General features: G+C 40.0%; 1 protein-coding gene across 4 annotated transcripts; it reads right to left on the reverse strand.

Moving 5' to 3' along the window:
- Window positions 1-3,284: 3,284 nt before the first annotated feature.
- On the reverse strand, window positions 3,285-28,846 carry HMGN3 (high mobility group nucleosomal binding domain 3). 4 transcript variants are annotated; one of them, XM_034060898.1, is made up of 6 exons: window positions 28,632-28,846; window positions 14,122-14,172; window positions 8,239-8,268; window positions 7,534-7,581; window positions 5,141-5,213; window positions 3,285-4,585 (listed from the first exon to the last, which is right to left on the reverse strand). In XM_034060898.1, the coding sequence occupies exons 1-6, from the start codon at window positions 28,644-28,646 to the stop codon at window positions 4,572-4,574; spliced, it is 231 nt and encodes a 76-aa protein (XP_033916789.1). In that variant the 5' UTR covers window positions 28,647-28,846; the 3' UTR covers window positions 3,285-4,571. The 4 variants fall into 4 exon arrangements, with proteins under 4 accessions (XP_033916789.1, XP_033916788.1, XP_030908570.1 ...); XM_034060897.1 differs by having other exon boundaries at window positions 5,100-5,213; window positions 28,632-28,812; XM_031052710.2 differs by lacking the exon at window positions 28,632-28,846 and adding an exon at window positions 28,075-28,204.
- Window positions 28,847-72,089: the final 43,243 nt, after the last annotated feature.

Here is a 72,089-nt window from a genome sequence, read left to right on the forward strand (position 1 = left end):
GACAAGATCAGTACTTCCACTTGCTGTATTGTCATCTGAAATTATATTGCTTTCCATTAAATTGTTCATTATTAGAAGATTCATATCAGAAAGCTTAATACCTGAAATCACTCAATACAATTCCAGTTTTTACAGGCCCCAAGTCTGAAATTTGTTTCTTAACGAGAATCAAAACAGCGATATAACAATTCCTACAAGTTATACTACTGTAACTTAAATGCAGCACAGAAACGAAGCAAAATGGCCTCATGCACTCAGGTTTCTTTTCTGAGCATGAATCTGTATTACCAGCTTTAGCCTTATCTTAGCAGGTATGCAAACACACTTTTCCATTCACACTTGGAGGAAAAAAAAAAAAGAGGCGAATTAGTATCAACTGACAAGTTTGAAATGCAGTGTTAGTTAAGCCATTTCTTACCAGAACTCACTTATAACCACTTCAGTGGTGCTCAGAATAAGATGGTATTTTGCCACACCAGTCAAATGCTTTTAAGTCTTAGCTTGTTACACATCACAAAACCATAGAACTCCTTGTGTGGTTCATCACAAAGGGAAAAATGTAACAAAATAGTTTGCTTCTCACCTTGTCCATTTTCTACGGGAAAGCTGTGATTATTTCATTCTGATTTATTATAAACGTAGAACCGGACATTAGAGAACACAATTGGTGGCAATCTGGCAAGGCAACTTGGCTATAGTTAGCCAAATAACACCTTTACAGTTAAGTCCAGGGTTTCTGAATAAAGCAAAGAGTACCCTTATTACAGAGAACAGCAGCAGAACATTCTTGCCTTTACAAAAAAATAACAGCACTGAACATTCTACTGCATCTCCTGACCGCTACATATGTGGCAACTTAACCAACAGTGGAAGTGTTTGTCAAGTTTTCCTACAAACAAAAGGATGACAATATACCTTTAGCTAGGAGGATGACAGGAGTCCTTGCACTGGACTTGTTTACACACAGGCTCCTATATATTCTTGTGCTTTGATTCAAATGTAGAAGCTTACTGACTTATTTAATGTAAATTGGCACAGCAGGTTACATTGTGGCTTTAAGTCTGACAGTGCTCAGCTGCCCAGCGCTACTCCAGATACAGGGAGATATGTGAAAATACAGGTCCGGTAAGGCAGCCAGGTCGAAAGCAATTTATTCAGGACAGACTGACTCCCTCACAGTTCAGATTATTTTGCCCTTTATCTTTTGCTGACAGTTTACCTTCAGAGAACACAGGATGGCCACTGGTTTCTAGCTGTGTAATCTCTTTAGGGTTGTATAAATTTGCTGTAATTTCAGTAGAAATTTAATCAACACTGGGGCTGTGGAGGCTTTGGTATCATAATGTATACCTTAGGATTGCAGAACTGCTTTGATTTTAAACCATGCTCTCCCTTAAACATTTAAGTGATCTTATTTTCCCCTTCTAAAATTACATTTTTAAAAAGCAATCACAGAATTGAACGTACAAAAAAAAACCCCACAACCACTACCAAAGCTTTTTCTATTCCACTAGAAACGTAACTCGTATTATTTGTTATTTATTCTAATAATGTATCTCTATTTACTTGCTATTCCTTCTCAATTTCTCCACTTGTCTGTTTTTGCAGTTCTGAACAGACCAAATACCACTCAAACTTTCAAGAGTTGAGCAAAATGTAGTGAAGCAACTTAACTTTCACTGCTGTTTTAGCATAATCTTCTATTAGCATTCCCCTTAGGTATTCACATCTCATCCGCATGGGTCTCCATTCGGAAAAAGCTGCCTTTGCCATTTGAAGAGACAAAATACCAAGTGCACCTTGTGCTGACACACGCAATTAGCCCAAGGTCAGTTAAGGATAGGGGAGTAGCAGAAAGTAACAACTGAGAGGAATTATATAAAGCTAAGGGAAGGCAGAGCTGTGACTATTCAGGTGCCTTATTTTTAATCATTCATTGGGTTTTGTTTCTGATGCACCTGCCTTCTTTAAGAACTTCCCAATTTATTTTCTTAACTCCCCGGGCTGCTGCATGGACATACCACTCTCGGGACATACCACTCCCAGGGATCACTCCAAACCTTGTGTTCAAGTGTGAAGCAGCCAGTCACTAAATGTCACTGATGATGCAAGTTTCTTCGTGGCTGAGATATAGCACCTGGCACTTCCAAGTGCCACTTCACAACTAAAATACTTACATACTTCCTAAAGGTGGTCTGCAGGATCACCAGCTGCCCATGAAGACTCCAGTTACATACCCCTGAATGTGCAACCATTCCCATTTTGAAAAAGGTCTAGAACTTTAACACAGTGCTTAAAGTTTCTCTGAACATTTGCACACAGAGGAAAAAGACAGGAAAGCATCGCATTTAGAAAGCACTTCTGAAAAAAACCAGAAACTTTACATGGATCAGCAGGATAGCTTGTTTCATTAAACTTCACCTAAGTCGTTTTTATTTTGTTAAATGCTTCTGACAGAACTCTGAATCTCCAAATCTGGTCAAACCGACAGAAGAATTTAATGCCAAAATGACTAAGTTAGGACACTGTGTAATTAGTTTAAGGACTCCACTTCTGTCTACCTTTTAGGCATTCAGTACAAGGAGCTCTTCTAAAATAAGCATGTCCAGAAACATGTCAGTGCCTTGTGATGCTCATGCCCATGTTAAGTTAAAATGGTAATTTCAAGAACTCCAACTGTCTAGATAGGATTAGGCCACTAATCTTTCAGCTATCCACACAAAATGATGAGAATATACAAAACCCTTCCTCACCGAACGATAAAACCCATAAATTGACAAATGCTTAGAAAAAGTGCTCTGGTGATTTTGTGTAACAGGTCAGACATTTCAACTTCCTGTGACCCAGAGTGTCTAAATTAACTGGCTTTCAACAGGGTCTATCAGAAAGCAAATCAGTACTGCACAAGACTACCAAATACATATCACTGAGCAGCAACATGGACTTTACCACATAGGCTACTATCCTCCATTAGGCTACAGGCTTTGTTACAGCCCTCTGTCTTCCTTCCATCACCAAATACAGAGAATTAGTTTAAATTTCCTTCCAAAACTAACAAATTCATGATGCAGAGAAGAGCCTCCCCTTACTTGGCTGTAGTAAGCCTACCACAAGAGCAGATGTGGTGTTTAACTCAGTGCATGTCTTAACTACTATTCCAGTCAGCATATAGAGTTTTAGTAATCAATCTTCAATTTTTAAGTATAGAGAAGCTTGACTTCTCTTCTGTTTTAATTAAAAAGGCAACTGGAGATTTTTTTCCAAAGAATAAATAGAACACTAGGTCAGGCAACAGTCATTTATTTATTGACTTTAACAAGCAAAAGGTATCCTCAGACATGACGGCCAACACTTGAGCAATACAGATCAATGCTACTGAGGAACATCTTTTCTCTCACCCCTCCCATCCCAGAAGCAACAATAGAAATACCAGGGCCCCTAGAGAAGAGAGAAGGAGAAAAATTATAATAGGCGCTTAGAATGAGCTGCAGAGTTGAAACATGGACACTGAAAAATCATTAACTAATCTACCATATGACCACAATCACCTCAAAAATAACTTTCATTGCTCTGTTTCTACTAGGTACCAAAGATATAGCGCTGTTTAACAGCGATTTCAATGTATTAACAACTGTCCTCAGCTGAAGCAGAACAGCAATTGCTATTTATATTAAATTTGAGGCTGCAGATAGAAAGGTTTCTACAGAATACAATGCAAGTTAATGAAGAGAGAGCGGGGAGAAACAAAGCTACTTTTAAGTTACTGTACGCCTCTATCAATCAAGCAATTCATTCTGTATTGATAGCTCATTGCAGACACAATAACCTGATAGAATACGGCAATTCTACTCACCCTGTGACAGTGTATCTCAAGAATGTATCTATGAAGAATGTTATCTATAAGTCCCTTAAGTTGTGGGCCACTAAAAATCCCAGCCTGCTACTCCTGTGTGGGTATTTCTCATATCAGACATCAGCATAAAAGCAAACAGACTGCATGCAAAACAACTGTTGCTAAATCCTTGTCTTCCTTGTAACAGCTGAAATACGAGTAAGGCATTCCTCAGATGTAGAGAAAACATTAGGAGGCTGTAGTTTTGCAGGCAAGGAGACCTTTTATTTTAATCCATTAAAAGAACCCAAGATAGTCAGCAGGTGGCCACATCTATCCATGTTTCATTAAAATCACATAAACCCTAAGTACAAAAGCACCACTGATTATTGCTCTAGAAAAACTGCATGAAAAATTCAAATACGCACAGTAAAAACATCACCATATGCACAAGACTTAATTTCTTAAAGCAAGTGTATGGAATGCTGATCCAATTTTACACATACCTTGCAATATTAAGTTGATATTTATATTACTTGGCAACAATGGGAATTTCTAAAAGCACTGTTATGAGAAGGGAAATGTTCATATACAGTTTAATATGTTAACTATCATAGTCCTAAAAAAATTAGCATTTACAAAATACTTGATAAAAATATTTTTTAAAAGTTGTCCAAGAGGTACATAAAAGCAACCCAAAATTTTCATGATATTTCATTCATTCTTGTCACCTACAGATTCAGTTTTCTGAGCCTGTGGAGAAGAAAGAAAGAACCAAATTACTACAGCGAATTGCCCATCGCACGCCTAACTGCCTGAACTACCCTTGCTCCTTCCATTTCTTGTTTGCAACATCTCAGTTTCAAACCTATGTCCACCTCACATTTACACAATCAGAACAGGTACATTCACACACTTTTCTTGAATTATTGGTCCCACCTTTTCAAAAGCAATACAAGCCTTACCTGTCAGTTTCCATTGTTCATACTGAAAAGCACCACACTACTATCTGTTTCTATGCACTGCACACATGCTGAATGCTCTACCGTACCCCCAACTTTCACTGTTTCAATCTGCCCTTTTACTGACAGTGTGCTGGGTAGGGCACCTCTGGATGTTCAAACACTAACAGTTGAGCGAGAGATGCGAATCTGCAATAACATTATGGGCAATAAAAAGAAACATTATGAACATGCTATCAATGTCTGAAAGGCTGAATCATTAAAAAACACTGATTCAATCAGCAGGAGGTATGTGTGTAAAGTACCTCTTCAGCTTTATTTTCACCATTTTCAGATGGTGTAGTACCTTCCTTTGCAGCTTCTTGCTTTTCATCCTTCTTCCCTTTAGCACCTTTGTTGGCCTTTGTTCCAGGTTCCTTCTGATAGGAGATTAAAAACATGGGCATAGACATTGTATGAGTAGCCAGCACTCTACATCTTTAGGAAAAAAAACCCACCTTCGTATGAACTAAAAAGCAAATCTTGGCAAGCTCCCTATACTGGACTGAAACAGAAAACCAGTCAAAGACTACCTGGAAAATGTATATCCACAAAAGTTATATAGAGACTCTCAAAATTTCTGGAAAATGCTGGTGTCTGCTTCTTTACTGGGATACAAAAACTCCTCAGACTATTTTGGTAGAGCTGAGCTGTATCATAGGGAAGTATATACAATACATCTGTATGAACAAATACAATTACAGTATATTGACAGCCTATTCAGCCAAGCACAAACACCATACTTGGTGTAACAGCACTACATTTTCTATTAGCATGAAATATTAAATTAGATTAAAAAAATTAAGCATTTTTGTTGGCTGTTCTTTTGTGAGTTTGATAACATCTGTGATGTTCATTCTGTGTCAGTGAAAGAATCAACCAACACACTAGGGAGGCAAACACTGATACAATTCCATCTGCAGCAACACAAAGCAGAGAATTTATCAAAAGAGGCTATTTTAACAACTACAGTTTCATTTGGAGATCTGCTCTTAAACAATTCATATGTTGAAGTTTGCCTCTTTTTTTTATCCTTGCTCTATGTACATATTTATATTGTGATCTAACGCTAGTAGAGACATATGTTAGGAATTTAAAGTACCACGGGATAGAGACATTATTTAATTGAAAATTTTACATTAGTATTTTAAAGTAGCTTTGGTAAACACTGTAGAGATCTTCTATGTGATCATTTGCTCCAAATTCCCCATGCAAAATAGAAACAGTAGCTGTGAACAGGGATATTCAGGCCAGCCTCCTTTCATTAACTACCTCTCCCCAATGATCCCCATACAGGAGTGGGGCAATAGGGAGGGAGTGCCAGTAATCCTAGTCCCAGAGCAGCCTGAATGACTCCTTTCACCCTTCAAAATTACACAGCAGCTATGATGCTTAACTGGGAAGCTTACTGGTAATGAGAGTCCTGACTCTTCACCTAAAAAATAAGCGAACGACTTGACTTAGAAAACCCATAATTTGCAAACTTTTAACAACACAAATTATCTCAAATCCATACCAGGTCCAGTTGTTTACGAGCAGGTTCAAAGTACACACTTGCTGTTTTCTCTTTAGGAGGCTGAGATGAATATACTCCTTAAAATTTACTCCTTAAATTCAGTTAGTTTGGAAAAAAAATTCCAATAGATTACGGTATTAAAAAGCTACCAAGAATAATGTTGTAAAGGATTTGAATCACCTGAACTGAGCTTCAAATGCCTTTCATGCAGTTTAGGCTGACTGCTTCCTTAACACCGAGCTCATTTCACAATGCATACACGAAGCTACAGAAGTGCCCATATTCCCTTCTTTATTAATACCCCTTTTAAGAGGGAGCAAGATGGACTCAGCAAGACTTTATGAGTATTTAATTTCATAAATCATGAAGTGCTTGAAGTCACAGAGTTTTGCTTTCACACACAGACTCTGTATCCTGATACTTGCCACACTGAAATACCAATACGGATTTAAAAAATGTAAGTGTGAGGAGTGTTAGATTCAGTTTCCAGCTTTTCTTTTTTTTTTTTTTTTGATAAAGCAATTGCTCTTATTTAACATTCCCCTTGGGCACAAATAAATCTACAGTTTCTGAAGTACATGATCTGTATGCAGAAATCCTGAAAAGGCATTTCAGTCACTAATACGGTTTTAATTTGACTGTAACTGGACTAGAAAAAACAAACCATTCAATTTAAATACATTTAATTTCACCTTTAATTATAATAGTGCATTCTCAGCAACGGCCAGGCTTAAAGAACAGCTAAGAGTTTCTCACTGTGAAATGAAGTACTTGCCCCTCCAGACAAGGAAACAGGATGGCACTGAATAATCCCAGCTCCCACTGTAGAAATTGCTAGGTCTCAGGGACAGTTTACTCACCAAACCTGTACATCCCAGGAAAGGTGTAGGAAAGGTAAAGGTTCTTCTTAAACTACGGAACTCACTACAAACTGACATGGTCTGCATATCAAACAGGCAAGACATTTTGTTTGGGCCAGTAATGAGGCCAGGAAGGGGTGGAACAGAAAGAAAAGAATGATCTAATTTGTTTCTTTTCCTGGGGGGTGGAGGGAGCAAGGAGCTGAAGGGAGGGCAGGGGAGCCGATGCCTCACAAAACCACTCTGAACTGCTTGCAGAGCAAAGCAGGAGCACACTTGTTTACTATTGGCTACAATGATGGCATCTAAAAGGAAAGTATTTACCTTGGTGGTTTTCCTTGGTTTGGGCTCAGGTTTTGGCGGAGCAGGTTTCTATAAAACATTTTTAGTTGCACAACGTGTTAGACATATTATCAGAAGCCAGCTAACCACCTCCACACCCCAGCCTCCCCCACCACACACCTTCCCTGACTTCCTGCTCATTAGTATGCATCTAGAAACAGACTCAGAAACCTTAATGCACAAAGGCACCTCATCACTGTACACACCCGTTCTCATTAGCTCACTCATCCAGCAAAGGAATTTGGGGTCATTCTAAGAGTAAACACGGAGATAAGCAGGTACTATTAAAAAAATAAAATCAGGTATGTTCTAACATAGAAGAGGAACTAAACCCAAATACTAGCAGTGGCATCAAATGGTCCTTGAAGGACTGCTCCTTCTTCCCGGAGAAGTAGTTGCTTTTCCACAACTAACATCAGCCTGCAAAACAATACTAGGTCAATACTGCACATAGCAGTGTTACGGAGCAGTATTGACCTTGAGGTGGGGAAATACATCTTTTGTCAGAACAAACTGAAACCTGAAAACCTGAAACCAAGAAAGCACTGTTAACTTCAGCTCTAGAGTTCCTTAATATCCCTCAGCAAGTATAAAAAGTGAATCAAGCCAAATATAACAAACCTGTTTGGTCTGAGAAACCATATGTGCCTAGAAAAGTATATACCAGGAGGTGTTATACATACTTACAGCTGACAATCTTGCTGATCGTCTTGTGGGCTACAGAAAAAGAAAGAAAAAAAAAAGGGAGAAAACATTTTTATAGGCTTACAGCAAACAATATCCAAAGCAATATAATACCAGTCATTTCATGGTGACAGCATAAAATATGCCCCTACCAAAATACATCTCTACTGACAAATACAATTCACTTTTTCCTCACCTTGAACACAATTCACTTTTTCCTCACCTTGAACACAATTTTACAGAGAGAAAGTGATGTAAAAATCAGCAGTAAAAGCTGTTCAGGAATTATAACATCTAAATCTCCATATGGTTTAATACCTCCCCACTTTCCAAGTCCCTTGCTGCTCCATGAAATGGTGACAAATACAGCAAGCTTGACTACCGCACAGGACACTGATCCTTTCTCATAAATACTCAGAACGATGTTTCTATAACCTAGCAGATGCTACTTGTAATAGTGGGCAAAAATGCCATCTGATTAACAACAGAATGAAGTTAACATCCTTCCCTAGAGGATATCAGAGTGCTAAGATTTCAAAACATGAAGGTAAGTCCTTCCACTTCCTCAGCTCCCCACACACTCAATCTGAGAGTCCAGCTGCAGAAAGACAGATGCAGGATAAGGGGGAGAAATTATTTCTTCTATTTAAACAGTTCTCAAAAGGGAAGAAAAAAGATGTCCTGATTTCCCCCACCTTTCTTTATCACTTCAATAGAGTTCCTTATTCAATTTTATTTATCTGTTCTTTGTCATAAATTTATTACTGAAGTTAAGTCTTAGAAATAGTTGTAAGCTCATTAGATTGTTCACGGTATTTCTGTATTAATTAAAACAAATGAACCCATGATCCAGTCACAGAGCTTGGTTATCAAGCAGTTAAAGTTTCTTCTGCATCAAAAACCTGCCAAAATAAATGGACAACTCAACTGGGACAAATATCCAATGTAACAGGGCTTAAAAGGTGAATCAAATGTATCTTCTTAATTACATATTAAGCACCTAAATTGAGCTAAAAAAACATGGCTCCACACATCTTACAACATGAAAAAGCTGCTGTTAATATCTGAAGAATGCAGTAATTTGTATTCATTGAAGCCATTTAAGTATTCTTAGTGGAAAGCAGCGGTGAATAGCTCAGACCTGCATTCAGTAAAATAGAAGTCTTGTAAAAAACACCTGAAGATATTTTCAGCTATCAAATATTTATGCTGTAAAATAGTGCTGAGGCCTAGCACTATTTTAGAGCAGGTTAAATAAAATATTTCACTTGGTCAGGTAATCAAAGTACTCCTAGCTAAAGGTATCTTCTTTTACATATCTGTTTTCTTAACTGGTTCCAGTGCATTTGGGCACTAGAATATTTTGTTAACATCTATTTGTTTTACAGGATAATATGTTGTTTTAGATAAATTTTTATTCTCTCCCACATTCCCAAACTGTTCTTGTTCCATGACTGGTTTCATAGAAGGCTTGTATTGCCATAAGAAAGGCAGCATAAACCCCCAGTTCTTTAGAAATACACAATGGCTAAATGATTTTAATTCTGATCCAGAGTGTGTAAGTATTTTGTGTTATCTAAGGAGGAAAGTACAGTCAGGTCAGCAAAAGTCACATTTTGATATGCTTTTGTCCCCCTCCAAGCAACAGTACTAACCCAGAAACTAGCAGCTCGCCCAACAGTCGGTTTGACACTGGCCCACTAGGAAACATCTACGTAAAGACTATGAAATGGAACAGACACAGAACAATGCTGCACACTTCCCTACTGTGCTAGCTTCTGGCAATCTAAAGCTGTGAACTTTCCAACCTGGGTATTATATCCACATCATGTGTTTATTAGTCCCTGAGGGTCATTTTCTCCATAAATTTGTCTAATAACCTAGTGAACCCATTTATACTTTCAGTTTCCAGAACATCCTGTGGCAGTGAGTTCCATTAATAGGATTATGCACTGTGTGGAAAAAAGGAAAACCTTTTCCCTCTGTTGTCTTTCCTTTAAACTTCTCACCTTTTACAAGGTTCCTCTTGTTTTCAGGTTTCATGAGTAATAATTTCCTAACTGCCTTGCTCTGTGTTACTGATGATTTTATCATGCCTCTGTTATATGAAAAATCATCAGTCAAGAATCTTTGAAAATCTGGATGGTTTGTTTTCTTTGGGCTTTTTAGTTTATTTGTTTGGGGTTATTGTTTGTTTCCATTTCAGTTTCTGGTGGTTTTCTGTTGGTTTTCTGTTTGCTTTGGTTTGTTTTGGGCCCTCTCCCTTCCCCTCCCCCAACCTGCTCTTCATTCTTTGTCCCACTATACTTAGTATCCTTTTAATTCTATCCCGACCCTTATAAAGAAGAGTCAGAACATTTACTAATCCCACATCTGGGAACACAACACATTAATCTTGTGATGCACTGGTAATTCACACTCTGTCCTCTAGTATTTTTCCCTATATTCTAGTTACCTTCTGTTTAGAAGAACCACTGTCTTCTAGTAACTATTCACTAATTTCACAATCTCTCCCTGATGAACAGACAATCTGGGGACCATCACTCCCCCTGTGTATTCATTTCCATTTCTCCATGATCAGTTTCAACTGAAATTTTATCGCCTAGTTATCAGTGATGTAACTGCCTGCTCGATCTCTGGCTTCTGACTACCCTGATAAAAAGTTATCAGGGTAGTCAGAAAGAGAGGAACAAACTACAGAGGAAACTTCTGTCCCTCTTCTCCTAGATCGCTAATGAACATATTCAGCAGCACAAGCCCAAACACAAATCCATTCAATACTCCACTGGTAAGTCTCCTCCATTATAAAAATTAACTACTTCTCCACTCTTTTCTCATATGTGTATTTGTCACCAGTTCCTAGGAAGATCATCCATTTAATTCATGCTAGTTCAGCTTCTTTAAGAACCTATTTGGGAAGCCTCATCAAAAAGTGTTCTCTCATGCAAGTGAACTATCAATTGGTATGCTGTCATCCTCAGACTCGTTGACTTCTACAAAGAAATAAAATGCCTGAAGTATGACTTCTCTGCAAAATCTGTCAACTCCCTCATTACACATTTGTCCATATACACTGAAAAACCAACCAACCAAAAAACTCCACAAACAAACAACAAAACAAACAAACCATCCCCTACTTCTGCAAGTTAGACTCCATGCTTCATTTTCCAGAATCCCTTATGTAAAGCCCTGGGAGCATTTCATCACCTTCAGCTACTCTGGTACTGAGGCCAATGCAAGCAGTTTGGCAATTGCTGGGGAATACTGTCTAGTTCTCATTCACACTCCATTAAAGAACGTCTTCCAGACTCTACACCCATGAGAAACGGTTCTACTGTGAGAACCTCCCTAAGAATTCTGCACAGCAGGAGTTTCTTTACTGTTTTTCAGCCTCACATTCACCATGCTGTAGGGTTTGCTCCTTTCCTCATTATTTTCCATCAACACAACACCACCTTTCAAAACAAATACATTTCCCCTATTTTGCTGTTAAGTCATTCTGTTTTTTTCTGTTTGGTTGTTTTGGTGGGGGGGAAGGCAAAAGGGTAGTGGAGGCTTTTGAAAAACTTTATGCATTTCCACAAGCCTTTAGCATGGCATGCCACAGAGCCTCTCTGCCACCTGAAACCATTAAACTTGTTTGCTTCTCCTTTTAATAGACTCTATTTATTTTTTTTTAAACCCCTTTCTTGATATCACATCTGACCACAGCAGAATTTATCTGGACTTACATTCTTGCAAGGATGATGAACCTGAATCTATTATGGTCACAATTACAGAATAGTTCTCCAACAACTGTCTTTTTAACTAGCTCCTCCACACCACATAGAACCACATACAGCTGATTATTTTTTTATTGGTCCTATGATTTGTTCCTCCAGAAAGCGGGCATGTACAGTCCTAACTTTTTTGTCTTTCTAAAGCTATCCTATCCCCTTTACAAAATGTCTGAAAGGGAACCAGAATGTCCATTAACAATGTCCTTGGAGCCTCCTCCCTTAACATCCCACTGCCATTTTAATTATTGTGGTCAGATGACATCTGGCACAATTTCTACACTGCATACTTCCCATTTATACAAGGCCTGGCAATCCATAAAGGATTCTGCTGTAGTTATTAATACAGTTAATCTAGAGAAATATTAAAGACACATAATAGAAAGCCATTCTACCACTAATGCAACTTAGCTCTCAACCCTGTGTAATTTGTGCCTTGGTGTCACAGTGTCCCCACAAATTTCTGAGTTACCCATTTTATCAATGTCCTCATTTAAAGCCAGACATTCTGAATTGCCCAGACTTAGATTTGCAGCTTTTGTATTTTGGCTCAACTGCCTGTTTTCATAGATGTGAATTAAACATGGCTGTACTTCTCAAGGCTGCTCTTAACATTTTCAGATGCAGACTTCTATGGCTTCTGTGCTTGCCTCTACTCTCCACGACAACAGGGAGCTCTGACTTCACCCTATGCAGTCTCAAGAACATGCTGGTCTCCCCTCAGATGTTTACTTTAAAATAATTCAGAAATCTCCTCAGTGCCATCCACAGAGGTCTGGTTTTGTTCAGACTGAAGCCACACGGTCTGTTTATATTCTCACTATTCCAGGAGCTCCCAGATTCTACTCTAATCCTACAACTATTTTCCTCATTCACACACTAAGAGCTATAGGTGTACCTACTGGGACTTGTCGGGTTTCCCTCCCTCCCTCCCTCCATAGCATCTCACCTTGAATGAAGGTACTTCATTCAGCAGGCCCTGACCAGAGAGCCTGTGTATTTCTAGAAGATTCTTGGTCTTCCTTCCTTACACTAGCAATCAGATCTCAAATTTTTATGAGAAGGAACTTCTACTTTTCTGGCTCTTGAAGTTGGGCAGAAAGAAACATTCATTCAGAGCAAAGGAGAGTATATTTTTACTATGATTTAGTCAGCCTTTTCATACTTTATGGAAAAGAAACTGATTTGTCTTCCAGAAAATTCCATAGGAAGATACTGAGATATCAGAATCTATTCCTCTTAGACCTCCTTTTTACTCTACCTTTTTTTTCCGTGGAGCTTATTGAAAACTTTACTATTGTTTGAAATACTTTGACATTTCCACTCTACCATCTTTCTCTGCCAGACTGAGCAACAACCAACTTCTCAATTCAGAAAGTGTAAAACTTAATTGGACTACTTTTTCCTGTTCAAATATGCTCAAAGATTTAGAAGCAGAGTTATTAATTATTAATCCATTTGAATATTCACCTATTCTTTCCAAGGTTCTGTTTTAACTTCATCTGCCACAAAAGATAACAGCCTAAGAAAATTAATCCTCATAATTCCCTACCTGTTTTTTAAATTTGTATTACGAGCTGTGACAAACTACTAAACTTTACTGTAGAGGTCAAGGTATCACTAGCTGTCTCCTTCCCTTCTGTGACATAAGTTCCTGTGCCCTTAAAACAAATTCAGACAAAGAAAACACACAAACGTGTCAGCTGCTCCAGTTTAGAGCCTGGTATCTTAATTCAAGACACCCTTCCACCAGTCACTTAAGCTAAGAATAGTTTTGAAGCAGACTGGCTGAGGTGTGCACATTAACCCTCTTCTGCCAACCTGCTAGAGACAGAGCAACAGTTCCAGGCAGTAACACCTTACACTGTTGCCACAGGATCCAGCACCGTTTGTCTATCAAAGACCTAAGTGTTTCTTAAATTTATTTTAGCATTAATAACCTGCATGAATCCTCAGTACACCAAAAGCAATTTATGCCAGATGAGCTACAAATGTGGTTTACTGTCATTATTCCCTCTGAAAACATTAGAGCAAGACTGCAGATCTCCACTTAAACAACTACGTGCCAAAATGCATTTAAAAAAATAATAAAATAATAAAGAATACTTGCCTCTTGCTTAGTTACTTTTGCCACATCCTTGCCTTCAGCACCCTCTGGAGACTGAAAGAAAATATTAAGTCAGTGGTTTTATTACAGACTTAAAAGCAACCATGCAACAGCAAAACAAAGATTATGGTGAAGAGTATTCTTTCTATACATTTCAGCAACTTGAAGAAGTCTGGCAAATTTACATTAGTATTTACAAGAAACACTGTACCAAAGCCATTCTAGATTTTCCAAGCAAGAACACAAGGACTGATCATCACCAGATACATATATATCACAGAGCATCCCTCAGTGGTCCCTCTTGCCAATTAACTAAAGCATCTGCAGGTTCCAGTGGGAGCTCCATCTCATCAGCAGTTGGCAGCATAAAAGTATGAACTGGAAATCTGAGGTTTGTCCTATAGGATTTTGAAATCTCTGAGAAATTTAACATGTTTCTTCCCAAACATGAACCCAACTAGTAATGAGATAGATGAACCAAAAATGCACAGCATTACTGAAATGAGTGGGGTTTTTACCTCATTTACTCAATTTGCGCCTCAGGTTCACTCTGCTGAAAGCTTTAATGGTATCTTTCCCTCATCTCATCTCCATCAGAACAGCAAAAGTCAGTAAAACTCCAAGATACCAACAGGAAAGCTAGGGTCAAACATATTTTTTCTCAAGAGCAAAGTATCAACCTTACTATTTCAATGCTAGTGTTTCAGAGGTGCTACAGAAATGTTAGTTAAACCACGGGTATGTGTGTGTAAGATCAAGTTCGTGGGGTGTTGTTTTTTGGGGTTTGCTTGTTGGGGTTGTTTGGGGTTTTTTTGGTTTTGTTTGTTTTTACAAAACTCAAGATATATTACTTCATGTTTTGCAAATGACTGGGTTTTCACCTAGGAGCAAACGATTCATGGAAAAACAGCGAGCAGCAACAGTTAAGAGAACTACAGTAACGGCATGTGTTTCAAAAGGCATTTAGCAGGCAGCAGAGAAGACAATTTGCTTGCAGTTTTGTTTTTCAATCAGTAAAGGAGCAGGCTAGCTATCTTTCCTCTTGCCTTTCCATTGCAACCCTAACCCAAACCTCCCCCACAGATCTTGATATGGAATGTTTGTTATACAGTTATGGTTTGGAGCAGAGAAAAAAAAAAAACAAACCAGCTAGTTTGCAGCAGTTGACCACTGCCTTCTCAAGGCACTAGGCTCTAACATACTTAGAGAAGGACACCCCCCACCAGAGAATAAAACGTGGTTTTGTTACTGTGTGCTCGTCTGACAGAAAGGAAGCATGCCACGACAGCAGCTGGTTTAAAAATCATCGAAGTAGCTAGAAAACAGCAGGCAGTTAAGCAGCACTGCGCAGCACAGAGCAACTCAGAATAGCAACAGTCAGGCATCCAAAATGGAGCCTGGCTGCTTCCTATGAGACTGCAGCCTCACCAGCCACCTACAGGAGCGTTTCAGGTTTGCATTCCTAGCAGCCTTTCAGCTCGGTTACTGAAGAGTCGCTACAGCTTGATGCTGCGATGCAGGGCGCATTAAAAGCCGTAGTTTGTACAACAAAACCAAGTAGTTCCATGATGCCTGTCAGTAACGAAGTCTTGTTTCCTACAGCTTCCCTCTTCAGCTCACGATACAGTACAGGTTCTGGAGATGGCTTTTCTGTAGCCTATGAATTTATAACACCTGTTTCACATGAATTTCCTCAAGTCTAATAAACTTGCACTGCACCCTTTCCCGGAGGGGGGTGGGGGTGGGGTGTGTGGAACCCGAATGGCATCTTTCCTGACCTGAGCACCTATTTATAAGGAAGGTCTCTCCAATTTCACAATCTTTTCTTCACAGTGGCCAAGAGGCTCAAGGTTTTCAGGGGTAGGGACAGAAAGATGGCATGATTCATTTCCATTGGAAGCCAGGCTAAAAAACACCACCAGAAACTAAATGAAGCCGACACTCCATGATCAGGCTGTTTAAACCTGCTTCCCTTTCAGGAGCTTTGAAACAGGGCTAAATCATCACAAGATGGCACTGCCACATGCCAACAGCCCTGCAGTAATTGCCCAGGTGCAAATTTTCACCCTTCAGTACTGCACAGTTAACATGCAGTAATTTACCCTACTCTCTTTAGAACTAGTAAAAAACAAGGCTCCTACATAACGGACAGGGCAGCCTGATTTGAGATGCCAATGTAATTGTTTGACAACAGATTTTAAATGTTCATGAGGCTAACCACAGGGGGGAAAATATATCAAAATACTCTTAATGCAACCACAACCACTGTATACTACTATGATACATTACACAACATACTTCAATTGAGTTAGCTAATTAGCCCAGCATTCCCTCCCAGGTTAGAAAATCCAAGAGCAATTTTGAAGGCCACATAACTTTCTCTGTGGAGGGCCATGCACAGTAATAATCTCAGAAGTGTGAATAAGCAGCAAGGGGTTCTGACATGCTCTCATTTCCATTTCAGACAAGCTTCCTCTTCTCTGCAACCACTACAAGTCCAGGTGTTTGGAGGCTGTGCTCATCCTCCCAGGGCCTTGGCTCCCCACATGCTGGCAGAGCTGTATGGAAGGCCATGTCATGAATAAGGTAATTGATCCAGCTGAAAAATAGCCTGCTGCTTAAACAAATTTATAAATATATATACAAATTATAAATATATAGCCTTCTGTGCTCCAGCAGAACCATTTTACTGCACAGCTGCACAAACAATTGAGCCAGTACAACAGACAAGAATGAAGTGGCATGGGGCAGTTGCAAGCATCTTGGGACACTTTAAGCCAACAGACACACCAAAAAAAATATGTCAGATATGGTTAGAGTATATTTGTTAAAAGAGGAAGAGAAACTTCCTTTCCTGTCTGCAATCCTGCTTAGACACCCCGGTGAATCCCAGCTGATCTGGATCTTCATGCTAGTTTCTGCAGTATTTTTTACCTCTCTCTAGGGACCAGAGAGATTTGTACACAAATGGATCTGTGCCAAGCATAGTTCCCAAAGAAGTTGGCATGCCACAAGCAGTGACTGTCTGCACTGGTGTCCGGAAGTCACAGGACTTTTATGTAGATACCACCAAAACTTTGAAGTACTGGTCTCTAACTCTTCCACAGGAGTCCTTCCCCATCTTTTGTCCTAGTGACAAACTACTGAAGGATTTCTGATTTCAAAGCAACCAAACATACTAAGTAATCCACCCCCTTGCCACGTTTTCCTTGGTGTAATGCTGTGGCTCACCATATTTCACATGACAGCCCACTTACATTTAAACACACCCTAGATACCGTGCCTCACATTGTAAACTAGTCAGGAGCGGGACTATATAAACTACAAGTTTTGTGCAGCAAAATCAAAGACCAGTGCAAGCAGTGAACTGCTTGACAAGGTCACTTCTCCAACCTCACTAATTCTTCAGCTATACTCTGGCACATAGGTGTACTACCCTATAGACCCCTTGTTCCTTACTGTGTGGATACCTACAAGAGACAAAACAGATTAAAAAAAAAAAAAAGGCAAACAAGGACACAGATTATGGTGATTTATTTTAAATTCTCCAATCACAGAGGTACACAAAAGGAAAGCAGCTGACTGGCTAACTCTAAATACGCTTTTTATGTTTAAACTAATAGCAAGTTTTAGGTTCAGATGACCACACATTGTGTCATAACTCAATTAGCACTACATGTTAGCAATAAGATTGTAAATTAACATGTAGCTAAGTTTTGTAAGACCTGTCAGAGCTGCATAACTTTTATACCACAAGATTAACCTGGAAGGTTGCATGCCAGATTCCTTGTCTATCAGCAATCAACTTTTTTTTTTATTATTTGCTTTTTTTACACCCCTTTTTAAGGACAACCTACACAAATTAATTTGAGAAGACAGAACAAAACAAAGGAACATGGATATAGTATAGAGAACATTAAAAAATTATCAAAGTAATATCAAAATTAAGCTTGTTCGTATACACAGTTCCTGCATTTCACCAGCTGTGAAGTATACATGAGAACTAGTGTTTCCCTATACCAGGACAACACTGCAGTATCTGCAATACCAACACCATTACAGAGCTGTTAAATTGAAAATAGAAAGCTAGGTAAATGTTTTAAGGAAGCATTTAACAGCATACACAGGCAAATTTCCTTTTTAAATCGTCCTTAAAGCTGGGTTTACCTGGTAGAGATGCACCACTAAAGAAACTAAAAGCTTCAATTTTTCTAATCAAACCCCTGCAATATAAGCAGGATGTAATGAGAGTACCATAACAAAGTAGTGAAAGCACCTCCCTGTTCAAGAGATCCAAAAGTACATTTAAACCTGAAGTTTTTAGTGGTTAGTTTTAGTTTTTAGTGGCTTCTGGATAAATATTTTGTTTGTGCTTAAATGAATTGATTGTACTATTATAAAGGAGTACATTAAAAAGCATGAAGAATGAGAATATAAGTATTGAAGAAGTAACAGTCAGTACAGAACGTTGCTTATAAAATTAAATAGACCACTCATTCTCTGAAGGATCTTATTACCAGCTGAAACTCAACACCCTGGCTCTGATGGGACAGAAATTAGTCTTTTTATACCCACATTAATTACAAAAAAAACCCAAAAAAAACCCCAAACAAAAGAACAAATGAAAAATCAGATGCCAATTTCATTCTAACTGCCAGCTTATCAAGTTAGAAAGGCAGAAAGCCTTAACTGTCCTAACACTTGAGCATTCTCCTCCCCTCTTTGCAAGCTGTTCTGTTCCAGCCGCATCTCAGTACACTGCCTGCAATGGGATTTGCCAGTAGATACTTTCCTGGCTCACTGTTCTAGCTGCCATTTCCACGATGTAATGCTTTGGTCATTTCTCCAACTACTTCCGTCACCAAAATACAAGCTTGCAACAAAACCACAGTGCAAGTAGAGTACACATATCAAATCCTAAGCCTTTACCAGGTTTACTGCACCATTTTTCAAGTTTTTTTCTCCCCCATTTCCCTTTGAGTAGGACTCTACATTAGACTAAATTCAATACAATGAATTGTTTCCCTATGCATGATAGAATTTCTAATTATTTGTCTTCAGAGCAGTTCTGAATTTTGTGCCTGATCATAAATGTAATTAAAATGCTGTTTATTTCTGGGTTTAGATTAATGAAGACTACATACTGACTAATTTAACATCAGCCAACTCCTACAACACCCTTTTAACCATTGTTTCCACATTTATTTCCTTCAGCATCTTACCATTAATGTTTGTTTATAGCTAGTTCTTTCATCTGTTTTCAGTGGATAAAACAGTGCTCACTGCCAAGCCAAGAACTTTACAAGTATAGTTAATTTAGTGTAATAAATGCTTTAAGAAATCAGGTATTCTTCCTACTACACCCGTTCATTTCTTTTTTCTGCCTAGAGCCTGATCCTGGACAAGGAAAAGAACTTGTACGCCACCAAATAAAAAAACCAAGTAATTCTGACAAAACCACAAGTGAAGTACATAATAAATCTTGTTAGTAGATGGATATTTTAAATACCCAACCAAAGTGATACCTGTCTTGCTCTCTTCCAAAAAAATCCACTAAAAAACCCAAACAAAAAATCCTGCTTTTTATTCTTTGAGTATATAATATTTCAACCTTTTTTGTTGAGAACTATTACAATGAAGTATTATACAATATGTCATTTTTAGATTTAAATCCCTCTATCTTACATCTATTAAGAGTAGAATATTTAATTTTCTAATTCTTTCGGGGAGAATGTCAAGATCATAAACCTCTGAAAAGACAAGTGATACTTAAACATAAAGAAGACCATTAATATCCCCTGGTATTAATATTCATTTAGAGGGAAAAATATCATGCAAAAATCTCCATTCTTGTTGAGAGATTCAAGCCAAACAGAGTGACTGGTTGATATGCACTGCATTTTCAAAGAATATGTAAGAAAATAAAAATACAAACAGCCTCATTCTAAACAAAATCATTAGGTTTAGGAAAAGCATTTTATTATATTCCTTAATTTTTAAGAAGTAGCTTCTGTGAGCAATTCCAGACAAGCCAGAAACCCAGTCAGCCCTGGGGTACTTCTAGATATCCAAAACCAAGGAAAATAAATGCTTTTCCAGAAGAGGAAATTCCTTCACTGTAGATTGAGGTTTTGCTATTCCCACTGAAAAAAAGGTCAAAGATTGACCAATATAATTTAAAATGCGTTTGTATTTGTTGGGACATTTTGTAAGTCTCACAAATGGTTTGGTTTTTATTTTTCCTTCCAAGTTTGTTTTCCCTGTAGTCAGATTTTTTAATGTGACATCTTCTACCTATAGCAGAGTGAAGAAGTACGAGCAATTTCTAGAGGCTCTGATTAAAACAAAAACACAAAAAAACCACCCCAGCATTGTAATTTAAAAGTAGACAGTTCCTTTTTCAGCAAGTGAAGTAATCAGCTGTATTTGGAAAAATACAGATCAACCATGGGAAGAGTGAGCACAGAGCATTTGAAATTGCTCGGTTTCCTCTTACACCAAACCTAAGAATCCAGCTAAGTAGTAAGTAAATTCTTGTCCCAATATTTGCTTAATCATTTTACTGCCACCATAAAATAAAACATGCAGATTCAAAGAATATGATGGATGAAATCCAATCCCTAATAACATCATTTCTTTGACCTTTCAAAGCTGATTAACTCATCTAAGTCAACATACACAGGCAGTTTTTAAAACCTTAAAGATGAGGTTCTAAAATCTGCATCTAAATTGTACTGATCAGATCTGCAAAGCAAAGCCAGCACAAAGTACATCTGAAAAACAAACAAACAAACAAACAAACAACCCAGCAATAAAGAAAAATATCTACCTAAAGATTAGGCAACCATTTTCAGTAACAATCAGTTCCTGCGAATAGCCACCTCTGACAATGAAAGTCATATTCTGAATGACTGAAAAAGGGTGTACAATTCTTCCTCTCCTAGAGGACATAACTGTGATAAAACCACAATAATCTAGAAAAGAACCTTTTTGTTGTTTCAACTAACTGGTGCTACAGGACATCAGACCTCTGAGACGATGATAGCAGGTCCACAACTATGAGGTAGGTACCAAAGGCACAAACTGATACAATGCCTTAGATACACCGACTTTTTACAGCCTGGTAATAATTTCAGCTGTGTTTAACAGCAGTATTGCTCTACTACAACAGCTAGAATACAGGGCTTCATAGACAAACTAAAAACAGTTTCAAGAGAAAAGAAAAATAAAATGTCTCCAGGAGGGTGCAGGTAGGATAAGAAAGAAATGATGCAGCAGAGATAAGGATGTTTTCAAACTACAAACACAGCACCATTACCTCTCCTCAACACTGCTTGGGAGAAATGGCACACTGAAGAGGTAAAAATGTCATTAGACAGCTGACTGCCAACTACAGAAGCACTGTCTACTACTACTACACTCAGGTAGCATTAGGACAAAAGAGAAAGCTAGGTGTCAAAAGCAAACCCACTCAACAGTCCCAAAGAAGCCCGTGTTGATGAGAACATACACAATTTTTTGTTTTCTGCTGACCAATCCCAACATTCTCAGGGAACACAGTATTTTGTATTTGCAGCTTCCACTGTTCCCACGTACACCCACTGTTTACTGCAGGAAGACAGGAACTGTATCTCCAAGTTGCAGGTGTAATTAACTGAAAATTGGTAATTTCCAAAGACATCAAAGGGGAAAAAAACAAAACAAAACACTAGTCCAAGGACTCCTCCCTCCCCAAGAGTGCAAGGACTCAATCTTACTGACCACTAAGTTGTTCTGATTATTCTCATTAATTTCTCTCTAAAGTAAGGACAACCAAAAAAGGTCTTGTTAAGGCTGATAAATGCCTGGCTGCTGCTAAGAGTTCTGCCCTTCCTCACCTAATCATTCCTGCCCATAAGCCAGCTTAAGTCTTTGTGCCAAGATATGGGAAACTAGATCAGCAGACATATCTGGCCAAAACCTACCTCAAACACACACAATCTCCCACAGACTAAATCAGAGTAAGAACAGGAATGAATATCTGGAATTGCTTCTTTTGGCCTCTACATGACATCTTGAAATATCTGTTTGACTATTGTCCAAACTGTGAGTCTCACATTGCCAATTTTGCCAACAACAAAACTGGTATAAGAGCATCTTACTTCTGCATACAGTCAATTGCCCATTCCCAGCCTAGTCTGTTCTAACAGGTTACCACAAACTCATTGTGCCACTGTGCAACATGCATAAATTGGAACAGTAAAATGATCCAGGATTTAAATAAAGAACAAATAATCAAAAGCATGTCCAAACTTGTCAAGTAAACAACCGTTAAGAGGATCATGGCCTAAAATGTAAGTCCAGCAGATAAAAACACCTTTTTGGCTACTGGACCATGGGATAATACATTGTGTGTGCTGGTTTTGGCTGGGATAGAGTGCAGTTAAAGAACAGAAAATAGATGGTGGTCATTATGATCCTACAAAGTGCTAATTTCCAAGAAGAATTTCTGGTTTACTTACTCTTTACACAAAATACAATATAGTAATCATGTCAAGCAAAATTCAACTTCATATAGTTTCCCTCAATCAACAATCCACCTTGGACCATACCAGGCCTATTCACAGCTATTGTTTGGGTATAAAACAGCACAGAAAGAGAAGTTTTTCAAGTAACACAGAAGAAAAGCAGCCTTAAACTAGATAGCTTATACCTGCTACATCCCATTTACACACAGGACTTATTTTTCAAACTTAACAATACTGATACTCTAGAATATAAAATAATATTACCACCCCTGCAATGTTGAACTATTGTATATAAAAAGATCACCTGCACCTGGTTAGTTCTGAACTAAGGTGTGATGACTTACAAAGTAGATTGTACTACTGGCTACACCTCATCAGATATCACACTTTAGTGCACCCAAGGACCACTAAGGATGATTTTTAATTGGCAGTTCACTGAGGGTTGCCCATTAATGAAGTCTAATTGTATTTCAGTGTGTTCTAAGATGAAAATTTATATACACTGTCATGAATTGCTAATGAATGGGTCAAATTTTTTACAGACTCATATAAAACAATCAGAAATATTTTAGATCTATAAATCCTCGGTCAATGAGCTTTGAATCTCCATAACTCTAAAAAACAGACTTCAGGTTAGAGATTATATAGTTTTAGCTATGACTATCTTCCATATAAAACATGAACGAATATTTCTGCATGTAATTTAACAGCCCTGTAAGCATCATTTAATGCAACATGGCATAGCAACATTTCCCAAGCATGATTTTCCTTAGTGCCATTCAACACTGCTACACTGGATTACACCCAAGTGTACCAAGCACAAATAAAAATTTGCGCTCTTCTCTACTTAATTTTTCTATGAAATATGTAGATCCTTTGAGTCAGTCTGGTCACAAGAGATACGTGGTGTAGGCCAACTAACCTGTCTGCAATTGCTTTAAATACATCAAGGTTTAAAATCCTTAACAGTTACAAATTCACTGCAAGTGGTACAATTTCTAAAATCAGTGAGAAAATTTCCTCTTCCCTTGTAGCAGAAGACTGCAATCTTTTAAGTTGATCAGGCACCTCTTCTGTTCGTTGTTGTTAAGTGCATGAATGTTAAGTGCATGTTTACAAAGCAATCATTTTACCTGTCCCTGCAAAGGATGTTGAAGGTAGAAGCCCACCTGAAGGCTCTGCTGGCAGGTTAGGTAGAAGTCTGTCAAATTCAGGGGTACCTCAGCGATGCAGATGCAAAGAAGGTTATCTTCTGCTGCTGCCTATCCTGTTTTCCAGTAGTAACTAAATGGTCTAGGATTGATCTAATAGAAAGGTGGAAAAAGATCTACCTTTTCATAGCTCTAACTTCTGCTCTTAGTCTTCATGTTGCACAAGGAGAAAGGAGGAAGCAGTAAGCAGCATGAAACATGGGGAGCTCAAGCAAAAGTCTAGAAAGAGAAGTGGAACAGAATGGGAGTGGGGAGAGGGCAGTAGCCAACACATCTGGATCTTGTACTGAGCCCTTTTACCCTACTAATCACCTCCAGATCATGAAATAAAATACAGAACCTCTCATATTTCTGCATCCTACTGCTACCTATGTGTGCAGTTAGTTGTGTTGTAGGCAAAACTGAAGTGTGCCTCTGCCACAAAGAGTTTCCAACCCTAGTAATGAAACAAGTTGCTAAGAAGGTGCGTGTCCTCACAACATCACTGAAACTGCTCTCCTGCCAAGTAGCTTCAAAATGAAGATAACCACTATGTTACATGTGATATGTTGAACTGACATGGACTGATACACAGCTTAAGTATCAAAACATGGAAATGGACATGAAATGCAGCTGAACAGCACTTCAGTGTACTTCATACTCCTGCACCATGAACACAAACTCACCCGCTACTCTGCACAAGATCTACACCTCATTCTACAGACCAAAGAGTAACAGCAAACATTCAGAGCCACAGCAAACAAAACTGTCTTCTGCAGAACCCTCAGCTTCATTAATTAATTGGTATTTGATCACATAGAAGTTGCTCCAACAAAATTTTAGATAACTGGTCACTACTGCAAGTTCCTCTGTTTCTACATACACACCACAAAGCAAGACAGCAGATTTGGAGAAGTAACAACAACAAATGCACCACTTGAGTGCAGAAGGTGCTTGATAGGGAAATGGGGCACAGAAGTAAATGGCCAAGTTGTTGGAATGGTCCCTTCATACTGGATTCTCAGCTTAAGATGTCTGTCCAGATTTTTTACCCCTCCATCAGTGGATGAGGAACAACATTTATCTTTGAGTATTCATAACACTTCAGAAATGCAATTCAAACATGTAGAAGAATTTCACAAAGAGAATTGAGTTCAGGTCCAGAAAAAAAAAAAAAGAAACGTAGAATTTAACAGCTCTAGGTTTGTAAATGTAAGGACATGTTTAAATACAAGGATTAGAAAACACATTGATTAAATACCTTACCAGTTGTTTTGCCAACCAGGTAAGAGTCCCATGAAAAAAAAAACTAGCATGTGATCATGTAAATAAATGCACCATGATAGGACAACTCTGCAATATCGCACCTTCTAACTTTCACTACAGAAGCAGCATCCCAAATAAAACACTTAGAGGGTTTGTTTTTCTGTAGTAAATATAACTAACCAGTGTCTCAGACTTTAAAGAAAATGAATTTGCATAACAGAACAGGAACCTACCACAGATGTTCTCCATTACATTTTTACAGCATCAACTGTATTGCAGAAACTAACATTCCTGACTATAAGGAAGTGTCGAATAGCCTACAGAAATGGCTAATAGAACCATATTTTTTATTTGCGCCGAAGCAACAGCAATATTCAAAGATATTAAAAAAACAACAAAACTTTTAAAAGTTACATTTAGTCCTCACATCTGATTCAACTACAAGTGTTTTCAGAACAATGTGTCAGGTGTAGGTCGTGTTTCACAGCGTCCCATTAAAGAACAAGTTGGGTCATTCTGGAGTGCAACCCCAGCTAACTGAGAGGCTCCCCATCCAGTACTGAACAATTTACCACTTAACCTGTTAAGGTCACTCAGAGATGGTGCACATTCTACTTAAAGGGCTAAGTACCATTCATCTTGATGGAGATCATCTTAAAGCTGATGTATGTATGCTTACGCAGACAGGTGTCTGTGAGCATACCACCATCCTCCTCACTATCAGGTACAGAACGGTTCTTCATCCTTTTATGGCTGACATCAAGACACTTTTGTTTGGGCTGTTTCAAGGTCAAGGTGTTTTCCAACATGACCCAAGAGTCATAATTTGAGCAAGCAACAGAACAAACCACCTCAATCCATTTCGTTGCTATCAATACCACAACAAGCATTCTGGTTTATCCCACACTGTCATGCCATTCTTCTTGTGAAAGGCCACATTCACACCACAACATGTTATTACAACAGATAAAGGATGCAGTAATCTGACAGGAGTCCAGAGTTCAATCCCTTTTTGTTTTAGCACAGAATTTAACACCACCTCAACATACAAAGTTTTTCTTTTCCCCACAACCTTCAAGCAATGAGTAACAACATCCCAATACCTTAGGCTGCAGCCCTCTAGAGATGGGGAGACAGACCTACATTTTTTTGTTCATAATACTAATAATAAGGCCAGGGACTCAGCAACTGACTTTGGTTACACGGAGATGAAAAAAAAAAAAACCAAGAAAAATCAGACCTGAAAATTGAACAGAAAGGACCAGCCAGTTTAGATAACCAAGGCAGCACAAAAAAAGGTACAGGTGGATTTGTACCCTTTCTGCAATATGATTTATTTATTTACCCCTATAGCTGTCAAGATTTCTCATTTTGACTTTTGATGTTTATTTCCTTATAAAACTTTAAGTGTTAGAAGGGTTTTTGTAAGTTAGAAATTTTAACAGAAGAACTGATGAGGTACTGCATGAGATGGTTTTGTCTCCATGTGGAAGCTGACTGGTGTAATCATTCATCTATCACTGCATGACTATCTTCTCATCCTGTGGATGTTAGTCTGGAGTAAAAATTGACTACTGTAGAATACTTGGGGCAATTTCACTTTTTCTCAAAAAGCAAAGCCATTAATAATACACTTTTCCTGGAACCAGTGCTACCCAAACCCGATACTTCATGTACAATCTTTTTAATTTAAACATTTACCTGTACAATGCTAAGGAAATTAAAATTGACTGTGCCATTAAAATTCACTTGCCTTGCTCTGATTCCATATGCAATGTTTTTATTACTTTTTTATAATCTTTCTAGAAAGAAGACTCATTTGTGTGGACTTACTACTCCAAGATCATTTCTCTTGGTAAACATTTCACAACAGACCACCAAAAAACTACAAGAGTGACTTTAATTCTACCCCCTCTTACACAGGCCAGCCTGAAATGTTATCCATAGCATAAAAACGCAGAAGGGCAAAGGAAACAGGATAGGAAGTTTCAGAAGTTGTGGACAGTCCGATGGGCACGTGCTGATTTTCAACTTTTTCGTGATGACAAGCAACGGTGCTAAAACAGCAGAAGCACTACCTGAGGCCTACATGAGGGTGCAATGACAGAAGAGCAAGAAGAAAAGCATTCCATAACTCCAAGCCCAGTTGTCCCAGTAAGCACAGTCAGCCCCACAGCTGTATCCATTTTCAGGACTGGATTCACGTTCTTAGCGATGAATTAAATAATTCAGTAGCGTACTCAACAATCTGACACTTTGACACCTCGCATAAAGAATAAGGAAAGGACAACAGCTGAACACAGAGCTACCTGGAAGCCATCATAACTTTCTTAAAGCGCTGAAATAGGGTGTACTAGGAGGTCACAGGTGACATCTGGGAGATCCCCCAAAACACAAATTGCTTTGCTTTGGTTGACCTAATTACAATTAAATGACCGCAGCAACGATATTTTGGCACTGCGTGTATCAGTGCCAAGCCCCTCGCTGCCCTCACCCGGCGCCTGCAGAAGGCAAGGCGGCGAGTTCCTGACGAGGATCATCTCCAGCGGGGCCTCCCGCGGGTGCGCACCCCGGGGCCGGGAGCTCGCCCCTCCGCCGCTCGCCGGGAAGGGGGCCAGCTGCCGCCGCCCGCCCTCAGCCTGCCTTCTGCCAGCACCGCAACCGCTGCCTGCGGCCACCACGCCGCGCAGCGAAGAGAGTGACGGAAAAGCCACCAAAATCCACCACAGCGAGCCCGCCTGCCGAAGGGCCGCCGCCTAAGTTTCTCCTCTCCCTTCGGTCTCACAACCGGCCCCCACCGGCAGCTCCCTGCCCTGAGATACCCGCCGAGCGGAAAACGGACGGCGACAGGGGGACACCGGCCATGGCCCCTCACTCTCGTCGTTGGGCTCCCCGCCCGACGGGGAGGCGGCGGGGGCCGCACGCGCCCCCTCAGGAGGCGCCTCCCCGCCCCCGGGGGCCCTGCCCGGTTGGGCGCCGGAGTTGGTACATACGGGTCTGCCGCGGGAGGCGAGGAGAAGGGTGTAGTTTGTTTTAAACATGGCTTGCCTCTCCCCTCCTCCCTTCTCCCCTCGGAGCCATCACCCGGGCACGGCGAGAGGTGGCGGCAGCAGAATCCAGCCGCCCCGGGGTGGGGGCTGCCCCCTCCCCGCCGCTCCCCCCACCGCGGAGTTTGCAAGCAGGAAACTCCTCCCGCCGGGGGCCAGGGGCGAAGCCGCAGCTGCTGCAGCGCTTCTCCCCGGTGGCGGAGGGAGAGGAGGGGGGCCTGGAGTTGTGATCGCGTCCTCACCCCCCGGGGACGGGGGCGATGCAGCCCCGCGCGGCACCGGGAAAGTAAACAGGGGGCGGCAGTGCGGGGAGGGGTAGAGGGGGCTTGCAACAGGCAGCAAAATACCCGGGCGAGGAAGCAATCCGCGAGCTACGGCTCGGCACGGCTGCTGGAGAGCAGCGGGCGTCCCCGGCCCCCAGCGCACAGCTCACCCACCGGCTCTGCCCAGAGGAGACGCGGAGGCAGGACCCATCACACGCCCGGGGCGCCTTGCCTTATTACCTTTCTCTTCGGCATAATGTCCCTGCTCCGGGCCGCGAAAGTAAAGCGACGAAAGAAGCTCCGGCAGAAGCGTGGATCCGCCCGGTGGCAGCAGCGGCAGCGGCGACGGCACCGGCGTCGCTAGTGCCCGCAGCTGTGCCCGCGCCCGGTGCCCGCCGCGCCGCCCTGCCGCCCCCGGCGCCCCGGCAGCCCCCACCGCCAGCGCCCGCCTCGCCGACGGGGCGGGCAGAGCCGGGCAGTCCCGGCTCCTGATTGGCTCCCCAGCTGCATCGCGCCCCCCTCTCCGGCGGGAGCGGGCTAATCAGGGGCAGCCCGCACGGGTCAGAGGCCGGACGCGCGCGGGGACGGTTGGGGCCAGCCCTGGGCTCTGAAGGGAGCGGTAGCCGGGCACCTTCGGTAACGGATGGGGAGGCGAACCGGAGAGCTCTGGGAGCATGAGGCTAGTTGCGTGCGGAGAGTGATATCTGCTCGAAAAGGCTACAGTGCTCGTTGTACAGGTGAACGATTTCAACCTCTTTAAGTTTCCCTTTTCTCCTCCTTGACTGAAATCTGTATTCTTTCCCCATCGTGGACGTTCTCCCTTCTTAAGCCCGAGGGGTTTATTTTGCTGTGCAAATCCAATCACCCTCCAGTCCTTCAAATGTAAGGATGCTGGGGTTTATTCCAAGTCTCCTCTTTACACAACTTGCTAAATCACTGGGAAGGCAAAACAGTGGTGCTGAAACACTCCATTGCAAGGTGGTGTAATCAGTTTCTCAACTGAAGTTCAAATGCCAGCAAATCTCCCCCCCCCCTTTTTTTTTTTGGTGTGTTATTTACTTATTAAGATTTTTCAAGTGATTGACTTGTTATCAGCTTGAAACCAAATGATTCCTCTTGAGCACCTGCAGAAGCAGCAGTACTGCAAACGGAGGTTTGCCAAGGGGTTGGCCTTTTAGCCAAGAGCTAAGTGGTTAGGATGCACACAAATATTTGGCAGCCTTAGGCCCGATTTTCATCTTTACCTGAGGGTATTTGAACTTATACCTCCTGTTCTCCCATAACATTATTTTGACAACAAAGTACAGCATCTCTGGAGTAGGAGGTTTTATATTCTTCTGTTGATGTTATTTCAACAGCTTTGTTGAGTCTACATTAATTAATTTGTACTAATAATTAATGAGGGCAGGAACCCAGCTGGGTTTGCTCCCAGTCAAGTGTATAAACCCCCAAACTAGGGAGTCACACCCACTTGTTCACATACTACTTCGGTACATTTAAGTAGTTTGTACAAAGTGTTACAGTTCCACACAAGATGACTCAGAAACATGAACTTCAGCAGATGCCTGCACTAATCAAAGGTTTAGTCCTACCTCACATAGTATCATAACTCAGTATTGATTAATGTAGGAAGGAAACAACGTGGAATTACTCTATAGATTAACCTTGCATCCTATTTAATTTTTCAGCATATTTTCTTAAGCATTTTCCCCCAGATACCCCTAATCATTTATGGATGATGGGAGCAGTCTCTACAGCTTCACTGTGAGCTGTCCATTCAAAGAGAAACCACACCTAGGCCTCCATTAATACAGATGAATACTGTTTGGGAGAGCTACACAGAACTGCAGTGATTTCCTCCTAAACCACCCAAAAAAATGGATTAAATTTGCATCTAATTCCAAACCAAAATAGCCTGGGGAGGGATGACACACATAGTAGAAGTTCTGATTAGCTCTATGGCTGACTTCCTTCTCGTTCTACTATGTTCTTCTTTGATTTTGTCCCTCAGCTCTAAGACTCATGGGGTAATTGAGGTCGACCTCAGGAGTTCACTAAATACAATCTTCTGCTCAGTTAGAGAAGGCAGCTGAGGCCTTCCTCAAGTTGGGAATATCTCTGAAAACAGATCCATGATCACCCTGGGCACTCTATGTCAATTCTCCAGATCTTTCCCTGCTTATGCATAAGTTCAGTTCTAAAACTGTCCCCACCTTCTTTCCACTGTCAGTCCAGTTTCTTTAAACTGCCATCTAGAAGAGGATGACACTTCTATGAGAGCAATAGAATCCCAGGAAGAGGCAGAGAGAAAGTCCAGTAGGCTTGAATTAGTTTTTCCTGGGTTTATAGGAAGGGGAAAAGCAATCCTCTTGACATTTAATTTATAATTAGCTAAAACTAATGAGCTAGTGTGAAGGAAAAGCAAAATTTTAGCAGCAAGATAGTAAAAGAAAGAACTGGTACAGCTGGGAAGTTATTTTTTACAGATGCTCCCACCACTACCCCTTATTGAACCAAACTCAGGTTCAGTGGAAATATTGCACCTCAGGATTAAATCACTCAGGAAAGTTGCTGCTCTGTAGGAGAGTCCAGTTGGTTTCTTTCTTCACTCCTTTATTCTATGCCACAGATATATGCTATAGTAGAAAAGCCATATTTTGGCCATATTTTTGGTTGTCATATAAATTAATTTACAGATTGTTTTAACTTCACAACTATTTCTGTTTATAACTAAATAAGGGATGCAACTGGAAGTCACAGTTTTCTATAATAGCATTTAGGAAGTACACAGATCAAAGTAATGCAGCCCTACATCACATTTCATGCCCAGGAGATGATGGTTGTAATGTGGAGCCCCCAAGATAGCCTGGGAACTGTCAAGAGAGACATTATTGTGATCAGTTCCTTATAAATGAATATGTGACTGTAGGCCAGTAATTCAAAATGGTGGCAATAAGAGGTTATATATACATAAACTAAGCAATTAACACACTTCTAGTTAGTTCTACTCTTTCAAAAACAGGCACCCTGAAGTCTGATAATTATTTTATTTTCATTATTATTCATCTGGTGCTGTTTAGAAATTTCTGGCACTTCAGAATTGCAAGCAAACATAATTTATGACAATTACCTTTGAAAACAAACCTGTCAAGGAGTTCAGCTGGTATGAAGGAGCTCCCATAAACCATTTAAAATAGTTTCAGAACAGTCTTATGGTATATTTCTGAATAAGAAAGGAGTTCAAGCACTCCATATTCACCCTACCACTATCATGACAGCTTCCAAGCTGTCAAACTTTTGGAGCATGTCAGAGTTTTCAGCTCTGCTGTTGAGAAGCTCAATCTGCCATTGTTTCAGGGATAGCTCTGTCACCTTGAACTACTACAACCACACTTTAAACCTCTTTCATTCAGTAGAGCTCTGTGCAAATACAGTGCAGAATAGCAGAAAACAGAGACGTTTAGTAGCTAGCTACTACAAAACAGCAGTGCCAGCTTTTCTACTGTATTAATCGATAAAAGTGCAGTCAGTTCATATGCATATTAGACAGCTGAATTTGGAAATCTAATAATTCTCAATATTTGCCATAAATTTCTGCTGATTATTTGCAGAAATAGAGTAGCTGGTATACAAAATTTCCATAGAAGTCAACAAGAACCACAACAATGAACTTTGGAGCAGAATTTGGCTGACACCATATACCCCAGAGAATCTGGATTATTTTGGACACTTTCATGCTATGACCAGTCTATGAATTATTAACAGTTAGGGTCACAGAATCACAGAACAACTGAAATGGGAAGGGACATCTGCAGATCATCTAGTCTAATCCTCTACTCACAAGCAGGGTCAACTAAAGTAGGTTGCTTAGAACTGTGTCCAGTTGGGTTTTGGATATTGTCATAGTTTAAGCCCAGGATAGATATTTTTGAGGGTGGCAACTCCACAATCTCCATGGGCAACCTATTCCATTGTCTGACCACTCTCACAAGTGCTTTCCTATATTTAGATAGAACCTCACATAGTTTAGTTTGTGTCCATTGCCTCTTGCCCTGCCACTGAATATTGCTGAGAAGACCCACAGTCCAGCTTCTTTGCTCCCTCCCATCAGGTATTTGTACACATGGATAAGATCCCACTGAGCCTTCTCTTCTCCAGACTCAGCAGTTCCAGCTCTCCTTGCTTCACTTCATACATCAGACGCTCCAATCCTTTCATTATTTCACAACCTTTGCTGGACTCCGGTATGTCCATGCCTGGTTCTGGGCTACCAAGTACATAAGTCATGGCATTCCAGGTATGCCTCACCAGGGCAGCTTAGAGAAATTGTCACCCTTGATCTGTTATCATTCTTCCTAATGCAGCTCTGAACACTGTTGGCCACAATGACACAATGCCTTTTGTGTCTGACTTGTTCAGCAAGATGACTTTGAGCTTTTCTGCCAAGCTGCTTTCCAGTCCATCAGCCCCCAGCACCTACTGGGGCATCCTCCCCAGGGGTGGGGCTTGGTATTTCTCATTGTAAGTTTTGTCTACTTACTTCTTCAGCTGTCAAGGTGAACTTTCAGAGGTGGCAGTGCACCTGACTAGTGTATCAGCTACTAATCCCAGTTTTGTATCTTCTGCACACCTCCTGAAAGAACACTGTTACATCCTCTTAAGTCATAAATGAAGATGTTAAACACCAGTTGTTCCAGTTTTAACCCCTGGGGTACATCAGTAGGGGCTAGCCTCCAGAAAGACTTCAGGCCACTAATCAACATCCATGTAATCACTTATTGCCAGGCTTTGGCTGGGTAGTTCAGCCAGTTTTCATTCCATCATAAGACATTCACTTACTTGGCTTATACTTCATCAGTTTGTCAATAAGGCTGTCATGGGAGAGCATCAAAAGCCTTGCTCAAGATGGGATAAATAACATCCACCACTCACCCCACCAGTTATCATAGAAGACTATCAAGTAGGACAGGAATGATACCCTCCCAATCACCTTCTTGTCCCTAATACATTTGAAGACATTTCAAGGATTAATTTCTCCATCACTTTCTGATGGATCAAGGCAAGGCTGATCAGCTTGTAACCCTCCTTGAAGACAGGAGTGACATTTGCTTTTTTCTAGTCTTCTGGAACCTCTTCTGGTTGTCATGACCCTTTCAAAGATAATGAAGAATGGCCCCACAGTGACATCAGTCATTGCCTTCACCAGTTGCTGGTGTCTCCCATCAGGTCTCATGGATTTGTGCATGGTCAGTTCATTTAAATATTCCCTAGCCTGATCCTACTCCACCAAGAACAAGTCTTCCTCACTCCACACTTTCCCTCTCTTCTCAAGGACTTGGGATTCCTTCAGACAAGTCTTGCCACTAAAGACTGGGGCAAAAAATGACAGTCAAGCATCTCGTCCTCCTCCGTGTCCTCTGTCACCAGTTCTGCCCTATTCATTAGCAGGACCACATTTTCCATAGGCTTCCCTGTGCTGCTGATATACTTGAGGAAACCATTCTTGTTGTTCTTCATGTTCCTTGTCAGATTCAACCCTGCCAGGTGCAACTCCATGCTGTCTTCAGCTTTCCTAACCCCATTGCTGAGATTTCAGCAAGAGGCTCTTATTTCTCCAATGTCATTTATCCCTGTCCACCTCTCACATGCTTCTTTTTTGTGTTCCAGTTTTGTCAGGAGCAATCCTGCCACCTTTGCTTGCCTTCATGCACATCAGGTAGTCCATTCTCCTGTGCCATTTGGGCAGAGAAAAGATTCAGAGCAGCCCTGCAGAGAAGGACTTGAGGGTGTTGGTCAATGAGGAAATAAACATGAGCCGGCTTCAGTGTGCAGAAAGCCAACCATATTCTGGGCTGCATCAAAAGGAATGTAACCAGCAGGTCTAAGGAGGTGATCCTGCCCCTCTACTCTGCTCTGCTCTCATGACATCTCACTGTGTGCAGTTCTGGTGTCCTCAACATAAAAAAGGACATGGAGCTGTTGGAACAAGTCCAGAGGAGGGCCACCAGGATGATCAGGGGACTGGAGCACCTCCCATATGAAGACAGGCTGAGAAAGTTGGGGCTGTTCAGCCTGGAGAAGGCTGCGTGGAGATGTCATAGCAGCCTTCTAGTATCTGAAGGGGGACTATAGGGATGCTGGGAATGGACTCTTCATTAGGGACTGTAGTCACAGGACAAGGGTAACGGGTTGAAACTTAAACAGGGGAAGTTTAGATTGCATATGAGGAAGAAATTCTTTACAGTGAGGGTGGTGAGGTACTGGAATGGGTTGCCCAGGGAGGTTGTGAATGCTCCATCCCTGGCAGTGTTCAGGGGCCAGGTTGGATGAAGCCTTGAGTGATATGGTTTAGTGTGAGGTGTCCCTGTCCATGGCAGGGGGTTTGGAACTAGATCCTTTCCAACTCTAACTATTCTATGATTCTTCAGTCTGGAAGAGACAATCCTTAAAAAGCAACTAGCTCTCCTGGACCCATCCTCTCTGTCCCAGACCATATCCAACAGGTTTCTTCCAAGCAAGCCCCTACACAGGTCAGAGTCTGCTCTTCTGAAATCCTGGGTTGTGATCCTGCTTTTTGCCTTGTTTCTTCCTCACAGGATCCTGAGCTACATCACCTCATGGTCCCTGCGGCCAAGTCTGCCCTTGACCTTCACAACGCCAAGCAATTCTTCATTGTTTGATTATGTTATGGGTTAACCTCAGTAGGCAGCTAAGCACCACATAGCTGTGCAGTCACTCACTGCTCAACCACAGTGAGATGGGAGAAAAGGAAAGGAAGAGTAAAAGCCTGAAAGCCTGTGGGTCGAGATGCAAATTGTTTAGTAAGTAAAACAGAGATGGAAGAAGAGAGAAAGAAAACAAGTGATGCAAAGGCAATCACCACAGGCAGGCTGATGCCCAGTCAGTTCCCAAGCAAAAGATACCTAACCTCCCTAAGCCTCCTCCTCTCCCTTTTTATCGCAGAGTGTGACATTATAGGGCATAGAACAGATCTTTGGTTAGCTTGGGTCATCTGCTTGCTTCTGTCTCCCCCCGCCTATTCACAGGGGAGAGGAAGGAAGCAGAGTAAGAAACAGAGAAGGCCTTGATTCTCTACAAATATTGTTAAGCAATAGCTAAAACATTGGTGCACTATCAGCATTGTTTTGGTCACAGATCTAAAACACAGTACCATATGAGCTCCTATGAAGAAAGTTAACTCCATCCCAGCCAGAACCAGAACAGGAACTGTCAGATCCATCTGAGCACCTTTTGTTGTCAGCTCCCCAATGGCCTGTGCCAGTAAGCTATCATAGACACATTCCAGAAGCTTCCTGGATTGTTTGCACCCTGCTGTGTTACCTCTCCAGCAGATAATGGGGTGGTTCAAGTCTGCCAGGAGGACCTGGCCCTGCAAATGTGAGGCTTCTTCCAGTTGTTTGAAGAAGGCCTTATCTATTTCCTCCTGAGCAGGCGGCCTGTGGCAGATATCCACCCCAAGGGTACCCACACAGGTCTGCCCTTTAACCCACCCATGAGCTCTCAGCTGTCTCCGGGCAGAGCTCCATGCATTCCTGCCACTATCTTACATAAAGGGTGACTCCCATTCCTTACTGTCCTTGCCTGAAGAACCTGTATCCGTCAATGGCAGCACCCCAGTCTTGTGACTTCTCAAACTATCCAACTAAAGCAAATCAAGTTTGTTTTGAAGTTTCTCTGGAATTTTCTGGAACCACCTGGGTTCCAGAGAATCGAGAACAAACAAAATCTTTAAGAAGGTAATTCTTGAGGGCTTGTTGAGCAAGTAAAATGACTCTTCTCAGAGTATCTGATTGCTGTGAGAAAAGTCTTACCAGTTAGATATCAACAACATTCACTGTGACTCATTAAAAAAAAAGACTGCAGGAAGATAAAATGTTACAAAAAGCTGAGGAGACTCAGGGTTCCATGACTAACAAGTCTATAAAGCCTTGATATAGTAGTATAGTAGAAGCACTCACCCTGGAGAGACAATTGCATATTGAAGTTAAATGAGAATCACAGTACATTGTTATCCAGCCCATTGCCAGAGTCAGGCAACCACCTGCCATTTTGGCTTTCTTACTCTATCATACAAACCCATGAGGCAACTTATGACCTATTTATACAAGCTCTTTGTTTTGCCTGACTTGCTGGAGCAAGAGCAAAGACCTTCTTCTGTCTCAGGTTCTGCAACACCTTCAGCCATGACACCTTCTAAGTACTAATATAGACACTAAATTGCCACAACTAACAGTATTCTTACCGTATTTTTTTCTCCCTTGTCTCAGCTTCTTACCTTCTAATCTTACATACAGAAGCTGGACCAAGAAACATAACACCTTTTGGGATAATGTAGTGTTAAAAATGGTAAATCTTGAATTAACATGCACAGCCAGGGAAGAACCTTTCTAGTCTTGGTTAGCCAAGAATTCCAGAGAAGTGATGCTATGATCTTAAACATTCTTCTGAGTCATTTTACTCACAGTAGCCCTGTTTTCAGAACTCTGTCCTTAATTCTGTACCAGTCCTTTCTAGAAGCACCCACAAACACATGCCTATAAGTGTATACTCACACTTCCACCGTGACATTTAATATTCGTTTCTGAATGCAGGAGGACTACTTGAATACACTTCTTTCCGTATTTATTCTTAGCATGTCTAAGCCCTTCTAGAATTAAGTAGCTAATAAATGCAAAATGAGAAGCACCCTGAAGTGCTTTCCACATTGTGGTATATATCAAGCCAGCAAAAGTAGAGCTGACTTCAGAAGGGTTCAACAAAAATTTTACATGTTGCTCCACCTCCCACCAAACCAGGTGAAGCCATAGCCTCCTCTCAAGTCTGTAAATATACCAACCCATGTGGCCACACCCTAGTTCACTACTTATCGAGATGGCTGCATTAGGAGTACAAGTATTTAGAGGTATTTAATTAAATAAACATTTTAATAGCCCTGAGTCTAGAAGCAATACAGTGCAGGGTTTGGACAAATGCTAGCTTCCAGTTAATGAGGCAGGGCACTAATCTGTAGCTTGGGGTAACAGACTTCATTTAGTCACTGTTAGAATAGCCTGTCTGCAATTGTACTGCAGCAGTTGTCCTGCTGTCAAGTTAACTGCAATGATGCCCCATTTCAGTTGCAGCTTTGCAAGTCAAGGGACTTCTCCACCCACTTGACCATAAAAATCCTTTGAAAGGTGCTGCCCTCAATTCTGCTGTCTTTCATTCTGTCAATCTCTATTTTATTTTGGGCAAACCAAACTGGACCTGCAAAGACCTGTCAATGAAAATGAGTGGGCCTGGCTCATTTCAACATGGGCTAGGGAGCAATCAGACAAGTTACACTGGCAGAACCTGGGAGGTGGAAATCCACGGTGGGGGTGGTGATGAGTAACAGGGGATGCCCCAAGTGTCTTCACTTAGCCTAGCTACAGCCTAGCTATCTGAACATAGAAACCCGACTGCCCTGAATATTCTCTTTAATTGATGGAAAGAGTTGGGCAGCTATAAGAGGTATTTCATCCTGCTAAGGTTCTGAATCACCCTTTTAAATTGCAAAACCTCATAAATATTGGGAGGAGATTTATAAATCTAGATTAATATTTTTCTGATAGTATAGAGTAGCATTTCCATCACTATCATGCTTCTCTGAAATAATACAGCTGATTGACAAAAACAGGGAAGGGTTTCTTTTAAGCTTTAAAATCAAGTATAATATTAGGGCAAGTTTAGGTAAGCAATAGGTCTTTTGTTAATATACAATGAAAAAAAAGCCCAGTCTCCAAAACCTACTCACTTATTTCAGTTCCACAGCATTAACCCCTGCTATCAATAATCTAAGTATTTAAGTGTGGGGAATATTATAAGGGGCCTACCTGGCTCAGCTAAAATAGCTGTTTAAAAAATTCTCTACATGTGCTGAGTATACATTTATTTACTTCAGTAAAAGCTGGGTTTTTTTTTGGTGTAGACATTGTATAAACCTCATCTTAGTTGACTATGTGAAGAGTCCATCTTGACTAATGACAAAGTGCTGCTACAACACAGGAAAAATAATATTTCTGAGCTTGTCATTTAATGATACTTTAAACAGCTCAAGCCAATGTTCTTCATATTCTATTGAAATTCTGGACCAGCTAAACAAAACAGGCACCTCCTCTGCCTTCCCTATTACTAGCTCTTTTCAATCTTTGCATAGAGTTTCTCTGCAATCAATTCATCTGCCTCAAACTGGAAAGGTAGCAAACATGCAAGAGAACACACACTGTAGCTGCAGTGGTCTGGCACAGAATTTGTGAGATTACAGCAATGAGATTGCTCTTGTCTCTCCTTTACACTAATGCTGCATCCATGGCTGGATAGAAGTCTGCTGTTAGATGCTACATATGCATCAGTCTTCTGTAAGTTTGCACTAGGGATGTAGAGGTTAGTTTATTAGCTATTTTGTAGAAAGAAAGTATTGTAAATCTACGTTAATTAAGTCTTTCCATCTTTCTTGCACATATTTTCCTGGGCTAACTGTGCTTATCCCTTTTTTATGTATATTTGATGATAAATATGTCAATAAATAATTGATTGAGCTGACAGGGAGAAAAATACAGTGCAGTGGAAACCTTGTCAAATACGGCCTTTGAATAGCTGGTGTAACTTAAATAGGAAATCCTAAATCAACTACTAGATAATGTAGTAAGTAAACATATTAACCAGTAAGTAAACATATTAACCAGCCACAAAGTCATAACTTACATTTGTTAATATATCAAAGTCTAGTCATAACAGTCAACAAACACATGAGGAACAGTTAATAAACCTCAGGAAATAAAGATAGCATATCACTTTACGAACTTTATAAATTACAGCTTCTAAACACTTCTTTAAAAAAATATTTCCAGAGTGCTGCTGTAGAATCATCATTGATAAACAGATTTTGTTCATAATTAGACCTAACCACTTAGGAGATTTAGAGATATTAATGCTCAAAGAATGCTTAAAGTTCAGGAATGCATGACAGAACTGTTGTTGGAAGAGTGCTTGGTTCTGTATGGTAAACAGTTTGTGGTTATTGTACTGAAAAAGCATTTGTTGGTGAAATTTTGTCACTATTAAAGAAAAAACCCACAACAAAACATGTAAATGCATGAAGGCTTGGTATATTCTAGTAAGATACCTTTATAAAAATTTTGGTGTCTTAGATACGGCTCTACTTAAAAAAATGTTTTCCTTTACAGCATGCTTTCACCTGTTCATTTATTTTTTATTACATGCAAATATTCTCCCCTGAATTAACCTTACAATTATCCCCTCTAGTAAAAACAGATATGTGAAGAAAAGTAGTCCACCCATTTATGCTACAGGTTGACTCCTAACACTCTAAAATAAGTAAAACCAAACAAAAATAAACCAAGCACCGTGACATGCATCTTCTGCAAACTGAGGAGATGTCATTGGAGAGATTTCCCAAAGATTTACTGTCAGCTATCTGGTGTCACTGAAAACGATGAAACCATTGTTTTTGGTAGAAGTGAAGTTAGGCCAAAGCAGAATGCTTCTACAGATCCTTTCCCTGTCAGCTGCAGAGACAAAAAACATTTGAAAGTATGTTTTATACTAAAATGTTCACAAGCCTCTATGACTAACTCTGTAAATGCCTTGTCACAAACTGAACTAAAAAGAAACCAGTCTTCCCAAAAATTCATTTGCTGCTTCTAATTCCCAAATGATAAAGTATTACCTGTTGCATGCACTGTCATCTTAGGGAAACATATACAGCTGGGTGAACAGTGGAAGTCAGCAAAAACAGTAACAAGTGTTTCCAATGGGGAGCTGAAGAGATCCCATAGTTGCTGATTTAGGCATTTGGAATTTAAACAGTGGAGAACTTTAGGGAGAGGAGCATTAGCTGGAATTGACTGAAGATCTCTTTGTTTCTTCATTTATGTTTAACGAACAGGTATCCATAGCTGAGGCTATGTACCTGGTGTGGCCTTTACTTCAGAGGTCTACAACATGTGTCAAACAGACTGCCACTTCAATTTTATTCTTTTTTTTTTAATTTTCCAGCATGGTGATGATGGTGAGGTAATCACCCCAACGGGGATCAGCTTTGTATGTATGTCAGCTAGTGTGTCTCCTGGGTTTAATTTTCTTCATCCTAATTGCCAGCAGAAGTTGTGATGATTGTTTTTTGAGGATTCACAGTACTATCTCCAGTAAAGACACTAAGTATTAAAGAAGTTGGTAAGCTGAGCCTAGGTATACTGATTAAGTGAATTTTTTCTTAACTTCTGTGAGAAATCAAAGCTGCTGAAAGAAATCACTGTGCTAATATACTCTGAAAGCACTTCTACATTGTACTCTGTAAAGTTAAAGAGCCCCAGTGTTTTGCCACAGTATCTCAATATGCCAAAGACATACAGATTAACGCCTTTTAAGGGGAGGAGGTGATCTGCTGAGTGCCATTTATCTTCAGTCTTTCCTGAAATGAAGAAGTAAACTTTATTGTATATTATACATATAATTATATATATAAGCACACATACAAAATGTATAAGTAAGCATGGAATATAATATGTAATAGAAAATATAAGCCAATATATATTACCTCGTATGTATTGTAATATATTATTGTAACACATGTTGCATATGACATATTGTATTTTACATATAGATTAAGATACAGATTTAAAAATTACATTATTGATTTAGGATTTCTCTGTCTTCTTCGCTATAAGTTATTCTTGGTTCTTAGAGAAGAAATGAATGGGGTCACAGCCTCAATCCCACCTCACAGCTTCATACGTCTGCTGTTCATCTGTTTCTTTGTTTGCCTTTAAATACTTTATCTAAAACTAAGTATGCAGCTAAATTATGGGGGGGGGAAATTGTTAGAACTACTGTTACCTTGTAATGCAGATGTAATGCCTTTGTTGTAGAATCAGAGTGTCTGAGCAGTGCTGTAATATATAACATGTACTTCATGCTTCAGCATGAAGCAACCAGCTTTCAGTCATCTCTGATAGCCCTCTGTAACACCCTTCACTATGTAGTGTAGACATGACTAAAAGCATTGCCAGGTTTGACCATCATACTGTGGGACTCAAAGAATAAAATGCTATCTGCATTGAAATGAAGGGAAAAAAAAAACCCAAGCCTCTCATTAAATTATTTAGTCTCAAAATGTCAAAATGCATAGTTATTATCCTTTTATCCTTGGAGAAGATTGCTGCAGTGTAGAGTTGACACATTCACAGGACGTATCAAGACACAAAAAGTCCTGGAGTGGTTGCCCATGAAATGATATGCATCCTCAGGATAAATGCAACAAAACCACCATAGCTGAGAAATCAGTATCTTTCTTGGGAGCCTGCACCCGAGTGAACATCACAGCACTGAAAGCTGCAATCCCTTTGATCTCATGCAGAATTTATGATATTCCTGTAGAGAGTGAGCTCAGGTTCCTGCACTGTGTGTGGTCAGAGGAAGGTAGCACCAATAATGCGTTGTTCAGTCAGCATGCTCTAATGTTTTGGCTTGTCTGCCTAGTCAATGCTGGTGGTAATTCTAGCTCTGCTCTGGGACTGAAGCATTCAACATCGTAAGAGGGATCTCTCCTCAACTCAGGCCATGTGGCAGCAATGTCTTTTTAAGAATAGGAACAGATCTACAAACTTGAGATCAGTGGTCATTTGGCAAGGATTTCTGGACATCTGCAGCCTGTTGGAGCTGCAACTGCCAATAATTTATCAGCACCAGAGGAATAGAAAGTCTTTGAGTTCCACCCAGTGGAAAAGAGGATGTGATCTTGGGCTCCTCAGCCTTAGGGCCTTTTCCCAGGAGTGGAAAGACCTAGATTTTTAGGTTTTGCTCTAAGAACTGTTAATGAATTATTTTCACTGACTGTTTCTTATAAAACATAGAACTTGTCAAATTCCTGACTACATTCCGTTTTTCTTCTCAGGCAGATAAAGGAATATGGTTTTGCTGCCTCAGCTGGTTGAGCTGTGAGATAGGCGCTGAGATGCTTCACATACTGTGTCAGAAGAAAGCTGAGAGATTTGTAGTGGTATTTTCACGATAAGCAGAAGTGTTCATTTTGGACTTAGGCATCTTTTCTCCAGGTTTGGGGCCTGAAATCGTTGATCTCTTTTTTTTTTATGTGCATATCAGTGTGTGATTTGATATATATCAGCTGGATGTAGCCATGTCACACAATATGGGTGACATGGAAGGGAACAGAAAAATGAGACAAATGCAATCTCACAGTTGAAAGCCGAAGTCAGCAAAACTTTTAATAGCAATGAGGATTAGCTCACTTATGGAATAGGTAACTGAAGAGAGTCCTTTGGTTTCAAAATCAAGAATAGAACTTTTGCCAGAAAGTGTGTGTGGCCCAGTGCTAAATTACTGGGTTGGAGCACAGGAACTACAAGATGAATTCCCATGGCTCAGTACTAATAGTAATTTAACTTTTATGGACAGTGCCCTGCTACAAGACTAAGACCTATATACTTTTCTGAGGACACATAACTTGCTTATTCTGCCTGTGGCTGGAATTGTTTTTCTGGTCTCTTCTGGTTTTAACTGCACAGTTGTGCGCCTTTACTCTGGATGAGCATGAGTCAGCTCCAAACCATAAACAGTGTAGCCATGGTTAGTAAGCCTGAGCTACTAAGCCTCTGCTGATAGCGTGGGCACAAGTTGTGTCTTCTTGGAGCACAACCAAAGCAAGCTCACATCTGCTTGCAAAAAAAAAACCAAACCAAAAACATATACTCTCTGTTCTTTTCCTGCTTCTTCCCCCTGCCTTTCTCTCTCTTTCTGCCCCACCTGCACACATCCACAAGAGCACTCTCAAAAACTCCACCTATCTAAGCCCTCCACCCGGATAGTTCAAATTCCTGAGTGAGATCTCACAGGGCACGCAGCTGTTTAGATTGGTAACAAGTGTCTGTGTTTTGGTATGAGGCCCCTTCTGCAGTTCCTTACAATGAACTTGAACAAAGAGCAATTGTATTGATGCATTTCAGTGATGTTTTACTCAACCTAAGATGTGTTCATTTCGCCTACTACAGTTGACTGAACCCAGAAAAGGGTGATATAGATCATGGGGGGGAAGCCACAGTGCTGAGCTCCAGACACTTTTTGGGGAGTTCCCTGTTCGGGGACGACAAACTCACCATAAGTTGCACTAAATCCACTGTGGAAGGATGTCAGTGTCCCAGAGCTCACAGCAGAGGCTGTGGCTCTGGAAACATCAATAGCAGCCCTTCTTTGTTGCTGCCTGTGGCAGCTGATAACATATGAAGTTTGAGTGACTCAGTGTGTGGCTACAAGATCCAGGTTCCATGGAATTTTCTCAAGTATAGGATAATAATCAGGCTACTTTTTCGATAAATTTTCTTTAATCTGTCTTTTCTTCCACTAGGTAGACACTAATTATGTTGTACATCATCTGCCATTTTTCTGGCATGAGCAGCCTGCTGGCACAAGTCAGTGGAAATTCAACATTTGTTAAGGTTAAACTGTGTTACTTGTGCTTCTTCTCTGTCCTGGTTTCCCCCACTCCCCCCTGATGACCTCTTACAACAGTGAAGCTAACACTTTATTTTACAACAGGAAGCCCTCTATTTTAGATAGCAAAGATAAATTAATGGCATCTAGGCTATCATTATCTTCATGCCTGGGATTTAGGGTTTCTGAGATTTGGGGGATTTTGCCAGTGGGTTTTGAAAAGCATCAACTATCTTAGTCACCTACATATTTGCACAAAGACCATGTCTCAAAGAAGCAGTACTTTTTAACAGAACAACTATGAAAAATGTTGAGAAGTAAAAGGATCATCACATCCCTTTCTCTTTTTAAAATGTGTGATCCTTACAGTAGATTACTGATGGGTGAATATTAGAGCTGGTCTGCCTGATAGCTTGAAAGCTTGTTTCTCAGGGAAAGCTGTCTTCTGGAAAATTAAAGGAAATTGAGTTTCTCAGGATCCCATTTCCCCCTGCACAGGAGAAACTGATCTAAAGGAAAGGAAACTTGCCTATTCCTGTGAATTCTTCCTTTATGTATATGTATATGTGTGTGTGTGTGTTTTTATTAATATTTATATCCCAGTGCAAAACCCAAACAGATCATGTGCAGACCCTAGCATTTTGTTTTCTTGTATTAGCAATGTCTCAAGGAAACACCAGAAAGCTAGGTAAATATGCACTTATGATTGACACCTGCTTGATGCCACAGGTCCTGTAGGTTTATCCACATGCTCCATACCTTGATGAAATGTGGGAGGAATATTAGTGTCACCATTGTAGTTGAAGGTTACTTGCATAGTTCCCCTATTACAGCACAGTCATACACTTGAATTTATATGTATTCCATAAATTCATTGCAAACTAGCACTGGTATTCCCAGTAAAAAAAAAAAAAAATGGGCAAAGAGAAGGAAAGTGTAAATGACTTGCCCAAGGTCATGCAAAATCACATTTGTTCCCTGGCAGAGCAAGCCTTGATTTGTTTCACAAGCCAAAATAGAGCATTAATTTGTTTAACAAGCCCAAAATAATGCCTTAACACTTTCATCTCTAGATCAGTACCTTGCTATGGTGAAATCAGGTATTGTTAAGTACCTAAACCAAATACAGATTTCTCATATCTGCCAAGTATATACAGAAATTTCGCAGTATTTGAGCTAATTGAGACAGTCAGGGGTAGCAGATGGAGTTTGGGGGCTTGGAAAGGTCAGTCAAAAAAAAAACCATGAAGTTCCATATGATCTTACCTGCTGGAGAAGGTGAGAATTCTGTTCCTGTATCTTCTGCAAGTTAATTTCCTGTTCTTGCTTGACATCCTAGACCTTCACAGCCTGCACTCCAGTGCTATGCTGCGCTATGAGGAGGGAGAATCCAATTAATTATGTCCTACCTCACATTCAGCTTTCAGCAACCAATTATTAGACAAAACCTGGTCGAAGCCCTTGTTTGATTTAGGAGACTTTTGTGTCTTGGCATTCATCAGGATTTCCTGATGTTGATAAATTGCTCTTCTCCATCATGGCTTTAAATAGATATATCAGATTTGTCCAAGGCTCTTTGCCGAACCTTGATCTAAATGGTTTTTCATCTAGGAGTATGGAGCAGTTGTTCTTTTACCTGGAACTGCAATATGGAGGTCGGAAGTAATGAAACTGGCATTTTTCTAATTACAAATTCCATTATTATTTTCTATCCTCAGACATGAGGGGTAAATCCACATGAGTCTGTTTCAGTAAAGCTCTTCTGAGCTAACATACTGAGATAAATTAAAATAGCATGAGTCAACTGTGTCCTAGGATGTCTTTACTTGCAATATCTAAGAGAGCCTAGGTTGCAGTCTGCAGACATGCTGTTGCTAGATCTGGTGTGACAGAATTAAAAAGAGGTGGGTCGAGAATATATTCTGTACGAAGACTGGGATGCTGCCTTTTCCCCCCCATCCAGCACCTGTTTGTGTTAGTCGCTCTTTGAAGAGTGGTTGGACGAGTAACACGCAGACAGATGAATAGGGGAGTATGCATAACACTACCTGGTAGTACAGCATGAACTGACTGTGCTAAGTTTGGTTTAGTTAAATTTCAAGGTAATTGACAGGGTGCTGAGAGCACTTTTGCTATATCTTAAGCCACAAGAAAACGAAAGAAAGAGATTTAAAAAAATGTTGGTTTTTTTTTATTCCTCTCAGCCTCCTGTGTTCTTAACCAGGAGCTTTGTAAAGTACTTGATCTTGTTTTTCAGATTAGTTCTTGAGAACATAGCCACAATGGGCAGGAGTCTGCTCTTTCTCATACATGTACTGAACTGGAATTACTTGGGGTATTTTCCTCCTAAATTCATTCTAAGTTCTTGTGAGTCACTCTGTTACTTGACAGCTGAATTTAATGCATCTGACTGTTGAGTTCCCTAGCTGTTAATGTTCAAAGATCACTTACTGGCAAATACCATGTAATGTCTGTAATAGAATTTTTGCATGTGCATGTTAAATACCTTCTGAGTTTTGTTTGTTAATGCCAAGCAATTCAGGCTGCTCTTTTTTTTGATACAACCAGTTATAAAACCTAATCTGTTTTGACTACATCCATCCTATGTAATATTCAAGTTTGTGCCATTTTGACATCAGAAGCTACAGAAAGGGAAATTTATGAACTTTCAAATTCCAAAGAACTGCCTTCTACAACTAGGCTTGTACCCCAACTGTCTTTTTTTATGTAATGGGTTGTAAATGCTCACCATAATCATTAAATTATTCCTCACTGATGTAGCTGTGCGTATTATGTCCTGGGTTCAGCAGTAGCAGCCATTTTTCTCCTTAGTAGCTGGTGCAGCTCTGTGTTTTTGACTTTCAGCTGGGAACAGCACTGATAACACCGATGTTTTTAGTTGCTGCTCGGTAATGTTACACTGACCAAGGACTTTCTGAGTCTCATGCTCTGCCAGGGAGGAGGGGAAGCTGGGAGGAAACAGAGGCAGGACACCTGACCCAAACAGCCAAAGAGGTATTCCATACCACAGCACATCATGCCCAATATTTAAACTGGGGGCAGTTACCCAGAAGGGCTATATTGTTGCTCAGGTTGGGCTGGGTATCAGTTGGCAGGTGGTGAGCAGTTGTATTCTCTTCCCTTGTTATTTCCCTTATCATTATTATTGTTGGTAGCAGTAGTGGTTTGTGTTATACCTTAGTTACTGGACTGTTCTTATCTCAATCCATGGGAGTTACATTAATTTAATTCTCTTTCCCATCCCTCCGTGAGCCAGGGGAGGAAGAAAGTCAGGGGAGTGAGTGAGTGGCTGCATGGTTCTGAGTTCCTGGCTAGGCTTAAACCATGACAGTTTATAAAAAGAAAGTCTGTTCTTCCACAGATATTACTTGCTCTCCATTGTTTACTACCTAACTGTTCTAAAAATTTACTGTCTGATCAATAAGGAGAAGAGATTTAAAGAACTGCCCATCAACAAGAGATTTCCAGAGGATAGCTGAGCTTATAATACTGTGGGAAAACCCAGACACAGTTTTGATGGGAAAAAAAATAAGTCAGTAAGTATTTTAAAATAAATACTCTCTGCAAATATTACAACCTAAATACTGTCATGAATATTGCTGAAGGACAAGAAGGTCTTCAACTGATGAAATGTGATTACCTGGAAAATGCCATGACTGTACAGTTCAACAGTCCATGAGCAACTTTTCTGATGCAGCAATTTGTGTTCCTGAAATGGAAGTAGTACTCTTTCCTTCTATCACTGCACATCACCTTCTAGGGAAAATTCACCTCCACCTCCCCAGACTATCTCTTCAGCTGAGCTTGTGGAAATCAGTTAATCTTTTGGCATTGGGTACCTGTATATCACCTTAAGCTTTCTTATGTCAAAATGTCAGTAGTACCAGATACTTTTATACTGCTTAATATCAGTATTGTTCTTTTATATGTCAGCCTGAAGATATAATAGTATCATAAAGTGGTCTAGATGTCAAGGTATTTCATTATTATATAATAGTTGGTGCACTTTGCTCTGCTCTCCTTAGCCTTACAGTCAAAATTTACATATTTCTTTAGAAATAATTTATTACTTCACATATCTGATTAATATAGAAACAAACCAGAACATACATGTACAGAAAAGGTATGTTGGGCCTACAGTTCAATAAGCAAACAAAGTCAAATACCTAATTGCATTATTTGCTGTTAGAATAATATTTCCAGTAGTAAAATTTTGTACAGACAGGGGAAAAGCCATTCCTGGCTTGAATGAAGTCATGTTAAATTTCTGATCTTTTATTTACTGCTTAACTGAGAATATAGGAAAGCAAGGCTGATAAGGATGACTCAGTGCAAAAAGCAATTATGTACTTTTTTTTTATAGCCATGCAAATGTAAGTGAACCGTACAGTTTTAGGCATACATGTATTTACTAGAGCATCATTTTTGCTGTGTGTGACAATGGAGTAATTATCTTTAGTAGATAACCTTGTATGAACATACACCAGCTTATATGCACTACATAATGTAGAGGTCTCCAGAAACTATTATATCCTGTACAAAACCTAATATATAATTTAAGGCAGATATTCAGACTAGCGCTTCATTTTGAGCAAGCATTGTCTTTTGTACTTAATATATACAAGACTATTGAGGGATAATACTAATTATTATCTAGCAAGTGAATCTCACTACTATTAATTATCAGTGAACTAAAAACCTAAGTAGCATAATTATCTTGAAAAATGTCTGCAATAAGAACATGCCAAACTGTATCATATCAAAGGTCCTAGTCACCCAGTATTCTGTCTCCAGCAGTGGTAATAGGTAGCAGAGAGAATCCACAACCTCATTAGCACTTAAAAGGGTGCAGTAGCTTGTTTCACAAACAACTGGTTAAAGCACACCAGTAGTTTTGATTCATCTCCTTTAACGGCAGTTATCTGCAGTGTAGATGCCTACATCTGTGCTGTCTAGTCTCTCTATCCAAAATTAGTCTCTGGAAGGACTAGAATTATTTATTTATGATTTGCAACCTTAAAATGTCTGCTTCTCTTCAAGGACTCAAAGAGGAACCTGAAGTGACTATCTCAGACATAGACATTTACATGATACCCTCCACAGGACCTTATATTTTAAAACACTCGAGTGTTTACACATGCAGGTAAGACAGGAAAGCCAAGGGCACTTCATTCATCTTCTCTGCAAACAAACACAAGAGAGATGCCTCAGGTAAAACAACTTCATTCAAACTCATTCATCTGGGCACATAAACCACAGCCAAAACTAACAGAGCTTGTAATTTTTTAGACTAAGAGAATTAACCAAGGAGCTCTTTGTTGTTTGGTGAAGAATGGTCATGAAGAATGAAAGGATTAACAAAAGTGATCTCTACCTACAGTGACAATCCTAAATGGGCAAACTTTGATAAGCTGGGAAAACTATATAGTGAAGCAGGCTGGACTGAAGTGCTTTGGGAAGGGAATGCTTGAACTGGATTTTTCTGAAGACAAACCTGCAAAAAAATAGTATGTAGTTTTTCTCCCAAAACTGGTATGAAAATGTTCAGGATAAACCGGACAATTAGCCACCTCCAAACAATATTAGAAATAAGTAGACACCCTTACTGAAATACAAAAAAAAAAGACTGAACAGTTCCCTGGAAGGCAAAAAGTATAGAGCTAAGTCAAAAATTGCTGACAATTAAGATGAATCAGATAATACAAATGAAATAGTAACATTTAATTTAGCTCTATAAACAAAAAGAAAACCAGAAAAGAAGAAGGGGGCTCTTGCATAGTAAAGCTGAGCTTACTTGCTTTTTTGCCAGTATGTCTGGGATAAATGGAACAAAATCTGCTTTGTGTTCACCAAAAGTAGATCTTACGATAACACATTTTTTTTCAGACAAAAATATTTTCTTTGTGCTATCTTTCCTTTGAAATACAACAGCTTTAATCAATTTGGATGTTGCTTACTCACTCTGTTCCACACAGAGAATCATCAGTTTATGAAGAAGAGGATATATATAAGAACTGAAAAGTGGGTAGTTAGAACATAGATGGTAGGATATGTGCTGAAAACACAGGCATAATCCTAGAGGAAAGTATGTAGCAAAATTCCTTCAGGAGCCGTTTTGGTCTGTCTTGATCTCTAATTTAATATTTTCATGTAGTATATGTTGTCATGGGAAAATGTACTTATCCTAATTAAATCTGTTGATGATGCAACATTGAGAGGCAATATTAGCATAGAAAAGGATTTGAATATCAAAGGTATTAAACAATTAGAGAATATAAAAGGGAATTGAAGAAGACCTTGAGGATGGAGTGGCATTAAACAATGCCAAGTACAAAGCAATAGACTTAGGAGCAAAGAACAGGAGTCTCTGCTATTACATAGGTTGTCACCAGATGACCACAGAAGAGCTATGCGGTGCCTAGGTGATAATGACACTGAAAGAGGCAAATGTGATTCCAGCACATGTCAGGAAGTGTCGGTATCATCAGCTGTCCCTGAATTCTTCTGGATAGACCACCATTCTCTGGAACAGTTCTGGTGATCATTTGTCCCAGGGATTGTTCCCTGCAAACAGTGGTGATTTCTAATTGCCAGATCTTGTTCCTTGGGCCTTCATATTTCTCCAACAGTAGCCCAGAAGGCTTAAGACACCCTTAAACTCCACTGGGCTGATGCCAGGCCCCAGAATAAGCAATAAATACTTTCACCATCATGCTATAAAAATGCACTCAGGTGGGTTCCATCCAGCACAGTCCTTAAAATCACTTTGAACTAAAACCTCATCCTACCACATACACAAACATACACACACAGAGTTATTATTATGTTTTACAATGCACTGTCCCATGGAGACCCAAGTCACAGAATCCCAAGGGTTGGAAGGGACCTCGAAAGATCATCCAGTCCAACCCCCCTGCAAGAGCAGGGTAACCTAGAGTACATCACACAGGAGCTTGTCCAGGCGGGCCTTGAATATCTTCAACGTAGGAGACTCCACAACTGCACATGAGCAGTCTGTGCTTGAGGAAGTTTCATTTTGGACAGTGTGGATGCTCTGCACCACTGGGTCTGAAGTTCATCTGGGAGGATGCCTGCAGACACAAACTGCTTGTGGACATTCAGGACCAGCATCTACTACTTTACTACAGTCTAGGCAGGTTTTTTGGCTGTCACTGGAACACATAATTCTTTTCCTGATCTTTGGGATGTGAACTCTCAAAACAGCTGTTGCAGCCACCATGAGAATACACTCTTTTTTTCTTTGACTATTCTAGAAAAGCTGGACAGTTGATAAAATTCCCATTTAGCAATTCACAGCCAAACTGGTGAAGAGGGCTTTAATCTAAAGTTGCCAGGGAAGGGGAACCTCCATCCATTCCACTCCTACCAGTTTGATGCCAATGCCAGCAATAGATGCCTGGAGAGGGATCACAGGTCAGCAGAAGAGCAGCTGAAGAACAGCACAAAGGAATTCCAGACACTCCAACAAGCAGGGATAGGAAGTTCTTGGCATCACAGGGATGTGGCGTGGCTCCTATGACCGGAGTGTTTGGATGGAAAGATATAGTCTTTTTAGGAAGGGCAGGCAGGGAAGATGAGGAGGGGGTATTGCCCTCCCTGTTGAGGATCAGCTGAAGTTCATGGAGCTCTACCTGGGGGTGGATGAGGAGCCATCTGGGAATTTATGGGTCAGGATTAAAGGGATGGCAGGGACAGGTGACTTTATAGTGGGGGTCTGCTACTGGCCACATGACCAGGGAGTGAATCCTGGATCTGCTTGCTAAGCTACCATGAGATAAAGCTGTGGAGGGAAGAGGGGCCCAAGAAAGCTTGTACATATTAAAGGATCGTCTCCTTCAAGCTCAGGAGTGATGCATGCCAACAAAGAGGAAGTCAGGCAAAAAGACCCAGAGGCCCCATTTACTTTGCTCTTGTGAGACCCCAATTGGAGTACTGCATTCAGCTCCCTGGCATCAACAGAAGGGGTTGTGGACCTGTTGGAGTGAGTCCAGAGGGGGCCACAAGGATGATCAGAGGTCTGGAACACCTCTCCTATGAAGACAGCCTGAAAGAGTTGGGGTTGTTCAGCCTGGAGAAGAGAAGGCTCTGGGGAGACCGTAGAGCAGCCATGTGGTACCTAAAGGGTATAGGAAAGCTGGAGAGGGACTTTCTACAAAGGCAGGTAGTGACAGGACAATGGGAAATGACTTTAAACTGAAAAAAGATTTCTATTAGATATGGGGAGGGAAGAAAGGCACTAGAACAGTAAGGCAACTTGGTCTAGTGGAAGGTGTCTCTGCCCATGGCAAGGGGTTGGAACTAGATGAGCTTTATGTTCTCTTCCAGCCCTTCCAACCCAAACCATTCTATGATCCTATGACTTTGTGACTAAATAAAAAAAAAATTATACAATCTAATAATTGCATCCTGGGTTCTTGGATGCAATACATTGGACACAGAAAACACTCAATGCAAGTGCTCTGTGGTGTGAACATGGTTGATTTCTCTAGAGAGGACTAGCCCTAAGTAGGGGGGACCTTTGGAAATCCATGTCATCTGGCCTCAGGGTTGAGCATTGGTCCCAGTGCTCTTATTTACCAGCATAGATGAAGCCATCTCTTCACTGATTCTGTCTCCTTGTCTGCCCTTCTCACATACTGTGTCCCACAGTGGTAACCACTTCCTAGCATAACATCCTAACTGCTACAGCCAATACTGTTTCTTAGGTGTTTCCAGGGAATCCATTCAGGTTCAGTCATCATACGTAAGAAATTACTTGCACTTATTTATTCTAAAGATATTTTTTTTCCTGTTGATTTAGGAAGAGACTCACCCCTTCATGGGTGGAAATGGCACACTGCCAGAACAGGTGTCATCTGTACTTGGCTGACCTTGACTTTGCATGGAGTAAAAACATCTTCCTTTGTCATGACTTGTGTACGTTTCAGTGCGAAGTGTCTCCATTTACTGAGCTTCTATTTTATATAAACCTGTAAATAGGATAATGTACTTCTTATAGGCATTTACATGAGTTATACCCCATTCATTATAGATTCTTGACTGACATGGGAAAAAATTATAATCTACCCTTTGAAAAAAAAATATTTTAAAGGTGCTCCTTTTTTATGAGAGAAGACAACAAAGTTTGGCTTGGGTAGCTTAGCAAACTGAGAATTGAGACAAATAAACTGTAGGATAACTCAGGTTGGAAAAAATCTCTGAAGGTCAACTGAATTCAACCTCCTCCTCAAAAGCAGACCTACATTCAAAGTTAGATTAGGTTTCATGGGTTTTTGTCAAGTTGAATTTAGAGTATCTCCAGGGACTGGAGAAGAGAAGGCTGCGTGGAGACCTCATAGCAACCTTCCAGTATCTGAAGGGGGACTATAAGGATGCTGGGGAGGGACAATTCATTAGGGACTGTAGTGATAGGACAAGGGGTAACGGGTTAAAACTTAAACAGGGGAAGTTCAAATTGGATATAAGAAGAAAGTTCTTTACTGTAAGGGTGGTGAGGTACTGGAATGAGTTGCCCAGGGAAGCTGTCAATGCTCCATCCCTGGCAGTGTTCAAGGCCAGGTTGGATGAAGCCTTGGGTGATACGGTTTAGTGTGAGGTGTCCCTGCCCATGGCAGGGGGGTTGGAACTAGATGATCTTAAGGTCCTTTCCAACCCTAACTATTCTATGATTCTGTGATTCTATGACTGAAATTCCACAGTCACTCTGGGCAACCTGGTCCAGTGCCTGGCCATTCTTCTGTGATTTTGTTGTTTTCTTCTTATATCCAGCCAGTATTTCTTAGTAGCAATTTGTGCTTATTGCCTCTCATTTCTGACTACTTTGACCCTATCCTGTCTATAACCCCCTAGTAGTCCCCTAAGCCTTCTTTTCAGGCTTAGCAACCCCACATCTCTCAGCCTGTCCTCATGTATGATGTGCTCCATGTTGAATTTGAACATACAGGATGCCCCCTTCTCTGTTTTGATGGCTTTAAGACTGCTGCATGCATTCAGATCTTGCTTTCAAGACTTCTTTGTGCTAATATAAGAAATGTACATTACAAAAAAATGAACACCTGCAACATCTCAATTCAGTTCTAGAAGCTGATGCCTCAGAAAGTCTCCAGCTTTGGCGGTGCTGTACACATAAACCTGAGAAGAGGAGAAAAGATTGCTAAGTGTTTCCTGCTATCCTCCTGCAGAAATTAAGTGGTTTATTCTGTTCACTTCTAGGATCACTTTATATTTTTACTGGAAATTATGAAAGGAAAAGACAGAAATGAAAACTTACGTGGGTCTCTAAGACCATGTATAGTATCTGAGGTCCAGAATGAGCCATGTGCAGCCCATTGTGAGGCAGACTGTAAGGAAAAAAATTCTTTTCCTGCCTTATTTCTGTAGTCAGAAAGAAAGTATGTAAAATGGAGACCAAGAGGTTAAAATTCAAAAGCTCTCACTGAGGTGGAGAGATACAGACAGAAAGAGTTCACTGGGATAGCTTTCTAGCCCTTGGCTATTGCTATCTTCCTTCCTTGGGAAGCTCAGCCTTTGCTAAGCAAAGAGTTAATGTGATGCTCTGTTACTGTGTTGAACATCATTTAACAGCACATTCGGTTTGACATTAAAAGGAAAATAATTCAGCTAGTGAGCTGTAGAGCGCTGTTGCCTGCTCTAAAATTACAGCTACGCTTACTTGTGTTCTCTTGACATTAGTGATCAGATCAGAGAGACTTTTGTTTACAAATAATTTCTTTTTGAACTAACAGCATCAGCTCTGCTAATGTTTTTGGGCTGAGTGCAGATATAATCATGTTTCTCTTCCATGCCTAAGCTAATCAACTGTGAATGAACCTCAGTGGGCAGGTTCTCTAAGGTGATAAGTGTAATGAAACCCTGTCAGCAGCATGGATTTGGGGAGCATTTTTCATGCATATAGCACCGTTGATCGGATCAGACTGTACACTTAAAGTCTGTGATTTTTAGAGATTCAGAGCATTGTGTTTTCAAGCAAAAAGAATTCTGCTGGCATGTTCCGAATATAGCCCATTGAACCACTTTGTTAGCATCTCTTAATAACTTTCTTTTGGCTCCCACCATGATTTTTTTTTCTAAAGAATAAATGGATAGTATTATTTCACAGCAGATACCTGCTTTACATTGGGAAGAGAAAGATTAATTACACAGAGAAGCACAGTATTTGAAAATCTGTGACTCAGAGTTCTCCCTCTAGGAAGCTACTTCTTCCACTATTGTCTTCCACTTTTGTATTGATTTGCAATTAGCTGCAAATCCTCAATGTCACCTAACTGATTCAGACAACTAGTATTTCATTGCAAAGCTTGATGACCTCGTAGTCTATAACATGTCAGAATATTCTTTCTAGAGCTGCATTAACAAAGAAAACATGGAACTTGCATCTTCAGTGTTATGGCACTGTGGTGCTGTGCATACTCTCATGTCATATTGCATTAATTGATTTAGGGAAGTTAAAAAGCCCCCAACAACATATGAACGGATTTGTGAAATAAATATTTAGAGTAATTCAGAAAGGCAAGATGAACTCTCCAAAAATAATTATACTTTCATAGCTGGTTCAGCTTAAGCAGCTCTTTGGATTCAGTGGAACTTTAGTTTATTCCTGAATCGTTTGCTCATCATTTGATATTAGATTGACTAGGAATACATTATTCTCTGTTATTTTCAAAATGTGAGGTTACCGCTCAGTATTTACTGAATGAAAAGGCTCTATCAAATGTATGTTTTCCTGTCACTAGGATCAGCCAAAAAAGGAAGAAATCCACGACACAACTAATCATGCCAGGCAGTAAGATAGTAAACCATTTTCCCTTGAGAGAAGTGTTTTTATCCAGCACTGTACCTACATTTGAATCATGATAATTCTTTTTTTAATTATTTTCCTCCAAGTTCCAGTCACTGGCCACTTCCTCATCACTGTTTTGTATATCTGACTTCTTGTCTTACAGGATTCCTGAAGACAAGGCAGGAATAGAAACACAACATTTGAGTTCACCAGTGACTGAAGAAGCAACCTACTAGACCCTCATTAATTAGAATAATTAAGGAAATCATTAAGGAAATAAGACTCTTGCTTTTGTAAATGATGTACTACAGATCCACTGACAAACACAGGCAGAGTATTTTACTTGGAGAGGACTCTGTCTTCCATTTTCCATGTGCATCTGTTTCAGCTGTAAGCTTCGGCCAGGCTGTGTCCAGCCTTTCACCCACTTACATTGTTCTTCATTTATTTTACAAAAAACTACTAAGAATAGTAATTTTTGTAATTGTAGGTGGTGTCCTTTGGTCAGGAGTGTCAGTCCTCTAGCTACAGCCTCTATGCTCTCCATCCCTCCCAGCAGCATTGTTGATATTTAACAAGTATTACAGAATGATAGAGGATATTCACCCACTCATTTTCAAAGTGCTTTTGGGAATAATGTGCTCCACAGGGCAATTCTGCTGAATGAAGCTTGAAGGAAATAATGTCAGCTCATGCTCTTTGTCTTTGTTAACAGTCCTGTGTTTTCCCTTAACATTAGCTGTGTACCAAGCTCAATACTGAAAGATGACTCTGTGTTGATTTTCCAGACTGGCAAGCAGAAAATTGGCCAAATACATATTACTAAGCACACGTTAGACAGTGTTAAGCACTAGCAGTTTAAAAAATTGTAAAGACAAAGAGGCACATCCATCTTCCACTGATGGACTTTCAAAAGATGATCTATTGCTGAGGAGTCCCACTAGCATTCAGTATCATCCTTGAAGAAACTGCTTTACACCAGCATCATCATGAGAAACTTCCAGCTCCAACAGCCTGAGAACGGATGGAGGAAGAGTGCACTGATCCTCTCAGTCGTGCATATGTCAACATTATGTGTTTAATAAACTGCTTTTTTGCACATCCTGTGAGAATAGCAGTCTTGTGGGTATAGCTGTTTGCAGGGCTTAGGTACAGAACTTGGGATACATGCAACAACAGGGTTGTTCCATAACTATAGGCAAAGTCAAATGTCTTTATCAGTCCCTGCCTCCCACTCCCCTCCAGTAGCATGGTGCTATCTGTATTGCCACCACACTTGGATGAGAGGACAGGATGGCCATTCTGGAATGGGAAGCAGAATGAAACAGAGGGTGTCGGGCTTAAAACCTTCCATTCTTCCATTTCCAGGGGCTAGACATACTGCAGAAATACAGGACTCTTCAGTCTGGACAGAAAAAAAAGCAAAGGGAAATTAGGTAGAAGTGAAACTGAACTGTTGTTCACCAAAAGCTGCAGTACTGAACCTAGGGAAATTCACTGAAATTAGTGACAGGGTGTTTTAAAACACAAAAAAGAAAGTACATTTTTACTCAGTGGATAGTGAACTTCTGTAACAGGGAGCTGTGGGGGCAGATTGTATCAGCAGCTTCAAAAGGGGATGGACAAATTAATGGCCAATGGGTTGATAAACAGAGATTAAGGAAAATGAGCAGGGATGTACCCTGTGATACAATGAGTGTGGCTTATGGTGATGTGTGAGGAAAATAACTCAGAAGGTGGCAAGGCTGCTGAACATTCTCTAAACAGCCTCTCCTACCGCTGCAGTCAGTGACTGCAGCACAGGGCTAGGTGAACCACTGCTGTGATCCATTTCTTGTGTTCATACCTAGAAGGACAGTAGCAATGCAGGAGCCTGAAAGTCATGCCCACACTTGCAAAGTGTTAGTATGAGATAGAGTTTTTCAGAATACATCTTACACCATATTGTTGAGATTCAACAAGAGTCAGTGCCATGTCCTGCACTTTGGCCACAACAGCCCCATGCAACATTACAGGCTTGGGGAAGAGTGGCTGGAAAGCTGCTTTATGGAGAAGGACTTATGGTGCTGATTGACAGCTGCTGAACCTGAGCCAGCTTGTGCCCAGGTGGGACAAAAAAATGTGGACAGCACTTGAAAATGGGGGAATCTGTTTTGTTGAGCAGTGGCTTTGAAAAGTAGTGGTGAATTGGAGCTGCACAGATGACTATGAAGCCTGACTGTGGCCAGTCATAGCACTGTGGTGCAAGCTGGTGAGAAAGCTCGAGTAGCATTGCTGCACTGCTTAATTGCCCTTCTGTGATTTCTTGATTTTGTTTCTGTAGAAACAACTTTTCTATAATGTGCTTTCTTCTGCTCACTCTCTGTGTGGTGATCCTCGTTTACCCTTAGCAGCCTCATCAGCACTGGACTCTTTCTGGAGGAGCACAGCACAAGCTTCTATTCTAGGACAGACAGGATGAAACAGGTTCTGAAGGAGCCCGTCTCTTCACTGCAAGAAGGTGAAATCTCAAAACTGGATTAGACTAAGCCCTTTCCTTTCAAAGAGCTAAAAATGAATAAAATTAATCCTGCCTGATAACCAGAATTTTAGTGATACTTAGAGATCACAAATCCTTTTGAGTGTGAATGTTGATCAGACTATCTGGCATGGAAGTTGATGAAGCTTTCTTTCTAGTCAAGATAAAATGACAATATTTGTTCAAATGGTTTGAAGTGGTTGTCGGTGTTCCCTAGAACTGTCTATGATCCTTCAGACCAAAAGGTCTTACAATATTGAAATTAATATACTTTGTACCACAAGCACCCACCATGTGACATGAAGGGCAAAGATAATGTGTTACAGAAGCTAATATACTGCAAATTATTTTCAAGGGCTTGAGTGAGGTCAGCAGCAGAAACCGGTAAATTAGAACATTTTTAGAGATGCACTAAAGGAGTTTTGAATTGAGAAGCTGAGAAAAGAACACTTAGACAATGAAACAAATGTTGGTTATAATCAAAGCTATATATCATGAAAGACGAATTGTTGATGCGATGTGAAAATCTGTGTGATCTTGTTTATCATTCTAATTGGCTACATCTCAATTAGGTGCCATGAAGTGATTGATCTCTCATCACAGATGCTTTTTGAGTTTGGTTTTGGTTTTAACAGCTGGGTATAGTTGTTACAAGTCATTAACTGAAACAGCGATTTTCTTTAAACAGTTCTGATGACACAAATTAGCTCTATGGTTAGAATATTGCTTTTTCCTCAGGTATGCAGATGCCTACTCCATATAGTTAAAAAACATTTCTTACGCTTTGAGTGAAATCCTGCCTCACTGAAGTCAGTACATTATCTTCAGTGGAGGTGGATTTTCATCCGCTCTCTCCACTACTTCTGATTTGTATGACCATTGAATCGTTACACTGAACACAGTAGTAATACTTGCCTGTGCTTGCAGGATGGACCTATGCATAGAGAAACTGGAGATTTCTTATAAGGAAATATTTATAGAGCTTTTTCGGGATTGTCGAGAAAACTGTTGGTGTTAGAATGCTTTTAAAACACTTTCAGCAGGAACAGTCTGATTTCAGACAGTTCCAAATGCACTGAGAGGATGTTTGAAATATTTAATTCTGTTCCTTTCTCCTGAATGTTCATTAACTTTAGAAAAAAAATCATAATGTAAGATTATTGCTATAACTTTAGGACATCCATAGTTTGAAATGACTGACCAGTGAAATCGCAAACCTTAATATACATATAGCGATAAACACTGAAATTCTACTCATTAACTTGACTGAGTTAATTCAACTTCATGTAGTAACTATGCTACAATATTGGTAAATGTTAAACAACTACAGTGACATACATTTCAATGGTGACTTTAGATCCAGGCTCTCGCCATTCAGAGTTCAGAAAAGTAATGGCTGACTTAAAAATACATATATAATCAGAGTTCTTCAGCATACTGAACTGCTTCTACCACAAAGTGAAGCAATGAGTAAATTAATTGGAAGGTTTACTGATAAAAGTGATTATTTGCAATAGGAAATAGCTATGGCAATCTGAATTCAAACCAAACATGTATACTGAAAGAAAAAAAACCAAATCTCAGCAAGCAGAATGCTTTGTTTTTCAGAATCAGGAAATTTTGGAGGCACACACAAGTAAAACTATCCTATACTATCTTCCTTGGACACAAGACATGGAACTGAAGAGGACAGGGAATACTAAAGAGAATTTTTTGTGTTTTCTTTTTTATTTTTTTCTTGCTAAAAAAAGTAGATAGCTGGATGTGGAGATAACACACACAGGTAACAGAGATAATCAGCATTTAGATTTTTTACTATTTCATAAGTACTTAATATGAATTTGTTGTCCTATGCTCAGCTTAAAGGATGTTGGACCATTGAGGAACATGTATCTTAGGTGTACAGATGCAATGCTATTGAAAAACTGAGTCTGAAGAGGTTATAACTACAAATCTGAGAAACATCAGTGCTGATATGTGTATTGAAAGCATATTACAGGCAATCACTTAGGATTCTGTAACCTTTCAGCTCATGGGAAGGAGGATTTTTTCTTGAAAATAAAACATACATTTAAGATAAAAGCTCCAAGACTTTATCATATTTATCCCAGCTGGAGAAGAAAACAGTATGGGAAATTCAGTTACATTGTGCAGCTCCATGAAAACAGCTCATTGAAACTTTTTGGTAGAATGGAAATAAATTTTCTACAATCTTTCCTCCATGCTCCTATTCCTTAATGTAATTCACCACATTTAATATAATTAATATGGAAAGCAGGAAGAGCAGTTTTCCCAAAGGAATTTCCTGACTGACAGTGGGTTTACATATTCAGCATAGAGACCGCAGTGGTGGAGCATACTCCAGCTATTACCTCCTAATGGACATTTACTTCACATCACTACTGTTTTCCTCAGCAACGTAGCTAGGGAGATTCAATTTAAATTCCTCCCCTTCTATAGTTAATTTTTTATCTAAGCATGTGTGTTCCAGAACCTTTTGCTGTGGGGCAGTAATGACCACCCTTGCCCAGTCAGTCTGCAATTCACCCAAGCATTCCCTGGAAATACCAGCATTGTAAATTGAGTATCAGCTCAAAAAATCCAATGAGAAAATGGTATTAACTTCGTGTAACTGTGAAGTAAAGAACGTGAAAGGACCACAATAATGTTTGTAAAATGATTTGTGAGTGCTTAATGAGGGAAACTGTATGCATTTTAACAATTACTCAAGCCTATGTGACTGAATTTGTGAGGTGAAATGGAAAAGCACTATGAAGTAAATAATAATTTGACACTTCCCTGTGGCAAAGTGTAGTGAAGAAGGGATGGGGAGTAGTAAATATGTAATAAATCCATTATTTGAGTCTTCCTGAATCAAATATTTACCTAATGGGAGGAAAAGGATCACATCTTTCCATCTTGGCTCATAGATTATACAGGTGACTTGCGGAATCTGTCTCTAACTTTCGATGTTTGTTTTAAAGGAAAAGTTGTGCATTCTTATCTAAACTCGGAAAGGACTATCAACCTGGTAGGAGTTCCCCCATACACTGTACATGTAGATATTCAACAGTAGGTGGTGCTCCCAGGGTAGAAATGTACATAGCTTAAACCGTAAATTACAGAGGATTTACTGAGGAAGAGCTCTTCTGGGGGGGTTTAGTATGGTAATTTAAAAGTATTTGAAGTGCAAAATCTCTAAAAAGATATTAAATAATATACTAACTGGTTTTCAAATCTCATGCAAAGATTTGACTGCTCAAATATGGATGATACACATTTTTCAGTCTGCTCTTTTCCTTCCAAATATTCATGCAACAAATTGTTCACTCAGCTTATACTCTGAGTATGGAATTTCTGTCCATGTGCTTTATTGCCACATGTCATTCACATTTGCTGAGAATGTAAGTATCAAATCCAAATTATCTACATGGTTTTTCTCAGTTGTTAAATGTTTAATCTGTTTTATGAGCAATTGTGCACTTTAAGTATTCTTTTGAATTACATCCTAGATTTATAGTGCATACCATGGGATTCTTAAAAATCCCAGATTCTTTTAAAAGTCATAAGTAGCAGTAGAAGCCAACATTTTGTGTTGGGTTTCTTTGCTGTAGGCATTCTTCATTCAATATATATTTGCTTTTCAGTTTTGTTGCTTAAATTTTGTGATACAAATATGGTCTCATGTATTCTTTATATGACTAGGGAGCATCACACGAGGGACATAACTTAGTACACTCAAATTAGTACACTCAAAATCGAATGGCACTGCCAGAACATCCTACAGATTTTTAATGAAACATAGGACCAAAAAGAACAAGTGTCCCAAATAATAGCTTTCAATGAGGAGGATGTCAGGTTTTGTGGGTTTTTTTTTAGTGAATATTAGACTTTCTTTGCCTGTTTGTATTTCTGTAGTTCAACACCATTTGCATAATATACTATTTGTTTATGCACAGTCTGACAAATCTGGTAATTTGCAAACAGTGTGTTTTGTTAATTATAGTAGGTGCTTTGGCTATTTATGTATTTGAGCAGCTTGAGCTAAATTGAGAGAATAAAACCAATGAGGCAGGAAAGTCCAATTAAAAGTACATTAATCAAATGCCCCCCAAATGCCTTTTCTCTATAATACATATTGTTGCATTTTATGTAGAGTGCCTGCTTGATGTCAATTGTCCTTCTGTATCTAATGCAGTATCTTGTTCAGCCAGTGTGCAGTAATAAATGTAACTGTCAAGTGCCTGGTTTGGGATGCTTAATGTTATATTTTTATAGATTTGGTAGCTAATTTAAATTTTAAAGCATTCTTCTTTTTAAGATTAACTATAACCAAGAAACAAAGAGACATGAGAAAGTGACTAACTCCCATGTTATGACATGACTGTTTAAAACACAGGCTGCTTTTGACCTCCCATACTTGCAGCAGATTACCCTCTCATCTCCACTGGAAAAAGTACAAGTAGACTCTGTTGGTTTTCATATAAAATTCAAAATGGAAAAGTGCTTCCCCAGAGCACTTAAAATTTGTTCTCTTCACATCCAGTGAACAATATTAGCTTGACTCAGCTTTTAGTGTAATGTCATAAATCAAGAGTAGGTCTACAGCAGCCCACATGAAAAGTTTATTTTGCAGCACTGATGCATCTCTCAATAAAAAAATGAGGACTTGCACTTGTTCTGAAACACAAATTAGGTAGTGAATTAATCTGAGAGTTGGACACAGAATCCCACTTCTTTGCTCCATAACAGCAACTTTATATGATGGCAGGCAAAACTGTTAGGACCAGAACTCAAAAACAAACAGACAAAAAAAAGGTGAAATTAAAACGAGATTCATACAGAATTTAGGATCTTAATCTGCTCTGTCTAATCCAGGGAATATTTCAATCCTTTAATGCTTTTCAGTTCCTTATATGCCTAAAATATACTCCAGTTTATTTTGACAGTGGCCCTGCTTCAGACAGAAGCTCAGCAGTTTGGTGCCTGCCCAACTACAAGATCATCCAGGGAAGGGGCAGTGTTTGTCCCTGACACGGGGTTTGTCTGGCAGGCATTGTCAACCCATACTGAAGGCAAGCTGACATGACTGGGCTCCCTACAGAAACCTTCTGTGCTCACTACAGAAACATGACCCACACAGGAGGGTACTCAGGTGCTACTAGGAGGAAACAGAAGACTTCCAGAAAATGGTACATCAAATATTTCTTTATCCATACAGGGCTGGAAGCTCCTAAAAGGAGTGACTGGAGTTTTAATTCTCTCAGGCTGGAGAGACAGCTGGAACCAGTGCTTGGTTTAGGTTTCTCACTGTTAGATGATTGTAAAAGGTGAGTCCCACAGCCTTCTCTTTGGATGATAAAGGAAGGGAGATGTTCTTTGAGTGAAAGGAGTGTAGGAGTCTGCCTGCAGAGAGTAAGCTATGGGTGCATGCATCTCTGCTTGAGGAATGGAAAGCAGGGAAAGGGTGGGATTACAGCTGTGCATGTTGTACTCATCCTCTCCTGTATGGTAGCACTACCTGGTGCTGTAACAAGTGTCTGAAAGCAAGTTTCACCATGTTCATGGTTTGGATCCCTTTCTGAGCTACCTCACCATGGACACATCTGCCTCCCATTCCAGCTGAGCCAACCACAGAGGTTTCACACCCACTCTCATTCCCCTTTGCATGACCCCTCAATACACACACTTCTCTTCCTTTCCCTACCTTTTTGCATCAGACCTTTCCATATTCCTCAGCCTCCCATGTGAGCTGCTAATAAGCCATTCCTGAGAACAGAAGACAAGTTGGCAAAGACCTAAACTAATTCTGCTTAAGCCATCCCAGATAATTGCACTTCAGACAGGCTGAGGAAGGTTCATAAGAGCAGGTCAGGTAAATAGCAGATTTAGGGCATGAAGGCCCTTTAGGCAGCCCTGCTGGTGATGAAAGAGGCCTTGTGGACACAGGGAGGAACACCCAAAGAAATTTTAGAAGGAGGTTTAGAGGTGTTGCTTCATATGGGTGTTAAATCTGGGCTCATATTAAATGTTCTTCTAGCAGTGGCCATTTAAGCAGTCTGTTCATTGCTTCTATTCAAACAACTTACACAAGTGTTTGCAAAAGCTGAGTATCCAATAACATGCAAGAATATTGGCTATTGAATTTCCCTTCAGTTAGAGGATTTTCAGGACACCTCTGACTTGTGAATTAAGTTTGAAATTTTATATAACAAGTGATGCAATCACCTTTGGTGGCTGCATTGCCATAGAATGTTTATAATTGGAGAAACAGCATTCCATATTAAGCTAAGCCGCCTGTGGGAGAAAGAAGGCTCACTGGAGTACATGTTCAATATACATAATAAATACCATTTCACAGGATTAAAAATGTGGACTCCTGAACAGTAAATTTAAACCTTCTGACTTGTTTTTATCTTGAAGATATTTTTAAGCGCTATCTTTGAAACAGTTCAGGGCCATTTCCGTATTCCCTAGTTATGAAACATGGAAACTGGACAACTTTAAGAGGAATAGTTCTGAATAACAAAGCTTGAATGGCACCTTCAACACAAAAAGCCCTTAAAACACCAATTACAAAAATATGCAAAGAAATAACAAGGTAAGATCATTACCAATGATTTTCTTTTTTCACTACATGAAAATCTAAATGAAAAAAAAACCCCAGAGGCATATTGTGTCCTTAATGAAGAGTAAATAAAATACACTCAGGTATATGACTGCCCTTTTCATCAGTGATGCTTCTCTACAAGCTGGCATGTGTTAAAAACCAGAAAAAAAAACCAAAGTATGATAGTTCTTTATGCCTTGGGCTCATTTGTTTAAATTTGAAATATTGTACTGATCTAAAATTAAAACACATGCTCTGTGCATATGTTATGCAGGCACAAAACATTTTCTGTATCAAGTATTGCAGAAAGATATTCTTCTCATAAGTAAATGAAGGTGCTTTAAAAAATTAATATCTGATTTCTTTCTAGAGGTATGCAGGCCAAACAAATGTGCTTTGCCTCAGTGCTACTTTAAAAGCAGACTCACAAAGAACCTTGAATCAAATATTTGATAAAACCTCTGACACTCAGTGAGGTATGTCATATTAGCTTTTAAGTTTATTTTCTTATTGCCATGTCTTGAAAAAAAAACAAGAACATTGGCAAATATTAAATATATATATGTATTTTCATCCATTCTGCCTCTTAGCAAAAAACAGAGCTTGTTAGGTATTTATAAAGCACTACAGCCATTCCTGCAGCATTCCAGCAAAGCAGCTTGATTTGTTGTTTTGCAGAAAGGGAAGACTGAGAAACCAAGAAGGAGGACTTGCCCAAAGTCATGGAGTGAGTAGCATAATAGAAGCAGAAAGAAAACAGAAAAGGCCTGACTACTTATCACCCAGCAAATGAATAATTCTCTCCAGTGCTGTTATTGAATTATATCAGAGAGTCTGACATTCTCAATTTTCTTACCTCCAATAAGATTCCCTCATTGTCCAATAATGTTTTGCTGCTTAATCAGCTCAAAGGTAATCAGAGACATGAACCCATTCTTCAGCCTATAAAATCCTCCTGTATTTAAACTGAAATAAGAAAGAAGCATTTAAATGAGAAAACCAAAAATCAAGATTTGTCTCACCAGGAAAATAAACACTGTAGGAGGCAATTACTGAGCAACACATATGCTATACATGGATGTAGGCTTCAGCTGTAGGGTTAATTTTCCTTGTTCAGACATAAAAAATGATACCTAAACCCAACATGAATTAAAGAATTACAAATAAAATTATCATCTCATAGAATAATTCACTTTCCACAGGATTTCCTGAACCTTGCACTCAAGATCCATGTTCTCAGTGTGCCTGGAAACTACTCTCTGAATAGGCTCCTTGGCCACTACGCTACTTTATTGAACTCTGCTTTCCTGCTAAATAATATATCCTCTCACAATACATCCACTGGTTTCTTTGGCCTGTAGACCTGTGGGACTCCTTCATTCTTCAAAATCGTAAGTTATCATGTCATGTACTGATTATGGAGCATAGCCAAGGTCTAAATACAGAGCAACTAAAATTACAGTTTCTGGGAATGTATCAATGGGATGTAATCCCATTGCTTGATCTTGATTGCAAGGTGACTACAGTCTCTCTATAAATATAAAATACAGACGTTTTGAAGTGGACTAAGTATGGATTTCACAGTCAGACAGGCTTTAAACCTTGGCCTGTACAGGACTGTATGTCCATGCTGGGATCCTGGCTGTTTCTGTCGCTGGCTGTGTCCACCTTGTACCTGGCAGAACTTCCCTGGCTGCATTTTGAGCTCCAGAATATGACCCAGTACTAGGCATCTGTTCCTCCAGCAGACTTCATTCAGCTAAAGCCCTGGATGCCTACTGCTGTGTCTGTTTTTGAGGCAAGCAGTATCAAGCAATTTTAAGGGAGGTTCAGCTTTTGTCTTCCCTCCCTGTCTCAGGCCAGCTTTTCTCTCCCTCTTCTGGACCACAGCAATGGGGACAGCTGGAAAAACTATGGAGAAAGCTCTGTCTGATCACATGGCAGACAACTGCACAGTGCAGAACATGAAATGTAAATGCAACTGAGATTTCTGGAAGAAACAAGCACACAGGGTGTTTCTGTAAATAACATATTTTTACTTTGAGCTCATCCCGGGAACCTCTGTGCAGCAGTGTAAGGGCAGCCACTGACAACCATATGTTCTATCCGCACAGAAATGGGGGTGTAATTTCTTTTAAATCAGATCTTTAAAGACAAGTATCTATAAACTGACAGATCTATGTTATTTTTGGCCTCGGCTTGCATTAACTCAGAAGTTGGGCAGAAAACTGTTCTATTCTCTTTTTTGTTTAACTATTCAAATTAACAGATGCATTTCCTATCATTTGGTGCTTTTTCTGTCAATAACACACAAATCCCATGGAAACATGCCAAAGATTTTCTTAGCAACCAAGCCTTTTGCCTGATATACACAATTAACTACAACAGTCTGTTAAAAGCTTAAAATAAACCATCTTTTTAGTATTTCATGTAGTGAAGGAAGATTCATTGGTAATGAATTTAACACAGTTTGGGAAGAATTTATTAATCTTTATGGACGCTGAGCACTCAAGGGATGTCATGGTAAAAGTAAGTGTTGCCGTAAAGGCAAATCTGCTGGGAAGTGTCCAATGACTGTGAGTTCAGGTAAAGTAAAAGCACTTTCACCAATTGATGGTACTGGCTCCCCTAGGATTAAAATGTAAATTGATTCATGCCTTGTTAGTGTGTAATACTGCTGGAGAACACATCCTTCTCTGCCAAGAAGTAGTAAATTCCATTATGAAAGATGGGATTTTGACATGGTGTTTCTAGTTTCAAGAGGGTAAACCTTTTGGAGAAGAATATGCAGACTCTGGGCACTGCTTTCTAAGTCTCTGGAAGGTGAAGACTAATCACATTTTCAGAAAATTTACATAAGTTGTAGTTTTTATGTCTTTGTATTTGGATAAAATAAAATGGAATAAAGTATCACAAGCTGTTTCCTGTTGCTAGAGAAAATTTTTATCTTTGCTTAGAATAATCTCCATTGACTTCATGGTCTTTGAATTGGACCCAGGGTGCAGGCTGATGGTATATGAAAAAGAACCAATTTTTAGAAGTAGGATACATAACCAGGATGAAAAGAAATAAAACAACAATATCTGAGGTACAGACTGACACTCACTTGAACTCAGCTCATGTGGCATGCTTTTGTCACAAGCTAACCACCCATTTATGTTGCAGCCATCAAAAATCTCAGAGACCTTTAGGTCTCTCTATAGGTATTAGACAGAGCTAGTATTTAAATCTCCTATTTCTCCAATAATCCTGAAAGAAGGTGTCCACGAGCAGAGATTTTTTTTGGCACTGAGAAAAAAAATCTTATTAAGTAGGAGAATAAGAAACAAAGGAACAAGACAACACAACATTAAGACTTATCAACTGAAAATTTTAAGTATCCTTTTATTCAGGTCTTTTAAATAGTTTATGAGCAATGGCAGCTTTAGTGATCTCATAGGAAGAATGACTTTTCCAGTAAAGCTGTTTGTTTGAATTTAATGATATGCCTCCAAGTACAGTTCTTCTGATTTGTGCCTGCTGTCGGCAAGTCCAGTACATCATAACAACTCTTCCCTTCACAAGTGACCCACAAGATGTAACACAAACAGCTGCAGTATAGTAGTGTGGAATTATGTAAATGGCTGTGCTAAGCTTACAGAAAGTTCAACATTCTTAAAGCTCTGCAGAGCTGTGCAAACTAGTAAAGAAAAAAAATAAAGAGATCAATTCTAGTTTTAGCAGGGTTTATGGCAAAAAAAGCTATTGGAAAAGTAAATATTATATGTAATTATGAAAGCAAGTAATACTTCAGTAACCTTGAGCTGAGCGGCTTGGGCTGTGCCCCATTGCAATTCTTAGGGGTCTGTGAAATGGTACTCTGAAATGGTGACAAATGTCAGCATGGGGAATCATATTTGCCTGTGTTATGGCATGGTAATAAAATGCAATGACCAGTACCAACCACCTCTGTTATTAATTTCTGCTGCCAGGGGATGGGAAAGGGGCTTCCACAGACATTTTGACAAGCACATTGACATGCCTCAGTGCACTGTGCTTTCGCATGATGTTGTTTCTCACCTTCATACCTCTGTCACAGAGGTATAAAATGACCTTGAAATAACAGGGTCTTTTTTTCATTAAGATTTGGTCTATGCACGGATTTCCGAAGTAGTATAGTAGAAACTGGTCCTGTAGGTAAGAAATGTATTTTCAGTTCCTAGTCTTCCAAAATACAGATGGCTATAGTTTTTTACTAATCTGATACATATGCAGGAAAAACACTTCTTCAGGAATTGAGAGAAAAGTCTAACTTCCTGGTCGATGTGATTTTTGCTGTCTGTCTGAAATAAGATGAGTTTTCTGCGATAGAAATGATGTTTGAGGTAGAAAAAAAGATAATTCAAACTGAATGATGTCACCCCTGGAGTCAACTGCTTTTAAGGCTGGGGAAGAAGTCTTCTTTTATGCACAATGCAGTAGTTCAGTTCTCATTAATTTCAATTAGAAGTTGATGAAGTTCTTTGGTTTATTACGCTGTCACTTGCACTACATTTTCAAATTGCAGCCAGACATGAAATATTCTCACAGGCAGTAACTGCTCACAGGGGATTTTCTGCAGTGCAAGACATGTAATGAATCCCAACTCATTATTATTATTAATTATTTGTATTACTTTATAGCTTAGGAGTTGTAGTCATGGATCAAGACCTCATTGCATGAACCACAAAGCCAGAATGAAAAGGCCATTACTTGCTTGTTAGTGGCATTGCTTAGCTTAAGAGCCTGAATTTGGATTTTCACCTTTCCCAAACCCAAGCAATGCTATCTGACCAGTCAATTGTGTTACCCAATAAGTGTTCAAACTGCCCTTGAAAACATCTGTTAGAAACCAGTGCTGTCCAGGTAGCCATCCTTACTCAGCCGATGCTGGAGAAAATCCTCAGGCTAAGGAACTCCTGTTATTCAGAGCAGCATCAGTCCCCTGGTGCTCCTCTGCCTGCCACCCCCCCAGCCTCCCCACTGCTCAAGAGCAATGAGCACCTTCTAGCTCTGCCTGGTCCATGCCATCACCACTTTGCTGCACAGAACTGGCACTAAGATTTTTTGTAAGTGGTAAGAAAATGCTGAGATATCTTATTGTATGCAATGGACTCAGAAAAAAAATGGCAGTCACATTTGGTATCTGCTTGTGACTTCCCTCCTGGCTTTGCCATTGAGGGTCTGAGAGCCCTTCCATTTGCATCAGATGGCTTTCTTGGGACAAAAAATGCTACTGGCCCTCTGTGGTCTAAAGCAGATGCTAGGAGACAGGATTAACGCAAAAGCCACCCTCCGAGTACCATTGCTAGGGCACAGCTAATTCGAGGCCAGAGAAAAGGATGCTGCAAGGATCTGTGTGGGTCTGGGCAGGAGCTCCGGGTAAGTGGTGGAGAGCGAAACTGCATCTCCTAGAAGAGTTATGTCACAAATGAATGTATTTGATAAATATGATGTTTGACGTGCCTACATCTATATTTATGCAAGTTACAGGAGGAGTCTGAGGATGAGAGGCATGACCTGAAGCATATCCCAGTTCTAGGGCCCTGACTGCCTGCAGCATGGGGTGGCCAGCACAATCCTCCCCCATGAAAAAAGGAGCCTGGGAGAGGCTTGGCTGAGATCTGCACTAGTCACTCTGGGAGCTGATAATTGTTGAAGACATGCCAGATAGGCCTGGATTGAAGAGGAGAGAGGTCCAGATGTTAAATCAGATTTGTCACCTGCATAGAGATAATTTGCTATTTATGGGATCAGGCAGCATCTACACATGAGAGAAAAGAAGCAAGAGCGGAGCTCCACTGGAGCATCCCAGAAAGAGAAGTGGGTAACAAGGATGGCCTGAAAATCATGTTAAGGTTTTTGAGAAACAGGAGGAGAAGCAGGAAGGAAGAGGTCTGGAAGCTGGGGAAGAACAGGGAAGGTATCTTTCTGTAGAAGGAAGTATTTGTTTTGCAATGAGAGTTGTCTCATTTGGTTGTTGCAGCTGCTAAATTAGCTCACAGGTATTTGTGCCTGACTCCAGTACACAACTCTCTTTTTCCAGTAGATCTGGAAGGGTGCTTGTTTGTCCTTGTCCACACGGGCTGGGTCCACCAGCAGAGCACATTGCAGGAGGTAACTGCCACCTAAGCCCTAAGTCCCAGAATATGATAGAAGAGTGTTTGAAGACTCAATTTTGCAGCAAGGGGAAACTGTTTCTTACTCATCTCCTGGTCCAGTTTTATCAGATGTCTGAGGCACTTATATGTGGAAGGGAAACTTCACTGTGGGTTGATGAGAAAAGCAATGAGATCCCGACTGTTTTCTCAGATAAACAAATGGGGTCTTGCCAGGATTTACAAAGTCTCATGAGAGCAAACTGACCTTCCCACTCCATAAATAACAACAAAGGATGCCAAGAACAGAAACGAGAGCATCAGTCACCAAAATTAATGAAGAGAGAAGAGTATGTCAAGGTGGAGAAGCATCAGTTTTACACTGATTTTACAATGATTTACACAGCAATGATTGTGTCCACAAGATGAAGAGAAACAAAGGGAATTAATTCTCTTCATCACTGAATGATGCTCCCTGGAACTAGATGGACTCAGTATACGAATACATATTGTTCTGTCTGTTCTGGAGGCTTCACTCACATTTCTTTGTCTGATTACAGAAGAACACCTTGATAGTCTGATCCTATCACAAACTGGCTGGTGTATGCCAACAGCAACTATCTTTTGACATACCTTTTTTGGCATGTGTAAAAGTGCATTTAGTGGGAGAAGCAGGAAGAAAATAAACATAGCTACATACAAGAATGTTAAAGCCATTAAAGGGATTATGAAACTAACCATACTTCTAGCAACCTGGTACCAGTTCTAGTAAATATAACAAAAGAGCAGATATGGGATTTCATCATTAAACAAATAGAAGGAAAGATGTACAATCAAATCCAGTAAGAAGATAAGAAAAACAAATAATTTCCAAAGCAAATCAATCCTGTTTTGATCACGTCACAGATCTGATTGATGCACGAATGCAAATTGATTGCATGCAAATCAAATATATGAAATATATGTATATATACATGACATTTTAATTATTATAGATGATATTTCTGCTGAATCATCACCAAAATGGTAGATGATAAAACCAGTCAACTGACTAATCTCAAACTTAAGTGTACCTAAAGAAGCTCCTTTTTAGTGTGCTGCC

This window comes from Melopsittacus undulatus, chromosome 3, assembly GCF_012275295.1.
Source record: "Melopsittacus undulatus isolate bMelUnd1 chromosome 3, bMelUnd1.mat.Z, whole genome shotgun sequence".
NCBI lineage: Eukaryota > Metazoa > Chordata > Aves > Psittaciformes > Psittaculidae > Melopsittacus > Melopsittacus undulatus.

Bases quoted from the DNA above. Each gene is read 5' to 3' on its own strand.
- HMGN3 (XM_031052709.2), bottom strand. From the start codon at position 28,122: ATGTTTAAAACAAACTACACCCTTCTCCTCGCCTCCCGCGGCAGACCC. The intron at 8,269-14,121 runs GCAAGTATTCTT...CTTTTTCTGTAG, and splicing joins CAAAAGTAACTAAGCAAGAG to CCCACAAGACGATCAGCAAG. The intron at 4,586-5,099 runs GTACTTTACACA...TCTTCTCCACAG, and splicing joins GTGAAAATAAAGCTGAAGAG to GCTCAGAAAACTGAATCTGT.